At 40.8% G+C, this 72,089-nt stretch overlaps 1 protein-coding gene across 1 annotated transcript; it reads left to right on the forward strand.

Moving 5' to 3' along the window:
• Positions 1–7,667: 7,667 nt before the first annotated feature.
• On the forward strand, positions 7,668–48,204 carry LOC145049747 (uncharacterized). Its single transcript, XM_078998113.1, has 2 exons — positions 7,668–10,865; positions 48,004–48,204. Exons 1-2 carry the CDS (start codon positions 7,668–7,670, stop codon positions 48,202–48,204), a joined length of 3,399 nt encoding a protein of 1,132 aa, XP_078854239.1.
• The last annotated feature ends 23,885 nt before the right edge of the window (positions 48,205–72,089 follow it).

Below are 72,089 nucleotides of genomic sequence, written 5' to 3' on the forward strand. Positions count from 1 at the left end.
CAAGCGCGAACCCGCGACCAGAACCGCAATCCTACTCAGCGAGTTTGAGCTCCAACTCGTCGAGTCCCCTCACAAAACACCAAAAATATATGCATAAAAGATACCTGGAAATCCGGGCTGTTACAGAAACGTTCTGGGGCGGAGGACGTCATGTACAGTATTACAACAATGAAAAGTATTAAAAAAGCAACAACATCATCCATAGCATTAATAATATAATTTTAATACAAGCGTGTTCTGTCAAATTATAATAGACACTAAAGTATGTATCAAAAATGAAAGATGAGTCTTGAACGAGCACCATCTTCTCTAAACCTTGCATCGGTACCTATCTACTGTTGACCTGAGGATACAAGTTATTTTGAAAGAGAGTGTCAGCTTTAAAGCTGGTGAGATCATAAGTATTTTAGTGTCTTATTTTGTAAGAATGTATTTGTACGTATGAAATGTAAGTATCTGTATGTATATGACATGTAAGTATTTGTACGTATTTGAAATGTAAGTATGAAAATGTTTTGAACATCCTAGAAAGCCCTATGCTTCCTACTGAGAGTAGCCTTCTACCAAGGCATCTATTATCTGTGTGTGTCTCTTGTAAGAGTGGGTATTTTCCCAAATCCGACTATCATTAACCAAAAATATAGCTACTACATTACCGTGAATCGTGTGAAAGTTCACGAAGTGAATGTAAAGGGAAAATGAAATAGTACTATGGTGTAGTATCAAATAACTACAACCGTACTAACTACCTCAAGTCTATTGTAATTTCGTAAGTACTGTAGTATTTGTAATAAGTGACTACTTCTGTACTATTTTGCCTTATTTGAGGGATAAGGCATAATGTGATGGCTAGATCCCAGGCTAGACGCTCCCTTGTCAAAGAGATTTTGGGACCCATACACGACCCCTGCATGATTGCAAGCCGCGAACATCCACATTAATATGATCATGTATACCCAATATAACTATCATAATGTGTTGTGATTCATTGGTATAGTTAGATCCTGAAACTGTTCCATGCTATAGCACCTAGTGATGTCTATCCTATTATCGTATATGTAAACGCACTCATGTAAGCATATCTATGTAAACGTACTCATGTAAGCGTATCTATGTAAACGTACTCATGTAAGCGTATGTAAACGTACTCATGTAAGCATAATCAGGTAAATGTAATCATGTAAACATATCTATGTAATAGTATAGTAATGTACTGTAATGTTCTACGTGTGCTAGCTGTAATGTGTGCTCTCTCTCTATCTAGCATGTATAGACTCATGAATGAACTGACTCGTGGTATGATTCCGCATTCTAGTAATAGTATTACTATCTTCCTAAACTGCCCATACGGTATCTTACTAGTAATATGACTTGTACATATGAACATGAAGGTATACCCTTGCTACCCAAGGGTACTTGTCACACCCCAAAACCGAAACGGCAGAAACGTTCTGGGGTGGATGACGTCATGTCAAGTATCACAACACATGCATTATAGTAATCAAAGTACAACAAAACATTGCATTAATAGTAATAGTTTTACATGGTTTACAATTCAATACATCGAAGTAATACAGACAAATGTTATAAGTACAGTAAGGTACTAAGCTATCTTTAGCAACAACTCCGGGGATGTACCTGTCTAATGCTAACCTGAGAATGCAAGTTATTTGAAAAGCGAGTATCAGCATTTTTTCAAATGTTGCTGAGTTCATAAGTATTTAGTGACATTTCATTCAAATAACTTTATAAAGTAGTAGTTTAAGTGTTTACTGTGTATTAGAGTTCTTTCCAGAAAATCCTATATTTTCTTTAATAAAGCAGCCTTCTACCAAGGCTGGTCAGTGTTATGTGGTAAAAAGTAGTTTTCCCTAAATTGCTATCATTATCAAAATACTGAATTTGATTATTGAGGAAAGCAAACGACATCAGGGAAATAACATATGCCTCAGTAGTGAGGACTGCTGACTAAGGCAAAGGAATCATAGACTCCAGGAGAGTATTGAACGAACGACATGCCTGGTTCAGTCTAACAAGTAGAGACTTAGGCCCCAGAAGGTACCAAATGAAAGGTACAGCTGGTAAGGTCTAAAACAGTGAAAACATACCCCAGACAGTATCAAATGAAAGATACGTCTTGTAAGGTCAAAACAGAGAAAAACAGACCCCAGACAGTATCAAATGAAAGATACGTCTTGTAAGGTCAAAATAGTGAAAAACAGACCCCAGACAGTATCAAATGAAAGATACGTCTTGTCAGGTCAAAACAGTGTGACTCTGAAAATGTAAATTGCCTGTGAGATATCGTTACCTTAAGGCCAAAGAATTATAAGGTAACCCAGGATACTCGTAACCATACTGACTAGAGTACCAGACGCCCTACAAGTGTCCAAAATATGACATTTGTCACCCGTTGGCTTGGTAGGCCGGGACTGTAGCTAGCAGTCTGGGTGCGGGGTTGTCAATCCCATATAGATCTATACGCACAATGTCCGCTCTCCCTACAGGAGATTCTGGTTACCAACTAGACGACGGAGAAAGTCGTGTCCTGAAGATGCATCCCAAATAGTGGGTAGAGACTTCCAAATAGTGGGTAGTGTGTAAGTGCTGAACTAGAGGTAGAGACTTCCAAATAGTGGGTAGTGTGTTTCTAATGTAAGTGTAGCCTAGAGGTAGAGACTCTTAATTGAACTGACTAGAGAATTCCCGTATGCCCATACTTATACACATAATATATAACTAATGAATCAAACAACCTCCGGATGGCCATCCGATCCCACCAGACCACATATCAACGAAGAAAAGGAAATAGGGCGGATGAGCCTTCCTAAGTCTTTCAATCCTTAGTTATATGTACCTATACAAGCACAGACATACGTCTAACTACGACTGAGTGTGTATCAAGTAGAAGTGATTCTTGTGAAGTAGGAGTGTCTAACAAGTGTAGTAGGAGCGGTCGCAAGTGAAGTAGAAGTGTCGAACAAGTATAAGCGTATCACGAAGTAGAGACGACAATAAGTGAAGTAAGAGCGTCTATCAGGTATAAGCGACTACAAGTATAAGTGAAATAGAGCCAATAACAGGTATAAGCGTATCACGAAGAGAAAGCATTATCAAGTAGGAGTTTAAAATACATGAAAGCGAAGCAGTAGTAACTAACAAGTAAGAATATACGTCGTAAAAAGGGAACTTTGAGGAAAAGCCTTTATACCCGGGGAAAAATCATAATTTGTATTCTTTTGTAAAATATGTTTGAAAATCTTTGGAAATCTTTCATAAACCAGTTTAGAATGAATTTAGGTAAAACAGTATAAGCAAGAGTTTTGAAACAATTGAAAACCATTATAGTGTCCTACTCGGTAAAACAGTGTAAAGCGTGGTAAAATCTTGTGCATGCGGGTTATCAATCACATGTGATTGATATGATAACTGGCATGTTTAACTTGTATCCCCCCTATAAAACATGTAAAAACATTTAAAAGGTTCATTCAGGGGTATGAACTCACCTGGTGTAAGCAGGTCCGACGAAGGTGTCGTTTGGGCGTTCGGTGTCATGTAATGACTCAAACACACTCAATGACCTATTTAACATATGATAACATATGTTCACATACAATTAGTATATTTAATACTAATTAAACAAGTATACGCGCTCAAAGGAGCGGAAAACACTTTGGTTAAGTGTTTGGGTGTCCCGGGTAGCGTCTAAAGGTGTGTATGGCTAGGGAATGGAGTTTACTCTTCAAGAGTAAACTCCCAAAGCTTAGTTTACGGCCCAGGGACATCTCACCATGAGTTTACGGCCGTAAACTCATGGTGAGGGGATCTAGTGTGTTTATGGCTTCTAGCTTGTTCATGGGATTTTTCTAAGCACAATTCCAAAAAGGCATGAGTGGGTTTAAGGCTCCTAAGGGCTGCTTTAGGGAGTTTACGGCCTAAGGACAACTCCTAAGGGAGTTTACGGCCGTAAACTCTCATCCTTTGAGTTAAGTGAAGTTTTAAGCCCCTAATACCTTCCTAGCAATTTATAATGGAGTGTGATGCCATTCTGGGGGATTAAAACTATCATTTGGGTGTGTTTTGGGGAGTTTACGGCCTTGACACAAGTCTGGGTCGTAAACTCCTTTTAAATCCTCCAAATCCTTATGTTTAAATGTTCTAAACCCAAAAGGATAAGCCCCTAATTTATGTATTAAGTCCAAGGGTGTTTTAGGAGTGTTTTTGGGACATTTAGACATGATTAAGGGGTGTTTATGGCCTTGGCATATGCCTGGGACATAAACTCCCTTTTATACCCCAAATTGATTGTTTTAATTGATCAAACACTCCTAGGCTAATCCCTTAATTTATTTCCAAGCCTTTAGGGACATTTTGGGGTCAATTTGGCCTCATTTAAGGTGTTTACGGCCTAAGGAGGAGCTTAAGCCGTAAACTCCTTTTCAACAGCTTCTAAGTCTGATTTTTGGGCTATAGACACGAATCATAATGTTTAGAATAAGCTAGGGTAAGCGGACTTACAATTTGGAAGCGTTTGGTTGCGGATTCGGGGCGAAAATGAGTCTAGAGAGAGAGTATAGAGAGAGTGTGTAAAAAGTCTCCAATGGACTCCACTCACCTTTATATAGGGTTCCGAGTCGGGGCTCAGTGGAATTTTACCCGATACTGCCGTTAAACGGGGCTTTTGGTCGCACCCGATTTAGTGGTCATAATAATAAAAGCTAACTTTTCCAAATAAGTGGAAATGTGTGTTTTGTGTTTTTATTACCTTTTATCACGACTTAACGGCATATTAAACATAAACAAATGAAATGTTTATTTAATTGACGACCTCTTATTAACGGAATTTTTATAAACTGGGATATTTCGTTAACGGTAACGGGGAAATGTAACGGGACAACTTGGGTTGTCACAGTATTGAACTGACCGATGGAACTTTTATGACTGTATGTACACATGATATATAACTAATAATTAAACGACTGTCGGACGGATACCCGATACCCTACCAGACCACATCCCAACGGGGAAAAGGAAATAAAGCGGCTAGCCTTCCTAAGTCTTTTAAACATTTCTTATATAACTATACATACATAGGCATGCAATTGACAATAAAAGTATAACATAAGTTTTGTAAACTATTGAAATGTTTGGCAACTAAGAAAAGATGACTTGATGTCAAAATTTAAAACGATTTTGAAAGCAGTTTGTTTGATAAGAACAGTGTAAAGTATAAGGAAAACATTTGTTTTGATTCATAACTGTTTCAGGGTTTGAAAAGATACATTCAGTATGAAAGACGGCTTAACAAAGAGTTTTAAATGAGTAAAAATGTTTTGGAAAACCATTTGAAGTAAACTGTTTGGTAAAACAGCTAAAAGAGTAGTAAATCCATTTGTATGCTGCTTATTAATCACATGTGATTGATATAATAACTAGCATAATTCAACTTGTATCCCCGCCATAAAAGCATTTAAAAACATTTAAAATATTGATTAAGGGTTATGAACTCACCTGCAGTGAGCGGATCGGAAGGAAGTGTCGGACAAGTGCTTGGTGTCAAGTGAAGACTTAAACACACACAATGATCCTAATTACATATGAAGACATATGTATATAAACAATTAGTGATTACAACACTAATTAAACATGTATAAACATCCTATTGCGAGGAAAACACTTTGGTCAAGTGTTAAGATGCTATCAGGTTGCAACAAAGGAGTGCAAAGCCTCATACGGGAGTTTATGGTCTAAAGACCATGTGTGTTGGAGTTTACGGCCCAGGGGAGTAAACTCCTAGCCGTAAACTCTCAATTGGTCACCAAATGTGGCTTAAACCTCTAAGGGCTTAAGTGGTTAAGTGTTCCAAAGCTTTAACCAAGAGTTTAGGTGGGTTTAAGGCCCTAAAATGGCCTTGCTTGGTGTTGACGACCCTGGGACCACTCCCCCATGAGTTTATGTAACAACCCGAAATTTCGTATCATTACTTGTAACTCTTTTCGTAATCCAATTCGATCAACCAATCGTCATTTCCAAATTCGTTTCCGATTTAATCATTTAATTAAGTCATTAATTCGTATTCATCTAAAATGACTTAATGGGTGTCCTAATACATTTAGAAATCATTCTAACACCCCATTCTAGTGATCAGAACATTTCTAGAATCGACCATATCGGGTTACGGCAACTTGGCCGGGTGCGACCAAAAGCCTCGTCTAACGCCGGTATCGGGTAGAAATCCGCCGTGTCCAAATCCCGAACACTATTTAAAGTGTTTTAAGCCTTCATTTGAATCTTTTGCTTCATCTCACTACTCTCTCTCTAACCTCTCTCCTCATCCTAGATCAAGGTCCAAAATCAAAGATTTAAGGCTCCAAATCATAGAGGTAACCTTCCTAGCTTGTTATTCAACCTCTTAAGCCTTCAAATCTATGTTTAAAGTGTGAATTAGGACCTGGAACATGTGTTTACGGCCAAGGAGCATGCTTGGGCCGTAAACACATAATATTGGGGTTTTTGAGCAATTTAACCCTTCCAAATCATCATTGGGACTTAGATACGACCTTAAGGCTTACAAACCTGGACTTGGAACACCTTAAACTTGGATTTTTAGGGATTAACATGAGTTTACGGCCAAGGTATGTTCTTGGGCCATAAACCCCTCAAACACGGGGAGTAAACTCACTTTTACATGTTAGAATGCCTTGTAACTTAACCAATAGCCTTGTGGTAAATCCTAGAACCATCTAAAAATAGTTTGGAGACCTTAAACATAACAAAACCTTACATATGAGAGTTTATGGCCATAGAACATGCTCCAAGGCCGTAAACTCCTAATTATGTGTCATTTGATGCCCTAAAGTCATACAAGGCTTGGAAAATTAACTAGAATCACATGTGATTTCCCTAAACATCACAAATTAAATATGGTTTGAGCATGGGAGAGTTTACGGCCGTAATGATCCATGCATGGATCATGAAAGCCCAAAATGTGATGGATTAGTGATTACTAGTGGGCTAGAAGGTGGTTTGGGCTCAATGGTTGGGTTGTGCATGGTAACCCACAAATTGAATTAGGGTTGCATGAAGACTAGGGCAACATTTTTAAGGCTTCATAAGTGCTAAAAACGTTACTATTTGCTTCATAAAGCCTCCTAGCCGTTTTTGACACTCTTTGGTGGATTAGGGTTACACTTTAATGCTTATGATGACTCCTTAATGCTTCTTATGGCTCCTTAATGAAGCATAGCCGTTTTTTTTTTCATTCACAAGTCTCATGGACGTTTTTTTTGTGTTCTTTCAAGAGTTACCTTAATTTCTATTTACTAGTTTTAATGAATAATTGGTTGGTTGGCTTGTAACCACCAAATTTGTAATAAAGGCTTCATATAAAGCCAAATTATGCATGGAAAAAGTAATAGACGAATTTTAATCAAAGAACCCTTTTGTCACTTTGAATTATTGTCATAGTTCACAAATTATCATCTTTTGGACGTGATCCTTGAGTTGATCGAATTCAAACTAATAGGTCTTAGTTTGTCTTCAGATTTACAAGCTATAGGTCTAGTTTGTTTATCAAATTTATCCTTTTATTGTTTTTGTCTCAAACACTATTCAATCTCAATACAAAACAGCCCATACACGTATCATAAGTGGTATCAGAGCGCATAATGGATTTTGATGATCCGGAGTTCCTACAAAATCTTCGTGAAGCATTAAGAAACATCCAAGAAGGTGGAAATCGAAGGCAACCCCGCCGTGGTGAACATAGGGTTGTGGAAGAATTCAAGGTGTCTGAATTGCCTGAATTTGTTGGTGGAACTGATCCTGAACGCTACTTGGAGTGGGAAAGGAAGATTGAAAGAATGTTCGAGTTCAAAGAAGTGGATGATGAAAAAAGCTGCAAGTATGCCATTCTCAAGCTAAGTGGTGGTGCTTCATTGTGGTTTGAAGGGCTTAAGGCCAAGAGAACCCGTGAAGGCAAAGAAAAAATTTGTTCTTGGCTTTCTCTAAAACGAAAGCTAAGAAAGAGATATGTTCCTTCTACTCATAGAATTGCCACTTACAAGAAGATTGCTGATTTGAGGCAAGGAAAAATGAGTGTTGGAGAATACATTGATGAATTTGAGAAGTTGTCCTTGATGGGGGATATTGAAGAAATTGAAGAACAAAAAATGACTCGTTTTCTAAAAGGGTTGAACTACAACATTGCCAATGTTGTGGAGTTATATCCTTATGCTGATTTTGGAACTCTTTGTGGTTTGTGTTTGAAGTTGGAGGGGCAGGCCAAAGCACGTTATGGTGGGAGTTCAAGTTCAAGTCTCGAAAGTCCCAAGTCAAAGTCATGGTCCAAGCCCGAGTCTAGCAATAGACAAAATTCTGTTTCTACTCCTTCTGGTTCTAGTAGTGTTCCCGTTGCTCCTAAACTTACTAGTGGTACCAAAGAAACTAGTTTGGCGAAAATTAGATGTTTCAAGTGTCAAGGTTTTGGTCATTACCAAAATGCTTGTCCAAACAAAAGGGTGGTGACTTTAAGGGAGGCCATTGAATGTCGTGAAGAGTTGGAGGAAGAAGAGAGGTTGGCGGGTATTTTTTATGATACACAACAAGAAGAGGAAGAAGAGGAGGAGGTAGAGTATGAAGCACCGGTGTATGATACAGTTTTGGTGCTTAGAACCCTTAAAACTCAAGGGGTTCAAACCGTGGCTGATATGGATCAACGAGACCAATTGTTTCACACCAAATGTTTGGTTAGAGACAAGTGGTGTAGTTTGATTATTGATGGTGGAAGTTGTACTAATGTTGCTTCTAATGAAATGGTGATCAAATTGGGTTTGTCTACTACAAACCACCCAAAACCATATGTTCTTCATTGGTTGGATGATGGAAGCAAAATAAAGGTGACAAAACAGGTTAGAGTTGGTCTAACTATGGGGTCTTATGAAGATGAAGTGTTGTGTGATGTTATTCCTATGGATGCATGTCATATTTTGTTGGGGCGTCCTTGGCAATTTGATAGGGACGTGTTACATAGAGGGAGGAGCAATGAATATGAGTTGAAACACAATAATAAAAAAATTGTGTTAAAACCCATGTCCCCAACGGCCATAAGGTCCATGAATTCTAAACAAGTAAAAAAACCTAATCTTTCTATGTTTGCTAGTGAAAGGGAGGTGGAGCAAGTTCTTGACAAAGGTGATGTTATCTACATGCTTGTGGCCAAAGAGCATGCAAAGGTGGAGAAGATGGTGCATGGAGAAAACGCTATTGCTGATTTGCTTTTGGAGTTTCAAGATGTGTTTCCAAGCGAATTACCACCGGGTTTGCCTCTAATCCGTGGTATCGAACACCAAATTGACCTTATTCCGGGTGCTCCTTTGCCCAATAAAGCCGCCTATAGATGTAATCCGGAGGTGACAAAAGAGTTGCAAAAACAAATTGATGAACTCATGAAAATGGGTTATGTTCGTGAAAGCCTAAGTCCTTGTGCTGTTCCAGTTTTGTTGGTTCCAAAAAAAGATGGTTCTTGGAGGATGTGTGTTGATAGTAGGGCCGTTAATAACATCACCATAAAATACCGATTTCCTATTCCTAGAATTGATGATTTGTTGGACGAGTTGCATGGTTCTATTGTGTTCTCAAAAATTGATTTGAGAAGTGGTTACCATCAAATTCGTATGCGTGAAGGGGATGAATGGAAAACAGCCTTTAAAACTAAACATGGCTTGTATGAATGGACTGTGATGCCTTTCGGTCTAACTAATGCACCTAGCACTTTCATGCGACTAATGAATGAAGTGCTAAAATCTTTTTTGGGCAGGTTTGTGGTTGTGTACCTTGATGATATCTTGGTATATAGCAAGAGCTTGGAGGATCATTTGGTGCACTTAAAACAGGTTTTCGAGACGCTTAGAGCTCAAAAACTCTATGGGAAGCAAGAAAAATGTTCGTTTTTGGTGGAAGAAGTGGCATTTTTGGGTTTTGTGGTGTCAAGAAATGGCGTGTCCGTGGACCCATCCAAGACTGAAGCAATCAAGTCATGGCCTATTCCTACTAATATTTCTGAAGTTAGATCATTTCATGGTCTTGCTTCTTTCTATAGAAGATTTGTTCGTGATTTTAGCACCATTGCAAGTCCCATAACAGGTTGTTTGAAGAAAGGAGTCTTTGCATGGGGAGAAGAAGCTCAAAAGGCATTTGAGAAACTCAAGGCATTGTTGTGTGATGCTCCTATTTTGGCTCTTCCTGATTTTTCTCAACCATTTGAAGTGGAGTGTGATGCAAGTGGAGTTGGTATTGGGGCTGTTTTGATCCAATCCAAACGTCCTATTGCTTATTTTTCTGAAAAGTTGGGTGGTGCTCGTTTGAATTATTGCACTTATGATAAGGAGTTTTATGCTATTGTCCGTGCTTTAGATCATTGGAGTCATTATTTGCATGCAAATCATTTTATTTTGCATTCTGATCATGAATCCTTAAAGTACATCAATGGGCAACAAAAGTTGAGCACAAGACATGCAAAGTGGGTGGAGTTCTTGCAATCCTTTCATTTCTCATGCAAATACAAGGATGGTAGAAGCAATGTGGTGGCTGATGCACTCTCGAGGCGTTACTCGTTGTTGGTGACTTTGGATGTTCGTTTCTTGGGATTTGAAACTCTAAAGGACCATTATCAATCTGATATGGACTTTGGAGATATGTTTTTGAAATGTGCAGGTGGTCCTAATGGTGAATTTGTGATTCAAGATGGCTTTCTATTCAAAGGCAATCGCCTTTGTGTCCCAAAACATGCAATACGGGAGTTGTTGATTCGTGAAGCTCATGGCGGTGGTTTGGCTGGTCATTTTGGCATTACCAAAACTTTGCAGGTGCTTAAAGAACATTTCTTTTGGCCGAAGATGTTGGGGGATGTAACCAACATAGTGGGCAAGTGTGTTACATGTCATATGGCAAAAACAACTTTCAAGCATGGTGTTTACACTCCTTTGCCGGTTCCTATTCGTCCTTGGGAAGATGTGTCCATGGATTTCATTATGGCTTTGCCTAGAACTCAAAGGGGGAAGGATTCCATTATGGTGGTGGTGGATAGGTTTTCAAAAATGGCTCACTTTGTGCCATGTCATAAAACAAATGATGCATCTAACGTGGCTGATTTGTACTTTAAAGAGGTGGTTCGTTTGCATGGTATTCCTAAAACAATTGTTTCTGATAGGGATTCCAAGTTTCTAAGTTACTTTTGGAACACTTTGTGGAGGAAAGTCGGTACTAAGTTACTTTTTAGTACATCCCATCATCCACAAACGGATGGGCAAACGGAGGTGACTAATAGAACTTTGGGTGCTTTGTTGAGAGGGTTGGTTAGCAAAACTCAAAAAGATTGGGACATCAAACTTGCACATGCTGAATTTGCCTATAATCGTTCTCCTACTTATGCTACAGGTCACTCTCCTTTTGAGGTGGTGTATGGTGTGAATCCTTACATGCCTTTGGATTTGATTCCATTGCCAAAGGATGAATTGGTTCACAAGGATGCTAATGACAAGTTGAAGGCTATGATGAAACTACACCAACAAGTTCGTGAGAAGATTGAAGCCGTGAATGAGTTGTACAAACAGAAGTCCAACAAGCATAGGAAACCACGTGTCTTTCAAGATGGTGACTTGGTGTGGGTGTATATGAGGAAAGAACGTTTTCCTAACAAACGGAAAAACAAGTTGATGCCAAGAGCTGAAGGTCCTTACAGAGTGGTGTCACGTGTCAATGATAATGCTTATAAGGTAGATTTGGGAGGAGACCATGGAGTGCATGCTACCTTTAATGTGGGAGATCTTTCACCTTATCTTGATGATGATGGACTTGATGAATTGAGGTCAATTCCTTTCAAAGGGGGAGGGGATGATCCATGCATGGATCATGAAAGCCCAAAATGTGATGGATTAGTGATTACTAGTGGGCTAGAAGGTGGTTTGGGCTCAATGGTTGGGTTGTGCATGGTAACCCACAAATTGAATTAGGGTTGCATGAAGACTAGGGCAACATTTTTAAGGCTTCATAAGTGCTAAAAACGTTACTATTTGCTTCATAAAGCCTCCTAGCCGTTTTTGACACTCTTTGGTGGATTAGGGTTACACTTTAATGCTTATGATGACTCCTTAATGCTTCTTATGGCTCCTTAATGAAGCATAGCCGTTTTTTTTTCATTCACAAGTCTCATGGACGTTTTTTTTGTGTTCTTTCAAGAGTTACCTTAATTTCTATTTACTAGTTTTAATGAATAATTGGTTGGTTGGCTTGTAACCACCAAATTTGTAATAAAGGCTTCATATAAAGCCAAATTATGCATGGAAAAAGTAATAGACGAATTTTAATCAAAGAACCCTTTTGTTACTTTGAATTATTGTCATAGTTCACAAATTATCATCTTTTGGACGTGATCCTTGAGTTGATCGAATTCAAACTAATAGGTCTTAGTTTGTCTTCAGATTTACAAGCTATAGGTCTAGTTTGTTTATCAAATTTATCCTTTTATTGTTTTTGTCTCAAACACTATTCAATCTCAATACAAAACAGCCCATACACGTATCACGTAAACTCCAAGTTTACAGCCGTGAACTCCCATATGTGATGTATATGTTGATTCAATTAAATCCATGGCAATAGAAAAATCCATTCTAGCATTCCCCATGTCCTTATAAGCCATTAATGTAACACTCAAAATCACCCAAACATGAGTTCACGGCCGTGAACTCATTTATGTAGGGTATATATGGCCGCAAACTCCATTAGGGAGTTTACTCTTAAGGAGTAAACTCAAATCCCAAGTCCTTCGCTTCATTTCAAGTCCGTAGATGTCACCCGGGTCACTCCAAACACTCGTTTTGAGGTGTTTTACCTCATTGGAGTGTAATGTTCCATCTAATTAGTAATTGTAAATCTAATTAGATATATATGGACATTATTTCATTTTACATAGGAACATCGTGAGTAATCAAGCCCCGAACCAACGTTTAGTGTCCGAAACCGTCGCATTTCCTCGCCTGGTGAGTTCATACCCCTACCCTTTTTCACTGTTTTTCACTGTTTTCAGGGGGGAACACAAGCAAAGTACAAGGGATTACTTGTACTCAAAACTTGTTTTCATGTGTGTGTTTCACATTTTATATGCTTTTAACACTAATTGATACAACTGATAACCGTTTGAACATGCAGATCACGTAAACATATTATTTGTGAAATGGGCTTATAAACTGTTATGTTTTATATATTTCACAAATGGTTTTCACATTTTATCAGTTAAAAGCATGACATTAGAACTTTTGAAACATAAAACTTGTACATTGTATATCCTCGGTAACACTCTACAGAGATATGCGAGTGGAGGATTATCATATTATTACTAGTAAATTTGTTAGTCCTGTATGATTGGAGACACATCCTCGGTGAACACTCCACAGAGATACACGAGTGGAGGACTGCACCCGTAACCAGAATCTCTGGGATTAGAGAGCGTGACTTGAGTGTATAGATCTATACGGGGCTGACTACCCCACACCTGGCTGCTAGCTACAGCCGAACCGAAATGGTTCAAGGGTGACGAAAGTCATAAGGTGATGTGGACTACTTATTGCCACATTTAGTCTATCGTATGGTTATGGAACTCGCAATTAGGATAACAGAGATTTACTTAACAGTAAGTAATAATGAATAACTTAACACATTTCACAAGATAACCAGGTTTCGGTATACATCTTTCACTTTGGTAATCAACAGTCAGGAAAGTATGGGACTTGAACATTGTACATAACTAGAAAAGGGTAACAAACCGAGTAACTTTACATCTCAAAAGGGTAAACATGTTTTTCAGAATACATCTTTTACATTTGATAACCAATAATTCAGGAAAGTATGGGACTTTCCTGGGAATACATTTGTACTTAACCAAAACAGATAACCTAACTATACATTTCCACAAGAATATACATGTTTTCAGTGTCCAACTTTACTTTTCATGTTGAGAAACAATAACCAACCTTTTTAAGAAAATATGAGATTTTCTTGGTGTGTGTAACATTTTCAGAAACAGAAAGGAAACTCGAACATTTTCATAAAACAAAAACCGCTTATGAACTCACCAGCGTTATGTTGATTTTCAAACCGCTTGTGTTCTCAGGTCAGCGTTAGAACAGGTACCCGAAGATCACTTTGTTCCAGGTTGGAGTGCGCAGAAGACCAGTTCATTTTGTTATTATATACTATGTATCACAACTGTATAACTTTACTTTTGAAACAAATGTAAAACTTTTATATATGTAATGTAATGGTCGTTTTACTTTAATTACTATGTGCATTGGATTTGATACTCAACGTGGAGTCAACCCCGAAAATGTTTCCGCCTTCAGTTTTTGGGGTGTGACAGTTTATGGCCATAAACTCATGGTAAGGAGTACCATTTCATGAATCTTGGTCCTTAGGTCCATGCGGTAAGGTTCTATGTCACTAACCAAAGCTTACTAAGGTGTTAGGGGGTCATTTGCACCCTAAAAAGGGGTTTACGGCCCAAAAACATGTCTTGGCCGTAAACTCCTTGAATCTCTTGATTTCTTATGTTTTCTAAGCTCTAAACATGATATTCCTAGTGTACAATGAGTTGGATCAAGAGCACTTACAATCTACGAGCTCAAATGGTCGATATTGGCCAAGAACACGAGTGTGTGTTCTTGGTGGATCTTGAAAATCTACAAAATGGAATGATTTCACAGATGAAATCATGTAAGATTACTAGATCATCTAAGATATCAACTAGTTAGGGCAAGAAACTTACGAGTTTTGAAGATCGGGGACGAAGGTCGGGATGGTACTTGAGAGGATTTGGGCCAAGGAAATGAAAGAAATGGACAAATGGCCTTCATCTTCACCATATAGGCTGAGTTTACGGCCCACATGGAGTTTACGGCTGTAAACTCCCATTTGATGGCCGTGAACTCATGGTTAATGTGCTTAAGGCTAAGTCTTTGTGCTATAAATTCAGCAGATAAACCCCGACACTTCTTCCTTAAGTGTACAAGGCTCAGAACTCTCAAACGGACTCTAAATTGTGCTGAATGATAGCAGAAATGAGTTTGACTTTCTATTGACTTGGTATGTTGTACAGAGTAGAAGTTTCGGGTTGTCACATCATCCCCCTGTTAGAGGGAATTTCGTCCCGAAATTAGAATTTCAAGTAAGGAAGTAGGTATGATACTTCCCAATCGATTGATTCTCGTGCTCCCAAGTGAATTCGGGTCCCTGGTTGGCATCTCAGCGAACCTTCACTTAAAGGGAAACGACTATGAATCGTTTGCATGACCTCTCGGTCCGTGGTCACTACAGTTCTTCCACGTAGGTGAGGCTCTTGTGGGAATCGATCTCTCTGAGTGGGATTTCAAGAGTCTTATCAGATCGATACTTTTTACAAGTTCGAGACGTGAAGGGTAGAATGTATGTTACTAAGTTCGCGGAGCAGGTCTAGTCTGCGAGATACAGGACCGATTCTGGTAAGAATCTCGGAGGTCCTGACTATCTTGGATTTAGCTTTTCACGCGTTACGAAGCGTATTAAGTGTAACAACCTGGAATTCCAGGTATCATTATTGATTTGATTATTTTGTGTTTTGAGAGGGGACTCGACGAGTTGGAGCTCAGACTCGCCGAGTAGGGTCGCGATTCTGGACGCGGGATTCGGTTGGACTCGGCGAGTCCAGGATATGGACTCGGCGAGTCTACGCTGTTTAATGAAACCCTAATTTCTCGGGTTTGGGACCTATTTAAAGGGCCTTATGGCCGTCATTTGTGCTCACCAGTCCCTTAAGTGAAACCCTAATCGAGTGTGAGCGTTTGGAGCATAGGAAGAGGCTATTATTGATCTTGGAGGTGTCATTTTGCAAGGAAAGAGGAAATCAGCCAAGGGGAAAACAAGAGGAGCCATCTTCTGAGGATTTGGAGTCCAGAGCATCTCCATTGGGGTAATATTTCGAGCTATTCTCTTCTATGTTGGTGTTTTCATTGATTTAGGGTTTATTGAACCCTTTTGTGGCTAGATCTTGTGCTCCCTTGGACCCCTAAGAGATTTAGACTATAGATCTGGACCCCTAAAGGTCCAGAGTGTCCCTTTGCCCAAGCTTTTTGGGAATCAATGGAAGTTTTGGGTTGGAACCCTTATGCTTTAGAACAAAACGTTCATTATAAGCCATGGGGTGTGTTGTGGACACCAAGATAGGGACTTTACGTGGTGAATCAGTCTTGAAAGGCTAGATCTATGAATTGATGGAACGGATCTGACCTTAGAAGCGAGTTTGAGTAATTGCATGGCATGGACTCGCCGAGTCCGATGAGCAGACTCGGCGAGTAGCTTGAAGGTTGCCTTGGATCGGCCAGTGAGTGATCCAGTCGAGTCACGGGTTGACTCAGTGAGTCAGGACGAGTTAGAGAGGGTCGACAGGTGGTCTGAGTCGAGTTGGGACTCGCCGAGTTGTTCTTGAGACTCGGCGAGTTGAGTCGGGGTGGCCCCGCGACTCTCCCAGGTGGAACTCGTCGAGTCAGGGGAAGTACTCGACGAGTAAGAAGGGAATCCTATGGAGTTGGCGGATACGTCTAGACTCGCCGAGTTGCCCTTGTGCACTCGCCGAGTCCCGTCAAGTTGACCGTTGACCGTTGACCAGAGTTGACCTATGTTTGACTTCTTAGGGATAGTCAAACTTAGAAGATAAAAGTGTTAATAAGAGATGTATGATGTTATAGGGAGATTGTAGCTCGGCGGATCGAGCACGAGTGACTTCGGGATTTGCTAGCTTTCGATATTTACGAGGTGAGTCTTCTCACTATACTGTACCCGGAAGGATTTGACTGTGTGACCGGAAGGTCGGATATGATATGAGATATATGTGCTATATGTGATAAGTTAATTGTTATACGTGCTATGTATGTTATGTGGGCCGGAAGGCATTATGTTAAGGGCCGGAAGGCGATTATGTTATGGGCCGGAAGGCGATTATGTTATGGGCCGGAAGGCGTTGTGAGTCTTGGACCGTAAGGTTGGCGTGGGTAGGACCGGAAGGTTTACCCAGCAGGGATGGAAGTCCCCTGAGACACATGGACCGGAAGGTCAGGGCCTGGAAAGGCGTATGTGCATAAGTTGTATTTTGGGGAACTCACTAAGCAATTATGCTTACAGTTGTTGTGTATGTGTTTCAGGTACTAGCGAGGACCGTGGGAAGGCGTCGGCGTGATCTGTACACACTGATAGATGTTTTGCGATCTTGGGATTCGTATGATTTGTATTCTGTTATGACACATGGAATGTTTATGCCTTGTTTTGAATGAAAATACTTTATTTTGAAATGAAAATTTTGTTTGAAAAATTACGTTGTTACAAATTGGTATCAGAGCCTTGGTTTGAGGGAGTCGGGTGCACCTTCGGGCGTAACTGAACTCAAACCGAGGATTTGAGGAAAACTTTTAAAATAAAGGCATAAACTTTTATAAATAATTTTGTGGTAAACAAGAAAGAAGCAGTGTGTACGATCAGTCAGCGCCCGAACGGTAAAGATCCCCAAAATACCTTACAATGTTATGTTAAAAGATAAGATATGATTTGAATTGTTATGCATGCTAGAAGACTAGGTATTCATGATAGGACTAGAGTGGCCTGATTTGTGATGCCTTAGTCTAGGGAGGTTTGCCGATATGAGATGCTTTGATAGCGTGCAGGTAGATAGTGCATAACAAAAGTAAAGTACTCACTATTCGGGGTTTGGGGAGGAAGACTTGGGATGAATGCTGATGCGGTGTGGTCGGTAGTATTGGGCCCATACTACCGAAGACACCGGGTCAGGGGGAAACCCAAGTAAGAATCCCTAGATATCGGAGACTGAGTAGGGTTGCGTTATCGAGTGCGATTATACTCGATGGAGTCTCTAATAGTTTTATGTTGTATTTCAGAGACATCATGGTTGGACCACGCCACAGACCGAGTACGAGCGGTGTGAGTGACGAGGAGATTCGTCAGATGATTCATGAGGAGGTGGCTGCAGCGATCCGGGCTGAGATTCCGGAGATGTTTGGGTCTATTAAGACCACCTTGATGGAGACTTTTGATGAGCGGTACGCCGCATTGACTGAGGCTGCAGCCGCTACAGCTACCGCAGCTGTGGCCGCTGCCAGGCCGCAGGGGTGTGACTCGTTGCTGTTTCGGGAGTTCAGCAACACGAAGCCACCTGAGTTTGATGGGACGCAGGATCCGATTGCTGCAATGAGGTGGATCGCTGATATTGAGGGGTGCTTCTACACTTGTTCATGTCCGGGCATCTTAGGGTACGGTTCGCTTTGAACCAGCTCCATCTGGGAGCGAAGGATTGGTGGAAGTTCGTGACGGTGAACTTCACTTTGGCAGAGATTTCAGCAGTGACATGGGAGAGGTTTACCTCTATGTTCAGAGACGAGTACGTTCCCCCGGTGGAGAGGGAACGATTGGTTCAGGAGTTCTTGACCCTCAAGCAGGGTACTGATTCGGTTACGGTGATCACGCAGAAGTTTCATGAGAGGGCGATGTTCTGCCCCGAGCTGGTGTCCACAGAGCAGGCTCGGATGAGCCGGTACATGGGTGTTTTGAGGAGGGATATCCGGGAGTTTGTGTCAAACTCCACCTATCATACCTTTGCTGAGCTTCAGGCGAATGCCAGGAAGCGCGAGATCGAGTTGGAGACCCAGGCCAGGGAGGAGGCCGAGTCTCAGCGGGTGGACCGGCGGCCGGCTCAGTCTCAGCCGACAGCCAAGCGGACTAAGTCCGCCGATTCGAGGACGGGAGGTCCGAAGGGCCGCACTTGCGGAAAGTGCGGCAAGAGTCACGAGGGGACATGTCGATCTGGTGCTTGCTACAAGTGTGGCAAGGAGGGGCACATCGCTAGGGATTGCCCCAAGGGGTTTACGGTTTGCTTTCATTGCAACCAGACCGGCCATCGGAAGGCCGAGTGCCCTCAGCTTCTTCAGGGATCTGCACCTGCTGCCAGGGTTTCTGAGACTCGACCGGTGAAGTTCGAGGCCCCGAGGGCTCGTGGGAAAGCCTTTCAGCTGACTGCGGAGGAGGTCCGCGCTGCGCCCGATGTTGTGGCAGTTATGCTTTATTTCATGTATTTATTTTGATGTTGAGATGTTATGCTTATGTTATGTTATGCGTAGGTACTTTCCTTGTGAACTCTGTGCCTGCTTTAGTGCTATTTGACTCGGGTGCGAGTCGGTCTTTTGTATCTTTGGCCTTTAGTCAGCATATCAGCGTTGGTCGTGAGCCGTTGAGTCGGCCTCTGAGAGTTTCTATAGCTGACGAGAGGGTGATTTGTGCCACGGAGGTTCTCCGGGGATGTGTGTTAGAGATTTTCGGGGTCGAGTTTCCGATTGATCTGATTCCTATTGCGATGGGTGATATCTGTGTCATTGTGGGCATGGACTGGTTGAGCCGATTCGGCGCTGTCATCGACTGTGAGCGTCAGCTGGTGACTATACGAGACCCTAGTGGGAGAGTTCTTTCGGTGTACGGCGAGGGTACCCGTTCAGGATCAGCTTTTTGTTCGGCCGCTAGGGCGAGGCAGTGTTTACAGTAGGGCTGTAAGGGTTTTGTGGCGTATGTGATGGATACGCGGGAGGCTTCCGAGAGACCGAGATCAGTTGAGGAGGTTCCAGTGGTGCGTGAGTTTCCAGATGTTTTTCCCGAGGAGCTGCCGGAAGTACCTCCTGTGAGGCAAGTGGAGTTTGGTATTGATCTGGTTCCGGGGGCCGCGCCTATCGCTCAGGTGCCTTATCGTCTTGCACCTCCAGAGATGCAAGAGTTGTCCTCGCAGCTTCAAGAGTTGCTGGGAAAGGGATTCATTCGGCCAAGCAGCTCGTCGTGGGGAGCACCTATTCTGTTCGTCAAAAAGAAGGATGGTTCACACCGGATGTGCATTGATTACCGGGAGTTGAACAAGTTGATGGTCAAGAACCGTTACTCGTTACCGAGGATCGACGATTTATTCGATCAGTTGCAGGGAGCATCTTGGTTTTCCAAGATCGATCTGAGGTCGGGGCATCATCAGGTGAGGGTACGGGATGAGGACGTCCAGAAGACAGCGTTTAGGACGCGATATGGGCATTATGAGTTTGTGGTGATGCCTTTTGGGCTCACTAATGCCCCGGCTGTGTTAATGGATCTCATGAACAGGGTATGCAGGCCGATGCTGGATCGGTCGGTGATTGTATTCATCAATGATATTCTGGTGTATTCGAGATCTAGAGAGCAGCATGAGGAGCATTTGAGGGAGGTCCTTGGGGTGTTGAGATCGGAGAAGCTTTATGCAAAGTTCTCCAAGTGTGATTTCTGGTTGTGGGAGGTCCAGTTCCTAGGACACCTCGTTAACCAGGAAGGGATTCTGGTCGATCCGGCCAAGGTTGAGGCGGTGATGAGTTGGGAAGTGCCGAAGTCACCATCTGAGATCAGGAGTTTCCTCGGGTTGGCAGGGTATTATCGGAGATTTATCAAGGATTTCTCCAAGATCGCAGTGCCGCTCACCAGATTGACCCGGAAGGGTGTTGCATTCTCATGGGGTCCCGAGCAGCAGACCTCCTTTGAGACACTTCGCCAAAGGTTGTGCGAAGCCCCGGTATTAGCTCTCCCGGAAGGGATCGAGGATTTTGTAGTATATTGTGATGCATCGATTTTGGGGCTGGGTGCAGTGTTGATGCAGAGGGGTCATGTGATAGCTTATGCGTCGAGGCAGCTGAAGCCTCATGAGACGAGATATCCCACGCATGATTTAGAGTTGGGGGCAGTTCACTCTCAAGATTTGGCGTCACTACTTGTATGGGGTTCGATGTACGATATACATGGACCATAAGAGCTTGAAGTATTTGATGGATCAGCCCAACCTAAATATGCGTCAGAGGAGGTGGTTGGATGTGGTCAAGGATTATGATTGTGAGATCCTGTACCACCCAGGCAAGGCTAATGTGGTAGCCGATGCGTTGAGCCGCAGGGCGGAGAGCACTCCACTGCGAGAAGTATGTTTGAGATTGACCGTGATAGCGCCAGTATTGGATGCTATTCGTGGGGCGCAGGCCGAGGCTGTGCGACCGGAGATGCAGAAGAGAGAGCGGGTCGTTGGTTTGGTTTCAGAGTTCGTTACAGATGGACGAGGGCTTATGACGTTTCAGGGTCGGATTTGGGTAACGTTCGTGGGTGGTACGCGTATTACTTTGATGGAAGAGGCTCATCGGTCGAAGTTTTCGATCCATTCGGGGGCTACGAAGATGTATTTGGATTTGAGGAAAGAGTATTGGTGGCCCTGTATGAAGAGGGACGTCGCATGGTTCGTTGAGAGGTGCTTGACCTGCCGCAGGGTTAAGGCCGAGCACCAGAGACCGCATGGCAAGTTGCAGCCATTGGAGGTTCCCGAATGGAAGTGGGAACTATGGATTTCATCACCAAATTGCCGAGGACTGCCAGAGGAGTTGATGCAATTTGGGTGATTGTGGATAGGTTGACGAAGAGCGCTCACTTCCTTGCCATCAGTGAGAGTTCTACAGCGGAGAAGTTGGCGGAGATATATGTGAGAGAAGTGGTATCTCGGCATGGGGTGCCGATCTCGATTGTTTCAGACCGTGATGTGCGCTTCACTTCCAGATTCTGGAAGAAATTCCATGAGGAGCTGGGTACTAAATTGCATTTTAGTACCGCATATCATCCCCAGACAGACGGCCAGAGCGAGCAGACGATTCAGACGCTGGAAGACATGCTTCGAGCGTGTGTGTTAGATTTCGGGGGTAGCTGGGATGCGTATTTACCCTTGGCAGACTTTTCCTACAACAACAGCCATCATTCGAGCATTGGTATGCCACCCTTTGAGCTGTTGTATGGTAGGAGGTGTCGGACCCCCATTTGCTGGGGAGAGGTTGGGCAGAGAGTGATGGGCAGTACAGAGATCGTGCTTCAGACGACAGAGCAGATTCAGCAGGTCAGACAGAGGTTATTGACCGCCCAGAGCCGACAGAAGAGTTATGCAAACAGACGCCGGTCCGAGCTTGAGTTTCAGGTCAGCGACTTCTTTCTCCTGAAAGTTTCTCCTTGGAAAGGAGTGATTCGATTCAGGAAGAGGGGCAAGTTGGGGCCCCGGTATATTGGGCCATTTCGTGTGATTGCAAGGGTAGGCCGGGTAGCCTACCGTTTGGAGTTGCCAGCCGAGTTGGGGCAGATCCACGACACTTTTCACGTGTCGCAGTTGAGGAAGTGTATAGCCGATGAGTCGGCAGTGGTTCCATTAGAGGATATTCATGTGGATGCGAGTCTGAATTATGCTGAGAGGCATGTGGCCATCAGGGATCAGAAGATCAAGGTTCTGAGGAACAAAGAGGTACCTCTGGTGTTGGTTCAGTGGCAACACCGGAAGGGATCGGAGATGACCTGGGAGCCGGAGCGCGAGATGCGGGAGCTGCATCCGGAGCTATTTTCAGAGCGAGACTTCGAGGGCGAAGTCTAGTTCTAGTGGGGGAGAATTGTAACAGCCCGGAATTCCAGGTATCTTTATTGATTTGATTATTTTGTGTTTAGAGAGGGGACTCGGCGAGTTGGAGCTCAGACTCGCCGAGTAGGGTCGCGATTCTGGACGCGGGATTCGGTTGGACTCGGCGAGTCCAGGATATGGACTCGGCGAGTCTGCGCTGTTTAATGAAACCCTAATTTCTCGGGTTTGGGACCTATTTAAAGGGCCTTATGGCCGTCATTTGTGCTCACCAGTCCCTTAAGTGAAACCCTAATCGAGTGTGAGCGTTTGGAGCATAGGAAGAGGCTATTATTGATCTTGGAGGTGTCATTTTGCAAGGAAAGAGGAAATCAGCCAAGGGGAAAACAAGAGGAGCCATCTTCTGAGGATTTGGAGTCCAGAGCATCTCCATTGGGGTAATATTTCGAGCTAATACTCTTCTATGTTGGTGTTTTCATTGATTTAGGGTTTATTGAACCCTTTTGTGGCTAGATCTTGTGCTCCCTTGGACCCCTAAGAGATTTAGACTATAGATCTGGACCCCTAAAGGTCCAGAGTGTCCCTTTGCCCAAGCTTTTTGGGAATCAATGGAAGTTTTGGGTTGGAACCCTTATGCTTTAGAACAAAACGTTCATTATAAGCCATGGGGTGTGTTGTGGACACCAAGATAGGGACTTTACGTGGTGAATCAGTCTTGAAAGGCTAGATCTATGAATTGATGGAACGGATCTGACCTTAGAAGCGAGTTTGAGTAATTGCATGGCATGGACTCGCCGAGTCCGATGAGCAGACTCGGCGAGTAGCTTGAAGGTTGCCTTGGATCGGCCAGTGAGTGATCCAGTCGAGTCACGGGTTGACTCAGTGAGTCAGGACGAGTTAGAGAGGGTCGACAGGTGGTCTGAGTCGAGTTGGGACTCGCCGAGTTGTTCTTGAGACTCGGCGAGTTGAGTCGGGGTGGCCCCGCGACTCTCCCAGGTGGAACTCGTCGAGTCAGGGGAAGTACTCGACGAGTAAGAAGGGAATCCTATGGAGTTGGCGGATACGTCTAGACTCGCCGAGTTGCCCTTGTGCACTCGCCGAGTCCGGTCAAGTTGACCGTTGACCGTTGACCAGAGTTGACCTATGTTTGACTTCTTAGGGATAGTCAAACTTAGAAGATAAAAGTGTTAATAAGAGATGTAGGATGTTATAGGGAGATTGTAGCTCGGCGGATCGAGCACGAGTGACTTCGGGATTTGCTAGCTTTCGATATTTACGAGGTGAGTCTTCTCACTATACTGTACCCGGAAGGGTTTGACTGTGTGACCGGAAGGTCGGATATGATATGAGATATATGTGCTATATGTGATAAGTTAATTGTTATACGTGCTATGTATGTTATGTGGGCCGGAAGGCATTATGTTAAGGGCCGGAAGGCGATTATGTTATGGGCCGGAAGGCGATTATGTTATGGGCCGGAAGGCATTATGAGTCTTGGACCGTAAGGTTGGCGTGGGTAGGACCGGAAGGTTTACCCAGCAGGGACGGAAGTCCCCTGAGACACATGGACCGGAAGGTCAGGGCCTGGAAAGGCGTATGTGCGTAAGTTGTATTTTGGGGAACTCACTAAGCAATTATGCTTACAGTTGTTGTGTATGTGTTTTAGGTACTAGCGAGGACCGTGGGAAGGCGCCGGCGTGATCTGTACACACTGATAGATGTTTTGCGATCTTGGGATTCGTATGATTTGTATTCTGTTATGACACATGGAATGTTTATGCCTTGTTTTGAATGAAAATACTTTATTTTGAAATGAAAAATTTGTTTGAAAAATTACGTTGTTACATTAAGCCATTCCCAGAGTGAGATTTCCTAAATAATTTGGTCTCTCACTTGGAATTTCAAGGTTTCTTGCTTATCTTCCTAGTCTAGGGCCACCCTTTGCTGGCTCAAAGTCGTAAGGGTTTGTCACACCCCGAAACCAAAGGCGGAAACGTTTCCGGGGCGGACTCCACATTGAGTATCAAATCCAATGTACATATAAGCATAGTAAACACAAAGCATTACATTACATAGAATATTACATTTGTTTGAAATCAAGGTGTTACAAGTGTCATACATATATATCATATGAACAAAAGTACAGACGTGTCTTCTACGTACTTCGTCTTCGCCAAATGGATCGCTGGGTACCTGTCTAACGTGGACCTGAGAATACAAGCAGTTTGAAAATCAGCATACAGCTGGTGAGTTCATAAGTGTTTGTTTTCTGAAAATGTACAAGTTTCCTTTGGTTCTCTGAAAATTTTTGTTATCCAAGAAAATCCCATATTTTCTTATAAGTATAGTTTAGTTATCCATTAGTTACACAATCTAGTTAAGAACAGCTCAGATATCCCAGGAAAAACCTTTATTTTCCTAAAAGTTAAGTTTAGTTAAATACCACATTGTATAGTTTAATACATAAAACTATATATTGAAAATCATGGGATTACTATCCAGTACTAGATATAAGATAGTTTGATATCCACGAAACTATAGATAGATATAGATTGAAAACCATGGGATTACCATCCCGTACTAGATATAGATTGAAAATCATGGGATTACCATCCCATACTAGATACAGATTCAAAACCATGGGATTACCATCCCGCACTAGATATAAGATAGTTTTAATACACAAAAACTATAGATTAAAAGACATGGGACTACCATCCCGTACTAAATATAGATTGAAAACCATGGGATTACCATCCCGCACTAGATAAAAGAACTATAGATTGAAGATAGATATAAAAATCAAATCAAATCCATGAATAAACTTATATTAATACGTATTGTGAGTCGGGTAACCATGCTGATGCGACACCGAGACCTCCTTGACGTTCGTCAGACGTCGGACGATATCCAGAATTTGTCACCCCAGGCGTGCCCGCCTAACTGTAGCTAGCAGTTTAGGTGTGGGATTGTCAGTCCCGAATAGATCTATTCACAAACTCCACGCTCTCCCTCCAGGAGACTCTGGTTACACTTCTGGGGAGGATTTACTGATAACCCAAAGGGTAATGACGAATCTCACAAGCTAGTATTGAATTATTCATGGTGTTTTCAGACGTTATCAAACATACTAATCGTTTTGAAATATAATACAGTGAAAACAGTCAAGTATAATAGAATTATCTGGCAATATACTCTAAATTAAACAGAGATAAACTGAAACAGACATAGTTTATCTAATAACTTTACATAAATCTGAGGTCGTTAAACAAGAACTAAAGATCCCAAATTATTCCCATAATAATTTGATTGATTTGATTGTTTCCTTTACTGAAATCCATGTAGTTATAATCGATAAAACATCCCTTATGCTCAACATAATACATAAGAGATAAAGATATCTAAATGTTAGCCAGATATTTATAGAAATACATTAGTTTTAGTTTTTGAAAACATTTATAGTTTGCTTGTATCCCCCCCTGAAAACATTGAAAAACACGGAAAAAGCGTAGGGGTATGAACTCACCAGTCGAAGAATGTGTCGTCTAGGATGGTAAGTGTCAGATCGGGGCTTGATAACGCACGAGGTTCCTATGAAATATGAAATGAGATACAAATGTATCTAATTAGACTTTAAATCACTAATTAGATATGATTATACACTTTGAGGCATGAAAACACTTCAATTCAAGTGTTCGGAGTGACCCGGGTGGCATCTATGGATGTGTAGGACCTAGATATGGAGTTTACTCTTCAAGAGTAAACTCCTTGAGGAGTTCACGGTCCATTGACCATATCCCCATGAGCTTACGGCCATAAGCTCATGGGTGGTGGGTTCTTGGATGCCAAATGGTCATACAATGCACACACGAAGGTTCTAGGGTTGATTCCATGGCTTAGGAAGTGAGTGGGACTCTAAATGACCTTGGATAAGAGTTTACGGTCTATGAAGATGTTCTTCGGAAGTTTACTACCTTAAACACGAGTTTACTACCTTAAACACAAGTTTACCCAAGATTCATGGGTTTTGGTGGTTGAAAGTTAAGCGTACTAAGTTCTAGACCCATTTCTAAGCCACACAAGGTGTTAAGGGCACTTTAACACCCATTAAATGAGTTTAAGGTCTAAGGAGATGTGTTTACGGTCTAAGAATGTTCTTGGACCGTAAACTCAAGATTGTCCCATTTGTGTAAGTTTTTGTGCATTTCTTGAAGGATTATAGGGTTCTATACTCTAATGGAAGCTTGTTGGAGGTTTTTAGGGGCATACTAACACCTTAATTGAGTTTACTCCCCAAGAATAGGTGTTTACGGTCCAAGCATGTGCTTGGGCCGTAAACTCATGCTTATGTCCCAAATGATGAGTTCAAGGTGTTCCAAGTCCATGCAAACAAGTCCTTAGGTCAAATCTAGGCTCCAAATGAGGTTTGGAAGGGTTTTAAGGCTCAAACCCCCCTCCCCCCTCCCCATAACATGTGTTCATGGCCTAAGGAGGTTCTAGGACCGTAAACACATGTTTATGGTCCTATTCCTCATATTTTTCACGAATTTGAAGGCCAAAGGTGTTATACTAAGAGCTAGGATAGTTACCTTGATGATTTGGAGCTTGTTTTGGATGATTTTGGCTTGATTTCGAGTTTTAGAGAGAGAGAGAGAGAATAGAGAGAGAAAGTAGAGAGAGAGTGGAAAGGCTTCAAATGAGGCTCTCTCAACTTTATATATGTTCAAAGTTTGGGACAGGGTGAAATTCTACCCGATACTGACGCTAGACGAAGCTTTTGGTCGCACCCGATTAATTTACCGTAATTACGACTTAGATGAAACTAAATATTTCCTAAATGAACATAGAAAATATTTTAATGAATTAAAATGTATCCCAACACTTATGAAATTTAAATAGAAGTCGCAAATAAATTAAATTAAAACAAAGTTAACGGAAAATTTTGGAACGTAACGACTTTATTAACGGAACCGGTTACGATAACGGAACGAACTTCGGGTTGTCATAGGGTTTCCGTAATTCGCGAGGAGTTCTGAATGGACTCCTGACAGTAAGTCGGCGAGACCTAAAATTTGGCGAATTTCCTAAGTGTCTTCAGTGCCGACAATTTCTCAACGGTTTTGGATAAATTGACAGAGTACTCAAGAATTTCCACATCGCTAATAGTGTGTCTTAGGAATTTGACTCTTCAATTCCAAAACTCATGTTTAGAGAACTTCGCGAAAAGTTTCACTAAGGGAATTGTTTCCATGGGTTCCTTTTTACTACGAGGGTAGATAAGTAAGTCATTACTAGGAGAATGACTAACTTATCCAAGTAAGAATGGCGTACCCTATTCATTAACTCATGAATACTACGGGCGTATTGGTCCTATCTGTCACACCCCAAAACCTTGAACGGCGGAAACGTTCTGGGGCGGAGGACGTCATGTATAGTATCACAACACAGTAAATGTAAATAAGCAAACAACATCATCCATTGCATTAAATATATAATTTTAATACAAGTGTGTTCTGTACAGTTATAGACACCAAAAATAATGTAACACAAAATAATATGAGATGAGTCTTGAATGCACTCCATCTTCTCAAAAGCTGGCCTCGGTACCTGTCTACTGATGACCTGAGAATACAAGTTATTTTGAAAGAGTTTATCAGCATTAAGCTGGTGAGTTCATAAGTATTTTAGTGTCAATGTTTCTTGTAAAAAAACGTTTGAACCTGTCTCAATGTATAAGTTTGTGAAAATGTAAGTAAATGTTTGAAAGTGTTTGTAAAAGTTTGAATCTCTCAGAAAAACCTATATTTTCTATTAAAGTAACCTTCTCCCAAGGCTAAACTGTTTTGTAACTTGTCTGTTGTAAAAGTGTGTAATTTCCCAAGTATAACTATCATTTGATAAAAATATAGTTTGTACATTAATGCTTAAGTGAGGTTATCACTAAAATATGTAATGGGTAAATCATTGTAGTACTGTAGCTTTGTATAATAAGACTACTATGGTACTAAATACTACTACCTTAAACCGGATTTATATTAAGGTATAATGTGATAAATTGCACCATGCTATCGACTGGTAACAACGACATAATGAATGGTCGTAATAAAAGAAATGACGTTTGGCACCCGCAGACCTGCAAGTCCGGCTGTAGCTAGCAGCAAGGTGTAGGATAGTCAATCCAGTATAGATCTATACGCAAACTCACGCTCTCCCTCCAAGAGAATTCTGGCTACAACTCGGGCCATGACATTTAAGGCATGCTCCGACACAGTGGATCACGATTATCGACGTATTTATGTATATGTAATGTTTCTCGTTCTAGTATAACTGTATATGTACTTGTTTCTAGTATATCTGTATATGTACTTGTTTCTAGTATATCTGTATATGTACATGTTTCTAGTATATCTGTATATGTATTGTTTCTAGTATATCTGTATATGCATTGTTTCTAGTATATCTGTATATGTACTTGTTTCTAGTATATCTGTATATGTATTGTTTCTAGTATATCTGTATATGCATTGTTTCTAGTATATCTGTATATGTATGATCCTGTGTTACCCCGATGGTAACTAACTAATGATGTACTGATGAGTATGAATATGGAAGTACTTTTATGTCTATACATGTATATTTGATATATAAGTAATATGGAAACGACCTTCGGATGGTCACCCGAAATCCCACCAGACCACATCCAAATCAAGAAAAAGGAAATAGGGCGGATGGCCTTCCTAAGCCCTTTGAACATTATTTATATATCTATACATATATGGGCATGCAATTGGATATATAAAAGCATAAATAAGTTTTCATAAAACATTTGAAGCATAAATATAATTTCCAGAGGAGATCGACTTGATGTCGATCTATAAAACAATTTGAAGGCATAAGTTGACAAAACAATTTAAGTATAAGAAGCATTTGTTTGAATCACATTCTATAAGTAAGTTTGGATAGTAAAACAGTTTGTAAAACATTTCAAAGTAAAGCAGTTTGATAAACAGTTTGAACAGTGGTAAAAATCGTTGTTTTCCTAGTTATTAATCACATGTGATTAAATGCAATCACATGTGATTGAAACAATAACTATAAGTATTTGACTTGTATTCCCCCCCATAAAGTGTTTTAAAACATTTAAAATCATTTCAAAGGTTGATTCAAGGGGTATGAACTCACTTGTGGTGAGTCGTTTGAATTGCAGTGTCGGATACCGTGCTAGGTGGCAAACGGAGACTGGTTTACACGCACGAGCCTAGTTATCATATAATAAGCATATATATAACTAATTAGACAAATAATAACTTAAATAAATAAGTTAAGACACTTAGAAAACATGTAAACACTTTTATGAGTGTTTAAGGTTCAAATGGTTGCATCTAAGTTGCTACGGGACAAGGCAAAAGGGTTTGAAACATCAAATGGCCTTGCATAGGAGTTCACCATCCAACAAACCCCACACCTTGGAGTTTACGGCCGTAAACTCATGGGTTTATGGCCGTGAACTCCTCAAATGGTGGTTTTGGGTGTTTTGTGGTGCTATCTTGGTCCTAGAACACTCCTAGCTTTGTTGGAATAACACATGAAGTAGTTTAAGGCTCTAGAATACTCCATAGGGGAGTTTACGGCCTAAAGTCCATTCACCCTAGAGTTTACGGCCGTAAACTCCTATGGGGTGATGGATTTTAATTGTTTTGAGGCTCTTAAACATCAAGGATGGCTTCCATGAATTTATCTAAGGCTAATGGGGACAAGAGGCACACTTTTGTGCCTTCACTTGGAGTTTACGGCCCAAGATATGTTCCTTGGCCGTAAACTCCTTTCAAGGAGTGATTATTATGTGCTTTACTCTCCAATCAAGTCCCATGTGTTCAAGGTAAATTGTCTTAAGGCCTATGGTGTGATTGTTGTGCATTTTACCCTTAGAAAAGGGGTTTATGGCCCAAGAGGGGTTCTTGGCCGTAAACTCCTACAAATTTATGATTTTGAAGGGTTTAGATGTCTTAAATAAGCACAAGAATTTGAGGATTAAAGTCTTTAAGCATAAGGGGAAGTTTAGGGCACTAATTGCCCTTTAAAAGGGGTTTACGGCCCAAGGAAGTTCCTTGGCCGTAAACTCCAATAACTTGTGTTTCTTGGATGATTTCTAGCCTATAAAGATCATACACAAAGTCCTTGATAAGTTGTCTAACATGGGGATGGGTCTAGAAAGCATTAAAGTTCCATTTTGGAGTTTACTCCCCAAGAACGTTCTTGGGCGGTAAACTCCCGGATCTTGTAATCTAAACATGTAATTTATGTTAATAAGCACCTAACAAGTATTGAAACACATATAGAAAAGTATACTCACAATATGGGATGAAAACCCGAAGATCCGTCAGAGAGAATATGGCTTTTCTCTATTTGGAATTGTGAATAATGAATTAATTTAATTCAGAAAACTATTTATAGTCCTGGAATATTTTGGCAGAAAATATTTTTATTCCTGATGTTGGACTGTAACATTATGAAACTTGAAATGCCCAAGTTTCACAAAACCAGGAGTATCCACTCTACTGATATCATCTAAAGCCTAAACCCTAATGTACACAGACTTGTTCGGATAAGTATGAAAATCACTGAAACTGAACTAGCTTCTATTGAATAGATGAGGTTCGTACAAATGGAAATTTCGGGTTGTCACACTATCCGAGGGGTATCACCACGGACTCGAAGTGTCCGCATCGAGTTTGGAAGGTAGTCTTCGGGACATCCTTCGCTATCACTCGAAACTTGTCACACCCCAAAACCATGAACGGCGGAAACGATCTAGGGCGGAGGACGTCATGTACAGTACCACAACAATGAAAAGTAGTAAACAAGCAACAACATCATCCATTGCATTAATAATATAATTTTAATACAAGTGTGTTTTGTCAAATTATAATAGGCACTAAAGTATAAATCAAAATGAAAGATGAGTCTTGAACGAGCACCATCTTCTCTGAACCTTGCATCGGTACCTGTCTATGGTTGACCTGAGGATACAAGTTATTTTGAAAGAGAGTATCAGCTTTAAAGCTGGTGAGATCATAAGTATTTTAGTGTCTTAATTTGTATGTAAGTATTTGTATGTATATGAACTGTAAGTATTGAAAATGTATATGAACTGTAAGTATGAAAATGTTTTGAATGATCCTAGGAAGCCCTATGCTTCCTACTGAGAGTAGCCATCTACCAAGGCATCTAGTATCTGTGTGTGTCTCCTGTAAGAGTGTGTATTTTCCCACACTCGACTATCATTAGCCAAAAATATAGTTTCTACATTACCGTGCATCGTGTGAATGTTCACGAAGTGAATGAAATGGGAAAATGAAATAGTACTATGGTGTAGTATCAAATAACTACAACCGTACTAACTACCTTAAGTCTATTGTAATCTTGAAAGTACTGTAGTATTTGTAATAAGTGACTACTTCTGTACTAATATTGCCTTATTTGAGGGATAAGGCATAATGTGATGGCTAGATCCCTGCATATTTGCACCTAAGTATTACCCTTTGGTACTAGGGTAACTAACAGTGTTAACTGGAGACATCCGTAGATGTACATTTACCTCTGTTGCTAACAGCTGGGTATAGGAATAGTTAGTCCCTTAAAGTATACATGTAATGGTATCAACCGTTGACATCCGTGGATGTGCTTTTACCTCTGTAGCTAACAGGTATTCTAGGAATGGTTAATCCCGCAACGTATCCTTTGGTAGTAGGATATTAAATCCAATCTATCTCGTCGATTATGTGATTTTATCACAAAGTAAAGATAAGAATGAGGATTATATAACAGAATCTATACATATATAATGTAATATTAACTCATCATATATTATCTATGATCATGTATACCCAATATAACTATCACAATGCGTTGTGATTCATTGGTATAGTTAGATCCTGAAATCGCTCCATGCTATAGCACCTAGTGATGTCTATCCTATTATCATATATGTAAACATACTCATGTAAACGTATCTATGTAAACTTACTCATGTAAGCGTAATCATGTAAACATATCTATGTAATAGTATAGTAATGTACTGTAATGTTCTACATGTGCTAGTTGTAACGTGTGTTCTCTCTTTATTTAGCATGTATAGTAATGTATTGTGTGTACTAGCTGTAATGTGTGTTCTCTCTCTATCTAGCAAGTATTGACTCATGAATGAACTGACTCATTGTATGATATCACGTTCTATTAATCATATTAGTATCCTCCTTTGCTACCCCTATGGTAACTTACTAGTGAAGTACTGGTACGTATGAACATGGAAGTATACCCTTGCTACCCAAGGGTATTGAATGGACTGGAAGAACCTTTATGACTATATATGTACACATGATATATAACTAATATTTAAACGACCTTTGGACGGATACCCGATACCTCACCAGACCACATCCCAACGGTTAAAAGGAAATAGAGTGGATATCCTTCCTAAGTCCTTTAAACATTTTTTATATAACTATACATATATAGGCATGCAATTGACAATATAAAAGCATAAAATAATTTTTGTAAAACCTTTGAACATGATTATTATCTAAGAAATGGTCGACATGATGCCAGCCTATAAAACGGGTTGGAAGTATTTGTTTGATAAAACAGTCTAAATATAAAGAAACATTTGTTTGAAACACAAATGTAAATGAGTTTTGAAATGAAACATACAGTGTATAAAGAACAGTCAAATAAGAAGTTTTAAACATATAAAACATTTATGAAAAATCATGTGAAGAAAACTGTTTTGCAAAAACAGCTAATATGTAGTAAATCATTTGAATGCTACTTATTAATCACATGTGATTGATATAATAACTAGCATGATTCTACTTGTATCCCCCCCATAAAACATTTAAAACATTGATTAAGGGGTATGAACTCACCTGTTGTGAGTGGTACGGATGAACTGAAGATGTAGGATTGCTAGGTGTCAAGTGAAGTCTTGAACACACTCTATGATCCTAGTTAACATATAATATCACATGTATGTATCAAATTAGTCTATAAACAACTAATAAACAAGTCAAGACACCCTAGGACATGCTAAACACCTTTATCAAGTGTTATTAGCCTCAAGGATTGCATCTAAGTGTTGTAGGGAAAGGCTAGTGGGTGTAGGGTTCAAGGAAAACTCCTTAATGGAGTTCACGGCCCTAATGTCATCAACAAAGGAGTTTACGGTTGTAAACTCATGGGTTTACGACCGTAAGCTCCTACTTACTTGACCCTTTGATGTTTTGTGGCTTTATAAGACCCTAAGAAGCAATTCTACTTAATGGCAAGGTCTTTGGAAGAGTTTAGGGCATCCTATAACTCCTTTGAGGAGTTCACGGCCCTGGGACCAAACCCCTTGGAGATTACGGCCGTAATCTCCCATGGAAGGGTGTTTTTGGTGATTTCAATTCTCTAATTTAACTAATAACTAATCTAGGCTAGTGTCCAAGGCTTTAGGAGAGTTTAAAGCACCTTTTGGCCGTATTGTTTGGAGTTCACGGTCCAAGAACTTCTTGGGCCATGAACACCTTACTCTTGGTGTTCTAGGGGTGTTTTCTAGTCCTAAACACATTAGGGTACAAGTCTAAACTAGTTTCATTGCAAGAGGAAGGGACTAGGGCACTCTTTGCTCCTTAAATAAGGGTTTACGGTCCAAAATGTTCTTGGGCCGTAAACTCTTGATTCTTGATGGTTTCCTATGATTTATAGTGTATTAGACACATATCAAGCTCTACTAGGATAGAAGTACTCACGATTTGGGACGAAAGTCCGAAGATCCTTGAGAGAGAATTCGGCTTTTCTCTAGTTGGATCAAAATGTAACAAATGAATGAATATGGCTCAGAATCCTATATATACTCCTGGGGTTTTTGGCAGAAAATAATTTTATTCAGGCATTGAACTCTAATATCATAGAGTTTTGGAATAATAGAGTTGCACCATACCCTGGTGCATCCTCTCTCCTGATATCCCTTAAAGTGTAAATCCTAAAATACCCAAACTTATCACAAAACTGCTAATATTCGGATCTCGGTCCATTTCTGAAAGGTAATTCGTTCCTTGCGTTTGCTCAACCAATTCCTCTATGCGAGGCAGAGATAACGATTTCTAATGGAAATCTTGATGGAGTCCTCGATAGCCGAGGTACATATGATACAATCCGTCTACTTCTGGTAGAATAAGACTGGAGCTCTCCAGGGTGAGAAGCTTGGCATTTCAATTCTATTGCTGAGTAGTTCTCTAAGTTGCCTGGATTGTTCTTGTATTTCAGTGGGTGATTAGACTGTAAGGCGATCTGGTTACAGAAGTCGTATTGGGTTCTAAGTTTGTTCACATGATGATGCGATTACTTGTAGTCTTGGGCATTCTCCGTCCTGAAGTTCATATTAAAATTCATACATGGTTCAACGATCACAATCTTGTGGATACGAGTCGTATATAATTAATATTGTAAAGATAGTAGAATAAATGATTCTTCTTTACGTTCACATCCCAATGAGGAAAAGAAGTTAAAGTGGAATCATCAATTCTAAACCTGTAGAACCTTGATTATATATCACCCCTATGTATACATTCTTCAGCGATAGATCAACCGTATGGATCCTTGGATTGAACTTGACGTACTGTACGAGTGGTACTTCGGGGAGGTTTGCTGAGTTTTCTTCAGAAAGGAAAAGAAACATGCGGTACTCTATGCATGAGTACTTCGGAGTTCTGAAATGACGGCTTCGCTAAAAAGACGTTTACTGAGAAAGAGATGTACGTATGAAGCTGGTATTGGGCGAATCAAATTGAATCTAGTTGCATGATAATGTCGGAATCATATGGGAACTAAAGACATTAGATTTGAACATAAGGCATTACAGACAAAACACAACCATGCAACCATCAACATAGTTATAGTACTTTAGACTTACTACAAGACTATTGCTGCGAACAAGGTATACCACAAAAGATAATTATACGAAGCACTAGCATCCCTTTACTGAAGGGATCTCGTAAAAGATAAGACTCTAGTTGCACTAGTTTTGGATGGTTTATAAGTCTATTACAACGAACGCCCTAGATATTCTAACGAAGGTCCGTCAAAGTTTCTCCTGCAGCTGTGATCCTGAGAATCTTCCCATCAGTGCCTGAGTTCTTTGCTATTGGACAATCCTTCTTGAGGTGTCCAATTTCACCGTATAAATGACATATCTGGCTAGCGCCAGCATCGGTGGTGGAATTGAAGTGTCGAGTAGGAGTTATGGGGACACGGTTGCTTTCGTTGATCTTCTCTTTTGGAAAATTTCTATAATAGTGCCCTGCGTTACCACAACTATAGCAAACTAGGCTACCTCCAGTGGTGGAGGTAGTTCTACATAAACGAGCAATGTGCCCCATCTTGTTGCAATTGTTGCATTGCCTTGCTCGGCAAATTCCCGTATGGTGATAGTTGCACCGGTCACACTTCGGGAGTGTTCCCACATATCGTTTGACCGGTGTTGTGAGGGTAGGGGTTGCCACTGGTTGTTGTTGCATGGCAATCCTCTGAAATCACTTGTGTTCCACTTTGGCTTGACGTTTTCGTTTCTTGAATTCTGAGTTGTTGTTTTGGGTGCTGGCGACTGTTACTATTTGTTGATTTCTCGGATCGTTACCACGATCAGAATTTTCAACTCCTTTATTAGTCTTGTTTGTGTTGATAGTGCTACGGTTTGCAAGGACGGCTGTCACGGCAGCCATCATGACAGCTGTAACTGCGGCTTGGAAAGTAGCGGTGTCCATAGGAAAAGCAGAGGTTTCGTTGTTCGGCTGGCTGTTTCCGGATGAAGACATGAATCTGTTAACACGAAAGATAAGGATTTTGTGAGCGATTTTTGTCGACCCTAGATGCACTTCGACTGTTCAAGTAAAGAGTAAGGGTATGTTCTCGAAAGTTTGACCTACATCCCTATGATGCAGTCCTAGTACGGATTGGAAGTATGTTTGCGAAGGTTTGACCCACATCCCTATGATGCAGTCCTAGTAATGAGTGGAAGTAAGTTCGTAGTATGGTCTTATGACACTTGACGTCTAAACAGGGTACCATCGGCTGGTAAATAACATGATCCAACCCTTGAAGAAGAATTGGGAATTATCCCTGAGCTAGAATACCCTAGTTCAATAACTCAACTAGAGTGGGTTTCAAATAGACTCCCATGACAGCATGATGAAAGTATTTGAATAAAGAATGACACAGAAGTTAGCCAACTGCCAATATCTTTGATATTCATGACGTAAAAGTTCAGGAAAAATGACCTTGTAAAAGGTCTTACATCATATCCAGAGTATAAAGTCCTTGACAGCATAACGACCTAACTAAAAGTACTTACAGTACAAGATAGTTTCATAGAAAAAGCCACATCAAGCATAGACAGAAAAACGATTCCTTTTAACAAGGAAAAATGAAGTAAAGCATCTACTACTGGCAACGGTCATCCCTCTAGTGAACTCTCAGTTCACCCAATTGGCGTTCCACATCAAGTAGGTGTCTTTCGTACACCCTTTGGCGTACTCGGAGTTCTATGACTTCGGCTCGTGATTCAGCCAGTGCTTGCAACAGGGTTTCATGGTCTTTCTCAGATTTCTCACGGGCGTCTTCCAGGCGAATGGTGCGAAGGGTATGCATTCTCGCATTGGTGACAACTTCTGTGATCTGATGTAGGGTTGTCCTGCTTTGAATCTCATTTCGAGCTACTATGCAGACCAGGATTGGCAAGATTCTGTCTGTTAAGCCCCCATTGCTCAGGTCATAAAAGCTTCGGTCACCATTAAATGGCATGGGCTGATCTTGTCCTTGGCTCCATGTTTCCAAGCATTCCACCCATGGAGGCGTCGGGCCAAGAAAAGTCGGACGAGGGTTAGGATTTGGAAAGGGAGCTGCCTGGAGTAGGTTCTCAACCTCGGGTTTGGAGTTAGCACCATCCGAAAGGTCTTCATCATGGTGATCATTCAGAGGGATAGGATGATCATTCTCTGGTTCTTCTCCAAACCATCCAACAATGACTTCGTTCGGAAGGTACGGATTGTCGTGGGGATGGAGTCCAGCCATGTTATCTACACGGGAATTAGGGTAAGAAAATAATTATTAGACGAATTATCTAGATAATTATTTAGAAAATCTTCATTAGTTACATCACTATTTGGGAAGTGCATACCAGTTATATGTAATCAGACAGGATAGACCTTCGAATAAGTGACCTTAACTCCCAATTCACAAAGAATAGTGGTAAAGCAAAATTTTCACAGATTCTAAGTCTATAACATCCTAGTTATATATAGCCTTAGTGTATCCACTTAGCAACTATCAACTTAGTAATGAAGATCCTGTTTAGTTCCCAAGTATGAAGTACTTATAGTAACACCAAATACCCCTATAGTATTTTAGGTTTATGTTCTATTGTTCTCATTGTGGTATTGTTGGTAAGATTTTAGACTTGTTGCAACCACACAACTACACTTAGGCACATGCTAGTCAACCCTCGGATAATATAGTTGATCAGGCTATATCTTCCCAGTTTTGACCATATGTCTCTAAGTCCACCTGTGTTGCCCAACAATCGTAATTCTTTTGTACATTCCTAGTGGCACTGATTTTAGTATGAATGCAGGCACGTATACTTAATTAAATATTTTATTATTTAAAGTATAATTCTTGGTCAGAGTATATTAATCCCATTGTATTTATAGTCTGTATATCTTTTATGGGTTGATATATTTAATTCACTATAAACAATGCTCTGATACCAATCTGTCACACCCCAAAACCATGAACGACAGAAACGTTCTGGGGCGGAGGACGTCATGTACAATATCACAACAATGAAAAGTAGTAAACTAACAACAACATCATCCATTGCATTAATGATATAACTTTAATACAAGCGTGTTCTGTCAAATTATAATAGACACTAAAGTATAAATCAAAAATGAAAGATGAGTCTTGAACGAGCACCATCTTCTCTAAACCTTGCATCGGTACCTGTCTACTGTTGACTTGAGGATACATGTTATTTTGAAAGAGAGTATCAGCTTTAAAGCTGGTGAGATCATAAGTATTTTAGTGTCTTATTTTGTAAGAATGTATTTGTATGTATGAAATGTAAGTATTTGTACGTATATGACATGTAAGTACTTGTACGTATTTGAAATGTAAGTATGAAAACGTTTTGAACATCCTAGATGTCACACCCAAAAACCATGAACGGCGGAAACATTCTGGGGCAGAGGACGTCATGTACAGTATCACAACAATGAAAAGTAGTAAACAAGCAACAACATCATCCATTGCATTGATAATATAATTTTAATACAAGTGTTCTTACATGTTTAATAGACACTAAAGTATGAATCAAAATGAAAGGTGAGTCTTGAATGAGCTCTGTCTTCTCTAAACCGCATCGGTACTTGTCTACTATTAACCCGAGGGTACAAGTTATTTTGAAAGCGAGTATCAGCTTTAAAGCTGGTGAGATCATAAGTATTTTAGTGTCTTAATTTGTATATGTATTTGAAATGTAAGTATTTGTATGTATTTGAAATGTAAGTATTTGTACGAATGAAATGTAAGTATTTCTACGTATATGAAATGTAAGTGTGAAAACGTTTTGAACATCCTAGGAGCCCTATGCTTCCTACTGAGAGTAGCCTTCTACCAAGGCATCTAGTATCTAACTGTGTCTATTGTAAGAGTGTGTATTTCCCAAATCTAACTATCATTAACAAAAAAATATAGTATTTACATTACCGTGCATCGTGTGAATGTAATGGGGAAATAATAATGTAATGTAGTTTTATAATAAGTGACTACTGCTGTACTAACTACCTTAAACCAATTGAAATTTAAAGTAACATGTGATCGGCCTGTATCCTGCTACCGACTCAATAGTAAAACGACGATGTAAGACGCCGTAAGAAATGACATTTGGCACCCGTAGACTTGCAAGTCGCACATTAGCGAGCAGCAAGTTGTAGACAGGTACCGATGCAAGGTAAGAAATGACATTTGTACGTATGAAATGTAAGTATTTGTACGTATATGACATGTAATTATTTGTACGTATTTGAAATGTAAGTATGAAAACATTTTGAACATCCTAGAAAGCCCTATGCTTCCTACTGAGAGTAGCCTTCTACCAAGGCATCTAGTATCTCTTGTAAGAGTGGGTATTTTCTCAAATCCGACTATCATTAACCAAAAATATAGCTACTACATTACCGTGCATCGTGTGAAAGTTCACGAAGTGAATGTAAAGGGAAAATGAAATAGTACTATGGTGTAGTATCAAATAACTACAACCGGACTAACTACCTTAAGTCTATTGTCATTTTGTAAGTACTGTAGTATTTGTAATAAGTGACTACTTCTGTACTATTTTGCCTTATTTGAGGGATAAGGCATAATGTGATGGCTAGATCCCAGGCTAGACGCTCCCTTGTCAAAGAGATTTTGGGACCCATGCACAACCCCTGCATGATTGCAAGCCGTGAACATCCACATTAATCTGATCATGTATACCTAATATAACTAGCACAATGTGTTGTGATTCATTGATAGTTAGATCTTGAAACCGTTCCATGTTATAGCACCTAGTGATGTCTATCCTATTATTGTATATGTAAACGCACTCATGTAAGCGTATTTATGTAAACGTACTCATGTAAGTGTATCAATGTAAACGTACTCATGTAAGCGTAATCAGGTAAACATAATCATGTAAACGTATCTATGTAATAGTATAGTAACGTACTGTAATGTTCTGCGTGTGCTAGCTGTAATGTGTGTTCTCTCTCTATCTAGCATGTATAGACTCATGAATGAACTGACTCGTGGTATGATTCCGTATTCTAGTAATAGTATTAGTATCTTCCTAAACTACCCATATGGTAGCTTACTAGTAATATGACTTGTACGTATGAACATGAAGGTATACCCTTGCGACCCAAGGGTACTGAACTGACCGATGGAACTTTTATGACTATGTATGTACACATGATATATAACTAATAATTAAACGACTGTCGGACGGATACCCGATACCCTACCAGAACACATCCCAACGGGGAAAAGGAAATAAAGCGGCTAGCCTTCCTAAGTCCTTTAAAAAATTCTTATATAACTATACATACATAGGCATGCAATTGACAATAAAAGTATAACAGAAGTTTTGTAAACTATTGAAAAGTTTGGCAACTAAGAAAAGATGAATTGATGTCAAAATGTAAAACGATTTGAAAGCAGTTTGTTTGATAAGAACAATGTAAAGTATAAGGAAGACATTTGTTTTGAATCATAACTGTAACAGGGGTTGAAAAGATACATTCAGTATGAAAGACAGTTTAACACAGAGTTTTAAATGAGTAAAAATGTTTTGGAAAACCATTTGAAGTAAACTGTTTGGTAAAACAGCTAAAAGAGTAGTAAATCCATTTGTATGCTGCTTATTAATCACATGTGATTGATATAATTACTAGCATGATTCAACTTGTATCCCCCCCCATAAAAGCATTTTAAAACATTTAAAATATTGATTAAGGGGTATGAACTCAATGGACGATGTTGCTGCTTGTTTACTACTATTCATTGTTGTGATACTGTACATGACGTCCTCCACCCCAGAACGTTTCCGCCGTTCATGGTTTTAGGGTGTGGCAAGATTTAAACAATGCGCATCAAAGCTTTGCTAAATTGCATAGACTTCTAATGTGGAACTCAAGAAATAAACAATGCTCATCAAAGCATTGCTTACATTGCATAGACTTCTATTGTGGAACTCAAGAATTTTACAATGCTCATCAAAGCTTTGCTAAATTGCGAAGACGACATCTGTTGTGGAACTCAAGAATTAAACAATGATCATCAAAACTTTGCGAAATTCCATAGACTTCTAATGTTGAACTCAAGAATGAAAAAATGCTCATCAAAGCTTTGCTTAAATTGTATACACTTCTATTGTGGAACTCAAGAATTAAACAATGTTCATTAAAGCTTTGCTAAATTGCGAAGACTACTTCTATTGTGGAACTCAAAAATTAAACAATGCTCATCAATGCTTTGCTAAATTTCATAGACTTCCAATGTGGAACCCAAGAATGAAACAATCCTCATCAAAGCTTTGCTAAATTGCATAGACTTTTATTTTGGAACTCAAGAATCAAACAATTCTCATAAAAGCTTTGCTTAAATTGTATAGACTTCTATTGTGGAACTAAAGAATTAAACGATGCTCGTGAAAGCTGTGCTAAATTGCATATACTTCTACTGTGGAACTCAAGAATAAAACAATGCTCATCAAAGCATTGCAAAATTGCAAAGACAACATCTATTGTGGAACTCAAGAATTAAACAATGCTCATCAAAGCTTTGCTAAATTGCATAGAATTCTAATGTGGAGCTAAATAATGAAACAATGCTCATCAAAGCTTTGCTGAAATTGTATAGACTTCTGTTGTGGAACTCAAGAATTAAACAATGCTCTTCGCAGCTTTGCTAAATTGCGAAGATGACTTTTATTGTGGAACACAAGAATTAAACAATGGTTATCAAAGCATTGTTAAGTTGCATTCACATCTAATGTGGAACTAAAGAATGAAATAATGCTCATCAAAGCTTTACTTAAATTGCATAGAATTCTATTGAGGAACTTAAGAATTAAAAAATGCTCATCAAAGCTTTGCAAAATTACAAAGACTACTTCTATTGTGGAACTCATGAATTAAACACTGCTCATCAATTCTTTGCTAAATTGCATAGACATCTAAGGTGGAACCCAAGAATGAAACAATGCTCATCAAAGCTTTGCTAAATTGCATAGACTTATATTGTGGAACTCAAGAATCAAACAATTCGCATCAAAGCTTTGCTTAAATTGCATAGACTTCTATTGTGGAAATCATGAATTAAACGATGCTCATCAAAGCTTTGTTAAATTGCATAGACTTCTAATGTGGAACTCAAGAATGAAACAATGCTAGTACAAGCTTTGCTTAAACTTCATAGACTTCTATTGTGGAAGTCAAGAATAAAGAAATGGTCATCAAAGCTTTGCTAAATTGTGAAGACTACTTCTATTGTGGAACTCAAGAATTAAACAACGGTCATCAAAGCTTTACTAAATTACATAGACTTCTAATGTGGAACTCAAGAAATAAACAATGCTCATCAAAGCAATGCTTAAATTACATAGACTTATATTGTGGAACTCAATAATTAATCAATGATTATCAAAACTTTGCGAAACTCCATAGACTTCTAATGTTGAACTCAAGAATGAAACAATGCTCATCAAAGCTTTGCTTAAATTGCATACACTTCTATTGTGGAACTCAAGAATTAAACAATGTTCATTAAGGCTTTGCTAAATTGCAAAGACTACTTCTATTGTGGAACTCAAAAATTAAACAATGCTCATCAATGCTTTGCTAAATTGCATAGACATCCAAGGTGGAACACAAGAATGAAAGAATCCTCATCAAAGCTGTGCTACATTGCATAGACTTCTATTGTGGAACTCAAGAATCAAACAATTCTCATCAAAGATTTGCTTAAATTGCATAGACATCTATTGTGGAACTCAAGAATTAAACGATGCTCATCAAAGCTTTCCTAATTGCATAAATTCTACTGCGGAACTCAAAAATTAAACAATGCTCATCAAAGCCTTGCTCAATTGCGAAGACTACATCTATTGTGGAACTTAAGAATTAAACAATGCTCATCAAAGCTTTGCTAAATTGCATAGAATTCTAATGTGGAGCTCAATAATGAAACAATGCTCATCAAAGCTTTGGTGAAGTTGTATAGCCTTTTGTTATGGAACTCAAGAATTAAACAATGCTCTTCGAAACTTTGCTTAAATTGCATAGACTTTTATTGTGGAAATGAAGAATTAAACGATGCTCATCAAAGCTTTGCTAAATTGCATAGACTTCTAATGTGGAACTCAAGAATGAAACAATGCTCGTCAAAGCTTTGCTTAAACTGCATAGACTTCTAGTGTTGAAGTCAAGAATAAAGAAATGGTCGTCAAAGCTTTGCTAAATTGCAAAGACTACTTCTATTGTGGAACTCAAGAATTAAACAACGCTCATCAAAGCTTTGCTAAATTACATAGACTTCTAATGTGGAACTCAAGAAATAAACAATGCTCATCAAAGCATTGCTTAAATTACATAGAAGTACTTATATTGTGGAACTCAAGAATTTTACAATGCTCATCAAAGCTTTGCTAAATTGGGAAGACGACATTCGTTGTGGAACTCAAGAATTAAACAATGATTATCAAAACTTTGCTAAATTCCATAGGCTTCTAATGTTGAACTCAAGAATGAAACAATGCTCATCAAAACTTTGCTTAAATTGCATACTCTTCTATTGTGGAACTCAAGAATTAAACAATGTTCATTAAAGCTTTGCTTAATTGCAAATACTACTTCTTTTGTGGAACTCAAAAATTAAACAATGCTCATCAATGCTTTGCTAAATTGCATAGACAACCAATGTGTAACACAAGAACGAAACAATCCTTATCAAAGCTTTGCTAAATTGCATAGACTTCTACAGTGGAACTCAAGAATCAAAAAATTCTCATGAAAGATTTGCTGAATGTCACACCCCGAAACCGAAGGCGGAAACGTTCTGAGGCGGAGGTGACGTCATGCGTAGTATCACAACCAATGTACATAGTAAGCATAGTAAACACAAAACTTTACATTACATAGATTTATTTACATTTGTTTGAAAGTAAAGTTATACAAGTGTTATACATAGGTATATATAAACAAAAGTAAAGACGTGTCTTCTACGTACTCCGTCTTCGCCAAAAGGATTGTTGGGTACCTGTCTAATGTGGACCTGAGAATACAAGCAGTTTGAAAATCAGCATAAAGCTGGTGAGTTCATAAGCGTTTCATTTTTTGAAAAAGAATGAGTTTCCTTTGGTTTTCTGAAAAAGTTGTTATCCAAGAAAATCCCATATTTTCTTATAAAAACAGTTTAGTTATCATTTGTTACACAATTTGATTATGAGTAGTTATGTTATCCCAAGAAAATCCCTTATTTTCCTAATAGTTTAGTTATCTATTCGTTACATAATTCGATTACGAGCCGTTATGTTATCCCAGGAAAATCCCTTATTTTCCTAATAGTTTAGTTATCCATTCGTTATACAACGTACTAATATTTACCATACTTGTAGTATTAGTTAGGTATTCTGATATCTTAGTTATCCTACACACGAATGTCTTATATCTACCATACTTAGCTGCATTTTCGAATATTTGGATACACTCAGAAACGTACATTGACTGTATATTCGATGTTCTGGTGACTTTCAAAAGCGTACTTTAGACGTATTTCCGAAACTCTGTCGACATCCAAAGGCGTATGTTTTCGAAACTCAGTCGATGTCCAGAGGCGTACTTTCGAATTATTTCCGAAACTATGGTGACACTCAAGGCGTACACTAACTGTATTTCCAAAGTCTTAGTGTCATCCAAAGGCATTCTTTCGTATCTGTCTTTTGTATTCGTATTCGTTCTATTCCTAACTGTACTTTCGTATTCGCTCTGTTCCTAACTGTACTTTCGTATTCGTTATGTTACTATCCGAGGGCGTATCCTATTAGTATTAGTCCTAGTTTATGATTAGTATGATTCCTTTTGCAAACTATAAAATGTAACATAGTTTATAACACTTTCTAAAGGAATCTACATTTAGTCTGAAAGTTAACTCTACAATTCGAACTATTGGTTAATACGGTTTTCGATATTAAAAGCATACAAAATATGAACAATTTGAATTGAAAATAATAAGTTTAAGTACAAGATTTCCTTGTACTTTTGCTTGTATTCCCCCCTGAAAACATTTGAAAAACACGGAAAAATAGTAGGGGTATGAACTCACCGATCGAAGAATGTGCCTGATTGGATGCTAAACGTCAGATCGGGGGTTGAACACGTGCGAGGTTCCTATGTAATATGAAAAGATACACATTTGTATCTAATTAGGCTTTGAACTACTAATTAGTTGAGGATATACACTTCTAGTTGCGAAAACACTTCATTTCAAGTGTTTGGAGTAACCAGGATGACATCTATGGACGTATATGGCTTGGATATGGAGTTTACTCTTCAAGAGTAAACTCCCAAGAGTGTTTACGGCCCTAATGACCCACTCCCCATGAGTTTACGGCCGTAAACTCATGGTGGGGTGTTCTAGGGTGCTAAATGGCCTTATAACATTTGAGGGGTGAAGCTAGGTTTGGCTCTAGGGCATTGGAAGGTAATTTGGACATTCTAAGGACCATTTGAGGAGTTTACGGCAGTAAAATAGGAGTTTACGTCCGTAAACTCTATGTACCCATTCTTATTGTGCTTTGGTGGTCCTAGGTCAATCACATGTGATTCTAAGTCATTTTACAAGCCATGGGGTGAATTTAGGGCACCATTTGACCCATTTATAAGAGTTTACGGCCCAGGAACCTATCCTTGGGGGGTTTATGGCTGGAAGCTCCTATAGGAGTGGTTTTCATCATGTTTAAGGCTCCTAATTCGTTTGCGGTTGCTTCTAGATATTAGTTCAAGGCTTAGGAGGTGTGTAAGTGGCATTTTAACACCTTAAAAGGAGTTTACTACCCATGAAAGGTTGTTTATGGCCAATGCATGTTCTTGGGCAGTAAACTCATGTTTACTCCCTAAATGATGAGTTCAAGGTGTTCCAAGTCCATTCCAATAAGTCCTTAAGCCATATCTAAGCTCCAAAGGTGGTTTGGAAGGGTTTTTGCACTCCAAAACCCATTTTATGTGAGTTCACGGCCTAAGACTGTTCTAGGGCTGTAAACTCATGATAATGGTCCTATTTCATAGATTAACCACGAATTTGAAGGCTAAAGATGTTATACTAGGAGCTAGGATAGTTACCTTGATGATTTGGAGCTTGAAATGAGTGATTTTGGATCAATAACTTGGATTTGAGAAGAGAGGTTAGAGAGAGAGTGTAAAGGCTTCAAATGAGGCTTAATCAACTTTATATATGGTTTGGATTTGAGACACAGTGGAATTCTACCCGATAATGACGTTAGACGAGGCTTTTGGTTGTACCCGATTTAATTGTTTATAACCCGACGGAGTAAAACTATTATTTTTCCAAATAATAATTTGGGGCGTTTTCATGTGTTTCTAACGGGTTTGGATACCAGTTTAAGTCATAATAGAAGTCTCGAAATAAATGACTTAATTTAAAAATGTAAACGGAAATGATTCGAAAAAGACGAATTTTATGGACGGAAACGGGTTACGGCGATGGAGCAAACTTCGGGTTGTTACATTATCCCCCCGTTAGAGGGAATTTCGTCTCGAAATTCAAACTTTAGATACAATTCATGGATTCGGAAAGAAATACGGATACTTCTACTTTGTTGGATTTTCACGCTCTCAAGTGAATTCAGGTCCTAGTGTGGCTTTCCAGCGAACCTTCGCTGTTGGGATATGACTTTGTTTCGTACATTTGATCTCTCGATTCATGTTCTCGATTTGCTCTTCCAGGAAGTTCAGGTTTTCGTTGATCTCGATCTTGTCAGAAGGGATCACTAGGGTTTCGTCGGGCAAGCGCTTCTAAAGATTTGAGACGTGGAAGACAGGATGGGTACTACTACGTCCTTGAGATAGTTGAAGTTTGCAAACCATGGTTCCGATTCTGGCAAGGATTTCGAAAGGTCCGATGTACCTCGGGTGAAGTTTTCCGCGCTTTCCAAAGCATATCATGCCTTTCTGGGATAAGACCTTCAATAGAACACAATCTCCAACAAGAGGGTACATCATCATGTGTCAGAGTAGTTAAGGGTTTGATGATTTTGGAAGAAATTTCTGGGTGGGTCTGCGATAATAGCCGGTTGGACCCAAGAATTGACGGGTTTCTGTGGGTATCTTCGGTGCCGACTAATTCTCTATCGCCTTGATTTTTGGAAAGGTCCACGGGTATGTCTTCATCGCTTATTACATGACCAGGGGAAAATGGTTTGACCGAAGGGTACCACTACGAACTTATAGTGATCATATCGAGTCCTGAATACTGTCTTGGAAACATTATCCTCGTGAGCTCGTAGCTGATGGTATCTTGACCTAAGGTTTATCTTCGAGGAGTAGCTGGCTCCCTGAAATTTATCAAAGAGTCATCTATTCGGGAAAGAGGATATTGGTCTTGACGCTAAATTCTTTAATCCGACTGGATAACTCCTGCATTTCTGCTGGAGCAAAGCGATATGGAGATTTGGTTACGGGGGTAGTTCCAGGGATTAAGTTGATACGAGACTCGACTTGACGTTCGGAAGGAATTCTCGGGAGCTCTTCGGGAAAGACATTAGGAAAATTACAGATTTCGGAGATGCTCTCGAGGTCTTTAACTTCTTGTTTCTCGCTGATTACATGGGCTAGGAATACATGACATTCCTTTCGGGGAAACTTTTGAGCTTTGACGCAGGAAATGATACGAAGATTAGAGCTAAACTTATCGCCATGGATCATGAGAGTCTGGTCAGAGAGGAGATTGAGAAGAATAGCTTTTTCATAACAGAGCATATCAACACGATCGGGACTCAATCGATACATGCCAAGGATAACATCAAAGCTCTTTAGTGAAACTGACATTAGGTTAATGAGGAAGGAATGATTACTCAAGGTAAGGGTACAGCTTACGAATAAATCGTTAGCGCACTCATTCTCTCCACTAGCCATCTCGACGGTAAATGTTTCGGTTATTAGACAAGGACTATGTTTACGAAGATATTTGAATGAATGACTAATAAAACTTTCTTGACACTAGATTCGAAAAGGAGGCGAGCATAAGAATTGTCGAGAAGAAACGTACCCGCGATGATGGTGGGATCAGCGGTTGCCTCTTCCGGCTTTATAGCCAGAGCCATCCCAGCGTTGTTGGCGTGGTTGGTGGTTGCTGCTTTTGGGCAGTTTCGCATGAAATGTCTGGTTTCTCCACAATCATAACAGGCCTGATCGGTACTTGATCCGGAAGCTTGACTGATTAGTTGAGCTAGTGTTCTGCAGCTTCGAGTAAGGTGGCCCTTCTTGCCACATCTGATACAAGTCCTCTCACGGCATGGGCCAGGAATACGATGGTGATAACTGCACCTGTTGCACCAAGGGAGGTTGCCAGCATACCCATTAATAGGTGCTTGAGTTGTAGAGGCAGCAATAGGGGTAGTGATAGCTTGAACTGCCACAGTTTCATGCCTCTTGGAGGGTCCTTGTGAACTCTGACCCTTTCTCTTTTTCCAGATAACCTTCTTCCTCTTATCACACTCATTCTGGTGTTCCTGATCATCTTCATGGTTTTGGGGATAGGTGCTACTTCCTGGTCCACTAGACTTGTCAGGGTTCAAAAGCGTCATTGCAGCCGTCACTGCAGCAGTAACATCTGTTTGAAACAAGACGAAGTCAAACGGAGGAGAGTATGGCGGCGGAGAGTTATTGTTCCTTGGGCTAGGTCCTTTCTTTGGAGATATCTTGATCTAAAAAGATCAAGAAAGAGAGGATCGTAAGTCCTCTGTATTGAATCAAGAGATATGAAACAAGGGATATCTCTTTATGACAGACATAGAATTCTATTAAGAGATAAAGCAGGAATGAATTATCAAGACAGATAAATTATCGCTAAAAGAATGATCGAGGGGCAACGCTTGAATGAGGATTTTCTTGAACGAAGTTGGATCTAGAAATACTCCCATAGTATTTCATGCTTTGTTACGACAATGATTCGTTGTTTGGGTATTGGGTAAGTTTTAGGCATGCTGAACACCACAATCACTCCCAAGCACGTGTTGGCTGTGACTCGAATGAATATAGTTGATCAGGCTATATTAACCTTAGATACGACTACATAACTGCCCACGTTTAACCGCAGTGTCGAACAACCATTTACTTATGTTTTGTTCTACTTGTAGCTATGGATCTCTACGGTTAGGCATACTTGTATACTTTTGAAAATACTTATATTTTGAAGTATACTTTTAGTTCAGAGCACCTAGGCCCATTTAATGTTTATAGTCTTATACCATGTAAAGTTTGGTATAATTTGTTCACTATAAACAAGGGCTCTGATACCAATCTGTCACACCCCAAAACCGAAGGCGGAAACGTTCCGGGGCGGAGGTGACGTCATGCATAGTATCCCAACCAATGTACATAGTAAGCATAGTAAACACAAAACTTTACATTACATAGATTTATTTACATTTGTTTGAAAGTAAAGTTATACAAGTTTTATACATAGCTACATATAAACAAAAGTAAAGACGTGTCTTCTACGTACTCCGTCTTCACCAAAAGGATCGTTGGGTACCTGTCTAATGTGGACCTGAGAATACAAGCAGTTTGAAAATCAGCATAAAGCTGGTGAGTTCATAAGCGTTTCATTTTTGAAAAAGAATGAGTTTCCTTTGGTTTTCTGAAAAAGTTGTTATCCAAGAAAATCTCATATTTTCTTATAAAAACAGTTTAGTTATCATTCGTTACACAATTTGATTATGAGTAGTTATGTTATCCTAGGAAAATCCCTTATTTTCCTAATAGTTTAGTTATCTATTCATTACATAATTCGATTACGAGCCGTTATGTTATCCCAGGAAAATCCATTATTTTCCTAATAGTTTAGTTATCCATTCGTTACACAACGTACTAATATTACCATACTTGTAGTATTAGTTAGGTATTCTGATATCTTAGTTATCCTACACACGAATGTCAAATATCTACCATACTTAGCTGTATTTTCGAATATTTGGATACACTCAGAAACGTACATTGACTGTATATTTGATGTTCTGGTGACTTCCAAAAGCGTACTTTAGACGTATTTCCGAAGCTCTGTCGACATCCAAAGGCGTATGTTTTCGAAACTCAGTCAACGTCCAGAGGCGTACTTTCGAATTATTTCCGAAACTTTGGTGACACTCAAGGCGTACACTAACTGTATTTCCGAAGTCTTAGTGTCATCCAAAGGCATTCTTTCGTATTCGTCTTTCGTATTCGTATTCGTTCTATTCCTAACTGTACTTTCGTATTCGCTCTGTTCCTAACTGTACTTTCGTATTCGTTCTGTTACTATCAGAGGGCGCATCCTATTAGTATTAGTCCTAGTTTATGATTATTATGATTCCTTTTGCAAACTATAAAATGTAATATAGTTTATAACACTTTATAAAGGAATCTACATTTAGTCTGAAAGTTAACTCTACAATTCGAACTATTGGTTAATACGGTTTTCGATATTAAAAGCATACAAAATATGAACCATTTGAATTGAAAATAATAAGTTTAAGTACAAGATTTCCTTGTACTTTTGCTTGTATTCCCCCCTGAAAACATTTGAAAAACACGGAAAAAGAGTAGGGGTATGAACTCACCGATCGAAAAATGTGCCTGATTGGATGCTAAACGTCAGTTCGGGGCTTGAACGCGTGCGAGGTTCCTATGTAATATGAAAAGATACACATTTGTATCTAATTAGGCTTTGAACTACTAATTAGTTGAGGATATACACTTCTAGTTGCGAAAACACTTCATTTCAAGTGTTTGGAGTAACCAGGGTGACATCTATGGACGTATATGGCTTGGATATGGAGTTTACTCTTCAAGAGTAAACTCCCAAGAGTGTTTACAGCCCTAATGACCCACTCCCCATGAGTTTAGGGCCGTAAACTCATGGTGGGGTGTTCTAGGGTGCTAAATGGCCTTATAACATTTGAGGGGTGAAGCTAGGTTTGGTTCTAAGGCATTGGAAAGTAATTTGGACATTCTAAGGACCATTTGAGTAGTTTACGGCAGTAAAATAGGAGTTTACGTCTGTAAACTCTTATGTACCCATTCTAATTGTGCTTTGGTGGTGCTAGGTCAATCACAAGTGATTCTAAGTCATTTTACAAGCCATGGGGTGAATTTAGGGCACCATTTGACCCATTTATAGGAGTTTACGGCCCAGGAACCCATCCATGGGGGGTTTACGGTCGTAAGCTCCTATAGGAGTGGTTTTCATCATGTTTAAGGCTCCTAATTCGTTTATGGTTGCTTCTAGATATTAGTTCAAGGCTTAGGAGGTGTGTAAGTGGCATTTTAACACCTTAAAAGGAGTTTACTACCCATGAAAGGGTGTTTACGGCCCATGCATGTTCTTGGGCAGTAAACTCATTTTTACTCCCTAAATGATGAGTTCAAGGTGTTTCAAGTCCATTCCAATAAGTCCTTAAGCCATATCTAAGCTCCAAATGTGGTTTGGAAGGGTTTTTGCGCTTCAAAACCCATTTTATGTGAGTTCACGGCCTAGGACTGTTTTAGGGCCGTAAGCTCATGCTAATGGTCCTATATCATAGATTAACCACGAATTTGAAGGCTCAAGATGTTATACTAGGAGCTACGATAGTTACCTTTATGATTTGGAGCTTGAAATGAGTGATTTTGGATCAAGAACTTGGATTTGAGAAGAGAGGTTAGAGAGAGAGTGAAAAGGCTTCAAATGAGGCTTAATCAACTTTATATATGGTTTGGATTTGAGACACGGTGGAATTCTACCCGATATTGACGTTAGACGAGGCTTTTGGTCGTACCCGATTTAATTGTTTATAACCCAACGGAATAAAACTATTATTTTTTCAAATAATAATTTGGGGTGTTTTCATGTGTTTCTAACGGGTTTGGATACCAATTAAGTTGTCACACCCCGAAAACCGAAGGCGGAAACATTTCCGGGGTTGACTCCACGTTGAGTATCGAATCCAATGTACATAGTAAATAAAGTAGAACAACCATTACATTACATATAGAAAAGTTTTACAATTGTTTCAAAAGTAAAGTTGTACAGTTGTGATACATAGTATATATATGAACTAAATGAAACGGGTCTTCTGAGCACTCCGACTTCTGGAAAAAAGGATCTTCGGTACCTGTTCTAACGTTGACCTGAGAACACAAGCGGTTTTAAAAATCAGCATAACGCTGGTGAGTTCATAAGTGGTTTTTGTTTTGTGAAAATGTTCATGTTTCCTTTCTGTTTCTGAAAATGTAACACACGCCAAGAAAATCTCACATTTTCTTAAAAAGGTTGGTTGTTGTTTCACATTATGTAAAGTAAAGTTGTACACTGAAAACATGTTTACCATTGTGAAAATGTACATTTAGGTTATCTATTTTGTTATACTGTTCTGGTTATGTACCAATGGATCCCTAGGAAAGTCCCATACCTTCCTGATTGTATGTTACCATTTGTCAAAGATGTAAGGTTATCCAGTTTGTTACACTTATCTAGTTATGTAAATGTTTCCCCAGGAAAGCCCCATGCTTTCCTGAATGTTGGTTACCTTTTGTAAAAGATGTAAAAGATGTATTCTGGTTAGACCTAGTTATGTACACGGTTTCCTAGGAAAGTCCCATACTTTCCTGAATGTTGGTTATCAATGTAAAAGATGTATTCCGAAACCTGGATATCTTGTGAAGTGTATAAAGTTGTTCATTATTAATATAAGTAAATCTCAGTTATCCTAATTGCGAGTTCCATAACCATACGATAGACTAAACCTGTGGCAATAAGTAGTCCACATCCTTATGACTTTCGTCACCCTTGAACCATTTCGGTTCGGCTGTAGCTAGCAACCAGTTGTGGGGTAGTCAGCCCCGTATAGATCTATACACTCAAGTCATGCTCTCTAAATCCCAGAGATTCTGGTTACGGGTGTAGTCCTCCACTCGCGTATCTCTGTGGAGTGTACGCCGAGGACGTGTCTCCAATCATACAGGAATAACAAATTTACTAGTAATAATATGATAGTCCTCCACTCGCGTATCTCTGTGGAGTGTTACCGAGGACAAACAATGTACAAGTTGTCTTGTTCATGTGTTCTAATGTCATGCTTTTAACTTATAAATTGTAGAAAAACATTTGTGAAATATATGAAACATAACAGTTTATAAAATCCATTTCACAAATAAATGTTTACGTGATCTGCATGTTCGAATGGTTATCAGTTGTATCAATCAGTATTAAAAGCATATAAAATGTGAAATACACACACAAAAATAAGTTTTTGAGTACAAGAAACCCTTGTACTTTGCTTGTGTTCCCCCTGAAAACAGTGAAAAACAGTGAAAAAAGGTAGGGGTATGAACTCACAAGACTCAGGAATGCGACAGTTTCGGACACTAGACGTTGGTTCGGGGATTGATTACTCGCGATGTCCCTATGTAAAATGTAATAATGTCCATATATATCCAATTAGATTTACAACCACTAATTATATGGAACATTACACTCCAACAAGGTTAAACACCTCAAAACGAGCTTGGAGTGACCCGAGTGACATCTTCGAACGTGATATGGTACTAGGGACTTGGGATTTGAGTTTACTCCCCAAGAGTAAACATTTTATGGAGTTTACGGCCATATAACACACACATACATGAGTTCACGGCCGTGAACTCATGTGGGTGTGATATTGAGGGTTTAATGGCTTGTTTGGACTTGGGGATTGTTGGAATGAATTACTAAAATGCCTTGGATTAATTTGTTTGGATTTATACACCATCTATGGGAGTTCACGACTATAAACATGGAGTTTACGGCCGTAAACTCCCTCAAGCTTAAACCAAAATTAATTTGAGGTGCTTAGGACAATCACATGTGATTCTAGTTAATTTTCCAAGCTTTGGGATGGTTTAAGGGCATCATTTGACATATAATTAGGAGTTTACGGCCTTGGAGTATGTTCTATGGCCGTAAACTCTTATATGTGGTATTTTGATATGTTTATGGTCTCCAAACTATTTTTAGATGATTCTATGATTTATTCCAAGGCTATTGGTTGAGTTTCAAGGCATTCTAACATGTTAAAAGGTGTTTACTCCCCATGTTTGAGGAGTTTACGGCCCAAGCACATGCCTTGGCCATAAACTCTCTTTTGTCCTTCAAAATTCATGTTTTAAATGTTTCAAGTCCCGATTTGTAAGTCTCAAAGTCGTATCTAAGTCCCAACAATGATTTGGAAGGGTTAATTGGCTTAAAAACCCCATTTTCAAGTGTTTATGGCCCAAGCTTGATCCTTGGCTGTAAACACATGTTCCAGGTCCTAATTCTCAAATTAAACATCAATTTAAAGGCTAATGAGGTTAGATAACAAGTTAGGGATGTTACCTCTTTGATTTGGAGCCTTAAATCTTTGTTTTTGGACCTTTGATTATGGATGAGGAGAGAGGTTGGAGAGTGATTAAGGAAAGATGGCCAAAAGCTTCAAATGGAAGCTTTGAATCATTTATATAGTGTTCGGGAATTGGACACGGTGGAATTCTACCCGATACCGGCGTTGGGCGGGGCTTTTGGTCGCACCCGACCAAGTTGCCGTAACCTGATATGGTCGATTCTAGAATTATTCCGATAACTATTATGGGGTGTTAGAATGATTTCAAATGGCATTAAGACACCCATTAAGTCATTTTTAGATCAATACAAGTTAACGACTTAATTAAACGGCGAAATCGGAAACGGTTTTGGAAACGGCGTTTGGTTGATCGAATTGGATTACAAGTTGAGTTACAAGAAGTGATATGAAATTTCGGGTTGTTACATTATCCCCCCGTTAGAGGGAATTTCATCCCGAAATTCAAGACAAGATACAAGACAAAATATAAATCATGGATCTAGAAAGAGTTGCGGATACTTCTGTCTCATCGAATCTTCCCGCTCCCAAGTGAACTCCGGTCCCCGCTTGGCATTCCAGCGAACCTTCACTAACGGGATGCGACTTTGTTTCGTACGTTTGACTTCTCAATCCATGATTTCGATCGGTTCCTCCACGAAGTTGAGGTTTTCATCAATCTCGATCTCTTCTAAAGGAATCACTAGGGTTTCATCGGATAGGCACTTCTTGAGATTTGAAACATGGAAGACGGGATGGATGTTACTGAGCTCGTGAGGTAAACGAAGTTTATAGGCTACCGGACCAATCCTGGCGAGGATCTCGAAAGGTCCAATGTACCTCGGATTAAGTTTCCCACTCTTACCAAAGCGCACAGTGCCTTTCCAAGGCGAGACCTTCAACAGAACATGGTCTCCAACCTGGAATTCCAGTGGTTTCCGACGGTTATCAGCGTAACTCTTCTGGCGATCACGTGAAGCTTTCAGTCGTTCTCGGATTTGGATGATCTTCTCGGTGGTTTCACGGATGATTTCAGGACCAGTGAGAGCACTGTCCGAGACTCGACTCTTGGTTAACTATGTATCCCCCACCTCGGCCCAGCACAGAGGGGATCTGCACTTGCGACCGTATAGGGCTTCAAACAGGCAGCCCTAATGCTGGTATGGTAACTGTTGTTGTACGAGAATTCGATCAAAGGTAGATGTGTGTCCCACGACTTTCCAAAGTCAATGACACATGCCCTAAGCATGTCCTCTAGAGTTTGGATTGTTCTCTCACTTTGTCCATCGGTTTGAGGATGATACGTTGTGCTCATGTCTAGCTTGGTTCCAAGAGCTTTCTGGAGAGACTGCCAAAATCGGGAGGTAAACCTGCTATCTCGATCAGAGATAATGGACGCAGGTACACCGTGCAGTCGGACTACCTCTTGGATGTAAATCCGCACGAGTCTTTCCATCTTGTATGATTCTTTGATCGGAATGAAGTGAGCAGACTTTGTTAAACGATCAACAATTACCCAAATGGTATCATACCCACTCAGACACCTGGGTAGTTTGGTGATGAAATCCATGGTAATCATCTCCCATTTCCATTCGGGTATCTCGGGTTGCTGGAGCAGACCCGAGGGTTTCTGATGCTCAACTTTTACTTTGGCGCAAGTCAGGCACTTGCCTACGAACGTAGCTATCTCATCCTTCATGTTTGGCCACCAATATTGCTTCTTGAGATCCAAGTACATCTTGTCAGAGCCCAGGTCAACAGAGTAATTGGTTCTGTGCGCTTCTTCCATAACTATCTCTCTGAATCCTCCGAACTTGGGAATCCAGATCCGATCCATGAAACAATAGACTCCGTCACCTCTGATCTCAAGTTTCTTTTCCATTCCTCTCAAGGTTTCGGTCGACATGTTCTCGGGTTTGAGGGCTTCTAACTGGGCTTCTCGGATTTGCATAGGTAGGTTGGAATGGATGGTCATCGTCTGGTTCTTCACTTTACGGCCTGCACTCTCCTTTCGGCTAAGTGCATCTGCTACCACATTGGCCTTGTCGGGATGGTAACGAATTTCACACTCGTAATCACTGAGTAGTTCTACCCATCGCCTTTGTCTCATGTTCAAGTCTTTCTGGTCAAAGATGTGTTGCAGGCTCTTGTGATCAGTGAAGATTGTGCACTTGGTTCTGTAGAGGTAATGTCTCCAAATCTTCAACACAAAGACTACGGCTCCTAGCTCCAAGTCATGTGTGGTATAGTTGACCTTGTGTGCTTTCAACTGTCTAGAAGCACACAGCCTAAGCATTGAGTAGACGCATCGCAGAAGACAACGAAGTCCTCTGTCCCTTCGGGTAGGGACAGAACAGGCGCGCTGCACAAGGCTTTCTTCAGCGTCTGGAATGCGGTTTCTTGTTTATCACTCCAACAAAAGGGTACACCTTTCTGTGTTAGAGTGGTTAAGGGTTTGGCGATTCTGGAAAAATTCTGGATGAATCTCCGATAATAGCCAGCGAGACCCAAGAATTGTCGGATTTATGTGGGTGTCTTCGGTGCTGACGAATTCTCTATCGCCTTTATCTTGGAAGGATCGACATGAATACCCTCCTCGCTTACTACATGACCGATGAAAGTTACCTTCCGAATCCAGAACTCGCATTTGGAAAATTCCGCGTACAACTTCTCGGATCGAAGGGTTTCCAACACTAGCCTCAAGTGTTGTTTGTGGTCTTCTTCGCTTCGGGAATAGACTAGTATGTCATCAATAAACACAATGACAAACTTGTCCAGATAAGGACGACACACCCAGTTCATCAGGTCCATGAACACCGCCGGTGCGTTGGTTAGACCAAAGGGCATCACTACGAACTCGTAGTGTCCATATCGCGTCCTGAAAGCTGTTTTGGATACATCACTTTCATGAACTCGTAACTGATGGTACCCTGACCGAAGGTCTATCTTGGAGAAATAACTGGCTCCCTGAAGTTGATCGAAGAGGTCATCTATTCGCGGAAGAGGATATCGGTTTTTGACAGTCAACTTGTTCAGCTCGCGATAATCGATACACATCCGAAAGGATCCATCTTTCTTCATAATAAACAAAACCGGAGCTCCCCAGGGTAAGGAACTCGGTCTAATGAATCCTTTACTGAGCAACTCGTTGAGTTGACTGGATAACTCCTGCATTTCTGTTGGAGCTAAGCGATACGGAGACTTCGCTACGGGAGTATCTCCAGGAATTAGGTCAATACGGAACTCGACCTGACGCTCGGGAGGGATTCCTGGAAGCTCTTCGGGAAACACATCAGGAAAGTTACAGACTTCGGGGATGCTCGCGAGGTCTTTAACTTCCTGTTTCTCGTTGATTACATGGGCCAAGAATGCAATACACTCCTTTCGCATGAGTTTCTGAGCTTTGATGCAGGAAATGATACGAAGGTTGGAACTGAGTTTATCACCATAGATTACGAGAGTTTGACCCGAAGGAAGGTTGAGACGGATGGCTTTTTCGAAACAAAGAATATCCGCATGATTGGGACTCAACCAATCCATGCCAATGATGACATCAAAGCTCTTTATGGATACTGGCATGAGATCGATAGGGAATAAATGGTCGTTCAGGGTAAGGGTACGACCTACGAACACTTCGCTCTCGTTTTCTTTCTCACCGTTCGCCATCTCGATGGTAAACGTTTTGGTTAAAGGTTGGGAATTATGTTTTAGGTTATGTTTGAACGCATGACTAATAAAGCTCCTCTCGGCACCCGAGTCGAAAAGAATATTAGCATATGAGTTGTCGAGAAGGAACGTACCCGAGACAACAGTGGGATCGGCGACCGCTTCCTCCCGTCCCATGGCGAGGACCCTTCCGGTGTTATCAGCAGTAGACTTTTTGGGGCAGTTCCTTTTAAAATGCCCGGCCTCACCACAGTTGTAGCAGGCTTGACCAACGCCTGCTCCCGAAGATTGATTGGCCGATTGGGCCGGAGCTTTGCAGAATCGGACTGTGTGCCCCTTCTTACCACAATTTGTACAGGAAAGTTCTCGACAGGGGCCAGGGTTGTGGTGATACTTGCACTTGTCACAGAGAGGGAGATTACCAGCATACCGGCTGGTAGGAGTTGGAGCTGTGGATCCCACAACAGAAGCAGCAGCAACGGGGGTAGTAGCAACATGGACTGCTACTGTTTGTTGTCTTTTGGAGGATCCTTGGGAAGATTGACCCTTCTTCTTCTTCCAGAACTTTCTCTTCTCACCACTGCTTTTATTCGACTCAGGAGCGGTAGTGGTTTCCTCGACATCATCACTGTGGTCGATTATGGCTTGTGCTAAAGTCTTAGCACTATCATATGTATCCGGGCGAGCAGCTAAGACATGACCCTTTGTTGGATTGGTTAACCCCCAAATAAACCTCTCGATCTTTTTGCTTTCAGGAGTGACCAGACCAGGACAAAGAAGGGCAAGATCATCAAATCGGGAAGTGTATGCAGCAATGTCGGAACCTTTCATATTCAGGTTCCAGAGCTCGTGCTCTAGCTTCTGCATTTCACCATGGGGACAGTATTCGGCAAGGAGGAGTTCTTTCATGGCGTCCCAGCCCATGGCATTGGCTACGGGTAGGGTCAAGGATTTGACTCGGCCGTTCCACCAAGTCAAAGCTTTATTACTGAAGGTACAGGATGCAAATTTGACCTTATCGGACTCAGCACAGGCACAGATTTCGAAAATGGAGATTTTCTCGAACCATCGGGACAAGGAAATGACACCACCGGTGCCATCGAAGGATGAAGGCTTCGCATTCATGAAGTCCTTGTAGGAACCCGCCTTTCGGTGTTCCTGGTTACTTTCTTGATTCTGATTGCTACCTCCTGAACCACCGGAACCACCGGTGTTTAGTTGGGACATGGCAGCTGCCACCGCGGCGGTAACAGCTGTCTGGAATAACACGGGATCAATTTCAGGAGGAGGTGGTGGCAGAGGGTTGTTGGTCTTTGAGATGGGTCTCTTTCTGGGAGGCATCTTGATCTAATAAGATCAAGAAAGAGAGGATGATAAGTCCTCTGAATTGAATCGAGAGATATGACAGATATTTATTACAAATAAGCGATAAAGCGGGAAAGAGTTATCAAACCAGATAAACTATCGCTAATGGATTGATCAAGGGTCTATACGTGAACGAGGATTTCTACAAGGAATTGGCTCGAGAAATACTGTAACATCCAAAATTTCAAAATAATTAAAACTTTTCAATATCATCTATTTTATTAACATTGTTACAAAAAGGTTTTCAATACATTCTTTAACAGAGTAATTTCCCAGGTTCAAAACATAAAACACCAACGCGAGGAACGGTACGATCACGCCTTTGCCTTGTCACAGACTCTTGAGAACCTGAAACATAAAACCACAACTGTAAGCCCGAAAGCTTAGTGAGATACCCCCAAAATACCAACCACATATACGCCTTTCCAGGCCCTGACCTTCCGGTCCTCAACACAACATAATCGCCTTCCGGCCCATAATATATTGCCTTCCGGCCCATAACATATTGCCTTCCGGCCCATAACATATTGCCTTCCGGCCCATAAGCATACAATGCATACATAACATAACAAATGATCATATAACAGTTCATAGACAACAATCAATCAACAGATCACATACCATAGCATTACTCTAAACGAGATACCGGTCTGGCCGGTCACTAGCATACCTTACTCTATGAATCAGTCAACATACTAAATGCATACATACGCCTTTCCAGGCCATGACCTTCCGTTCAACATAGTAACGCCTTCCGGCCCATGACATATATTGCCTTCCGGCCCATAACATATGACAACTGACAACTACCCGGAATTCCATCCGATAAAAGGGTTGGCGTTGGTGCCATAAACCCTAGCGATATAGTGAGGATAACTCACCTCGAAACTGCCGACTGAACAGATAGCTCAAGCTGCTCCGATCACTGATACGATCTCCACTCTTGGATAGCCGCCAACGCACTGAACTTAAACGATAAACAACAATTACCAAAATACCCCTGGAACCACTGGTCAATCATTGAACAAAGACAAGGTCAAAGTCAACCCCTGACTGACCCTACTCGTCGAGTCAACCCAATGACTCGCCGAGTCCCCATACCCAGAACTTCACTTAACCCGCGACCTAACTCGCCGAGTCACCCCAAGACTCGCCGAGTTCAACGACTCTGAGTCCACTCGTCCTTGACTCACCGATTCCTTAAGATTCCCTTCCTACTCGTCGAGTATCCCCTTTTTACTCGACGAGTTTCTCCTGGAAGAATCGCGGGGCCACCCCGACTCCACTCGCCGAGTCTGAAGAACAACTCGGCGAGTCCCAGTCAATCTTCAAGCCACTCGCCGAGTCTGAAGAACAACTCGGCGAGTCCATGCCATGCAGACGAGCAACTGCTTCCTGAAATTCGTATGGTCCCGAAATACACAATCATGGGACCTTCTGGACCTCTAACCATCCCATTACTGGATTACAAACGTTTGGGAACAATATAATAATCCATCTAATCACCAAATGGGTTTCATAAACCCTAAATTCGTGCACACATCAATATAGCAGAAATGATCCGAAATATTACCTGAATAACACCCTCTCTGTGTCTCCAAACCTCAGAACTCGATCCCCTTGATATTCCTTTGGCCAAAACTCTTCTTCTTCTTGCCTAACAAATTCTTTAAGGTTCCAAAAGCTTTCTCTCCTGCTCTAGACGTCCACAACGATTAGGGTTCTTCTCAATCGGCCAAAAGACGGACAATGACGGCCTAAGAGGCGTTATATACGATCCAACACCAAACGGCTAGGGTTTCTGCTGAACAGCGTCGACTCGCCGAGTCCATATCTGGACTCGTCGAGTCCAGTCGTGAACCCGCGACCAAGTCTGCGGTCCTACTCGGCGAGTCTAGGCTCCAACTCGCCGAGTCCCTTCTCAAAACACCCCTAAATCATAGTTATATCGATATTTGAAATTCCGGGCTGTTACAAATACTCCCATAGTACTTCATGATTCGTTACTACACTGGCGTGATGTTTGTGGTATTAGGGTAAGTTTTAGGCATGCCGCATACCACAGTCACTCCCAAGCACATGTTGGCCGTGTCTTGTATGAATATAGTTGGCCAGGCTATATTGATCCTAAACACGACTACATAACTTCCCAGGTTTAACCGCAGTACACAACACCCATTTACTTATGTTTTGTTCTACTTGTAGTTACAGATCTCGACGGCTTGGTATACTTATATACTTTTTGAAAATACTTATAGTTTGAAGATACTTTTATTTCAGAGCACTTAGGCCCTTTAGTGTTTATAGTTTTATACCATGTAAGGTTTGGTATACTTTATTCACTATAAACAAGGGCTCTGATACCAATCTGTCACACCCCAAAAACCGAAGGCGGAAACATTTCCGAAGTTGACTCCACGTTGAGTATCAAATCCAATGTACATAGTAAGTAAAGTAGAACAACCATTACATTACATATAGAAAAGTTTTACAATTGTTTCAAAAGTAAAGTTGTACAGTTGTGATACATAGTATATATATATATATATATATATATATATATATATATATATATATATATATATATATATATATATATATGAACAAAATGAAACGGGTCTTCTGAGCACTCCGACTTCTGGCAAAAAGGATCTTCTGTACCTGTTCTAACGTTGACCTGAGAACACAAGCGGTTTTGAAAATGAGCATAACACTGGTGAGTTCATAAGTGGTTTTTGTTTTGTGAAAATGTTGATGTTTCCTTTCTGTTTCTGAAAATGTAACACACGCCAAGAAAATCTCACATTTTCTTAAAAAGGTTAGTCGTTGTGTCACATTATGTAAAGTAAAGTTGTAAACTGAAAACATGTTTACCATTGTGAAAATGTACATTTAGGTTATCTATTTTGTTATACTGTTCTGGTTATGTACCAATGGATCCCCAGGAAAGTCCCATACCTTCCTGATTGTATGTTACCATTTGTCAAAGATGTAAGGTTATCCAATTTGTTACACTTATCTAGTTATGTAAATGTTTCCCCAGGAAAGCCCCATGCTTTCCTGAATGTTGGTTACCTTTTGTAAAAGATGTAAAAGATGTATTCTGGTTAGACCTGGTTATGTACACGGTTTCCCAGGAAAGTCCCATACTTTCCTGAATGTTGGTTATCAATGTAAAAGATGTATTCCGAAACATGGATATCTTGTGAAGTGTATAAAGTTGTTCATTATTACTATAAGTAAATCTCTGTTATCCTAATTGCGAGTTCCATAACCATACGATAGACTAAACCTGTGGCAATAAGTAGTCCACATCCTTATGACTTTCGTCACCCTTGAACCATTTCGGTTCGGCTGTAGCTAGCAGCCAGGTGTTGGGTAGTCAGCCCCGTATAGATCTATACACTCAAGTCACGCTCTCTAAATCCCAGAGATTCTGGTTACGGGTGTAGTCCTCCACTCGCGTATCTCTGTGGAGTGTTCGCCGAGGACGTTTCTCCAATCACACAGGAATAACAAATTTACTAGTAATAATATGATAGTCCTCCACTCGCGTATCTCTGTGGAGTGTTACCGAGGTCAAATAGTGTACAAGTTGTGTTGTTCATGTTGTAACAGCCCGGATTCCAGGTATCCTTTATTGTTTTGATTTTTGGTGTTTTGAGAGGGGACTCAGCGAGTTTGAGCTCAGACTCGCCGAGTAGGGTCGCGATTCTGGACGCGGGATTCGTCTGGACTCGGCGAGTCCAGGATATGGACTCGGCGAGTCCAGTGTGTACAGATCACGTCGGCGCCTTCCCACGGTCCTCGCTAGTACCAGAAACACATACACAACAACTGTAAACATAATTGCTTAGTGAGTTCCCGAAGTCACTCGTGCTCGATCCGCCGAGCTACAATCTCCCTATAACATCATACATCTTTGGTTAACACTTTTATCTTCTAAGTTTGACTATCCCTAAGAAGTCAAACATAGGTCAACTCTGGTCAACGGTCAACTTGACCGGACTCGGCGAGTGCACGAGGGCAACTCGGCGAGTCTAGACGTTTTCGCCAACTCCCTAGGATTCCCTTCTTACACGTCGAGTGCTTCCCCTGACTCGACGAGTTCCACCTGGGAGAGTCGCGGGGCCACCCCGACTCAACTTGCCGAGTCTCAAGAACAACTCGGCGAGTCCCAGCTCGACTCACTCCGCCTGTCGACCCTCTCTAACTCGTCCTGACTCACTGAGTCAACCCCTGACTCGACTGGATCACTCACTGGCCGATCCAAGGAAATCTTCAAGCTACTCGCCGAGTCTGCTCATCGGACTCGGCGAGTCCATGCCATGCAATCACTCAAACTTGCTTCTAAGGTCAGATCTGTTCCAACAATTCATAGATCTGGCCTTCCTAGACTGATTCACCACGTAAAGCCCTTATCTTGGTGTTCACAATACACTCCATGTCTCATAAATGGCATTTTGGCCCAAGGCATAAGGATTCCAATCCAAAACCTCCATTGATTCACAGAAAGCTTGGGCAAAGGGACACTCTGGACCCCCAAGGGTCCAGATCTATGGTCTAAAACGCTTAAGGGACCAAGGAAGCACTAGATCTAGCCACATGAGGCCTTAATAAGCCCTAATCAATGAAAACATCAACAAAGAAGAGGATAGTTCGAAGATATTACCACAATAACGATGCTCTGGACTCCAAACCCTCAGAAATGGCTCCTCTTGCTTTCCCTTTAGCTGATCCTCCCTTTCCCTTGCAAGATGACACTTCCAAGGTCAATAATGGCCTCCTTCTTTGCTCCAAACGCTCACACTCGATTAGGGTTTCACTCAAGGGACTGGTGAGCACAAATGACGGCCATAAGGCCCTTTAAATAGGTCCCAAACCCGAGAAATTAGGGTTTCATTAAACAGCACGGACTCGCCGAGTCCATATCCTGGACTCGCCGAGTCCAGACGAATCCCGCGTCCAGAATCGCGACCCTACTCGGCGAGTCTGAGCTCCAACTCGCCGAGTCCCCTCTCAAAACACCAAAAATCAAAACAATAAAGAAACCTGGAAATCCGGGCTGTTACAACTCTCCCCCACTAGAACTAGACTTCGCCCTCGAAGTCTCGCTCTGAAAAGATGCTGCTCCCACATCTCGCGCTCCGGCTCCCAGGTCATCTCCGATCCCTTCCGGTGTTGCCACTGAACCAACACCAGAGGTACCTCCTTGTTCCTCAGAACCTTGATCTTCCGATCCCTGATGGCCACAGGCCTCTCGGCATAATTCAGGCTCGCATCCACCTGAATATCCTCTAATGGAACCACTGCCGACTCATCGGCTATACACTTCCTCAGTTGCGACACGTGAAAAGTGTCGTGGATCTGCCCCAACTCTGCTGGCAACTCCAAACGATAGGCTACCCGGCCTACCCTTGCAATCACACGAAATGGCCCAATATACCGGGGTCCCAACTTGCCCCTCTTCCTGAATCGAATCACTCCTTTCCAAGGAGAGACCTTCAGGAGAACGAAGTCGCCGACCTGAAACTCAAGCTCGGACCGGCGTCTGTCTGCATAACTCTTCTGTCGGCTCTGGGCGGTCAATAACCTCTGTCTGACCTGCTGAATCTGCTCTGTCGTCTCAAGCACGATCTCTGTACTGCCCATCACTCTCTGCCCAACCTCTCCCCAACAAATGGGGGTCCGACACCTCCTACCATACAACAGCTCAAAGGGTGGCATACCAATGCTCGAATGATGGCTGTTGTTGTAGGAAAACTCTGCCAAGGGTAAATACGCATCCCAGCTACCCCCGAAATCTAACACACATGCTCGAAGCATGTCCTCAAGCGTCTGAATCGTCCGCTCGCTCTGGCCGTCTGTCTGGGGATGATATGCGGTACTAAAATGCAATCTAGTACCCAACTCCTCATGAAATTTCTTCCAGAATCTGGAAGTGAAGCACACATCACGGTCCGAAACAATCGAGATCGGCACCCCATGCCGAGATACCACTTCCCTCACATATATCTCCGCCAACTTCTCTGCTGAAGAACTCTCACTGATGGCAAGGAAGTGAGCGCTCTTCGTCAACCTGTCCACAATCACCCAAATTGCATCCACTCCTCTAGTAGTTCTCGGCAATTTGGTGATGAAATCTATAGTGATCTGTTCCTACTTCCATTCGGGAACCTCCAATGGCTGCAACTTGCCATGCGGTCTCTGGTGCTCGGCCTTAACCCTGCGGCAGGTCAAGCACCTCTCAACGAACCATGCAACGTCCCTCTTCATACAGGGCCACCAATACTCTTTCCTCAAATCCAAATACATCTTCATAGCCCCCGGATGGATCGAAAATTTCGACCGATAAGCCTCTTCCATCAAAGTAATACGCTTACCGCCCACAAACGGTACCCAAATCCGACCCTGAAACGTCATAAGCCCTCGTCCATCCGTAACGAACTCTGAAATCAAACCAATGACCCGCTCTCTCTTCTGCATCTCCGGTCGCACAGCCTCGGCCTGTGCCCCACGAATGGCATCCAATACCAGAGCTATCACGGTCAATCTCAAACATACATCTCGTAGTGGAGTGCTCTTCGCCCTGCGGCTCAACGCATCGGCTACCACATTAGCCTTGCCTGGGTGGTACAGGATCTCACAATCATAATCCTTAACCACATCCAACCACCTCCTCTGACGCATATTTAGGTTGGGCTGATCCATCAAGTACTTCAAACTCTTATGGTCCGTGTATATCGTACATCGAACCCCATACAAGTAGTGACGCCAAATCTTGAGAGCGAACACTACTGCCCCCAACTCTAGATCATGCGTGGGATATCTCGTCTCATGAGGCTTCAGCTGCCTCGATGCATATGCTATCACATGACCCCTCTGCATCAACACCGCGCCCAGCCCCAAAATCGATGCATCACAATATACTACAAAATCCTCCATCCCTTCCGGGAGAGCTAATGTCACACCCCAAAACCAAGAACGGCGGAAACGTTCCGGGGCGGAGGACGTCATGTACAGTATCACAACACAGTAAATGTAAATAAGCAAACAACATCATCCATTGCATTAAATATATAATTTCAATACAAGTGTGTTCTGTACAGTTATAGACACCAAAAATAATGAAACACAAAATAATATGAGATGAGTCTTGAATGCACTCCATCTTCTCAAAAGCGGGCCTCGGTACCTGTCTACTGATGACCTGAGAATACAAATTATTTTGAAAGAGTTTATCAGCATTAAGCTGGTGAGTTCATAAGTATTTTAGTGTCAATGTTTCTTGTAAAAACGTTTAAACCTGTCTCAATGTATAAGTTGTAAAAATGTAAGTAAATGTTTGACAGTGTTTGTAAAAGTTTGAATCACTGAGAAAATCCTATATTTTCTATAAAAGTAACCTTCTACCAAGGCTAGGCTGTTTTGTAAACTTGTCTGTTGTAAAATGTGTGATTACCCAAATATAACTATCATTTGTTAAAACATAGTTTGTACATTAATGCTTAAGTGAGGTTATCACTAAAATATGTAATGGGTAAATCATTGTAGTACTGTAGCTTTGTATAATAAGACTACTGCTGTACTAAATACTACTACCTTAAACCGGATTTATATTAAGGTTTATTGTGATTAATTGCACCATGCTATCGACTGATAATCAACGACATAATGAACGGTCGTAATAAGAAATGACGTTTGGCACCCGCAGACCTGCAGGTCCGGCTGTAGCTAGCAGCAAGGTGTAGGATAGTCAATCCAGTATAGATCTATACGCAAACTCACGCTCTCCCTCCAAGAGAATTCTGGCTACAACTCGGGCCATGACATTTAAGGCATGCCCGATACAGTGGATCACAATTGTTAAGTATTCATGTATATGTATTGTTTCTCGTATATCTGTATATGTATTGTTTCTAGTATATCTGTATGTGTATTGTTTCTAGTATCTCTGTATATGTATTGTTTCTAGTATATCTGTATATGTATTGTTTCTAGTATTTCTGTATATGTATTGTTTCTAGTATATCTGTATATGTATTGTTTCTAGTATTTCTGTATATGTATTGTTTCTCGTATATCTGTATATGTATTGTTTCTAGTATTTCTGTATATGTATTGTTTCTCGTATATCTGTATATGTATTGTTTCTCGTATATCTGTATATGTATTGTTTCTAGTATTTCTGTATATGTATGATCCTGCGTTACCCCGATGGTAACCAGCTAATGATGTACTGATGAGTATGAATATGGAAGTACCTTTATGTCTATACATGTATATATGATATATAAGTAATATGGAAACGACCTTCGGATGGTCACCCGAAATCCCACCAGACCACATCCAAATCGAGGAAAAGGAAATAGGGCGGATGGCCTTCCTAAGCCCTTTAAACATTATTTACATATCTATACATATATGGGCATGCAATTGGATATATAAAAGCATAAATAAGTATTCATAACACATTTGAAGCAGTAATATAATTTCAAGAGAAGATCGACTTGATGTCGATCTATAAAACATTTTGAAGGCATAAGTTGATAAAACAGTTTAAGTATAAGAAGCATTTGTTGAATCACAGTCTATAAATAAGTTCGGATAGTAAAACAGTTTGTAAAACATTTCAATAGTAAAGCAGTTTGAAAAACAGTTTGAACAGTGGTAAAAATCGTTGTTTTCCTAGTTATTAATCACATGTGATTAAATGCAATCACATGTGATTGAAGCAATAACTATATGTATTTGACTTGTATTCCCCCCCCCCCCATAAAGTATTTAAAACACTTAAAATCATTTCAAAGGTTGATTCAAGGGGTATGAACTCACTTGTGGTGAGTCGTTTGAATTGCAGTGTCGGCTACCGTGCTAGGTGGCAAACGGAGACTGGTTTACACGCACGAGCCTAGTTATCATATAATAAACATATATATAACTAATTAGACATAAAATAACTTAAATAAATAAGTTAAGACACTTAGAAAACATTTAAACACTTTTATGAGTGTTTAAGGTTCAAATGGTTGCATCTAAGTTGCTACGGGACAAGGCAAAAGGGTTTGAAACATCAAAGGGCCTTGTATAGGAGTTCACCATCCAACAAACCACACACCTTGGAGTTTACGGCCGTAAACTCATAGGTTTATGTCCGTGAACTCCTAAAAGGGTGGTTTTGGTTGTTTTGTGGTGTTATCTTGATCCTAGAACACTCCTAGCTTTATTGGAATAACACATGAAGTAGTTTAAGGCTTTAGAACACTCCATATGGGAGTTTACGGCCTAAGGTCCTTCACCTTAGAGTTTACGGCCGTAAACTCTAGGATTTTAATTGATTTGAGGCACTTAAACATCAAGAATGGCATCCATGAATTTATCTAAGGCTAATGGGGACAAGAGGCACACTTTGGTGCCCTCACTTGGAGTTTACGGCCCAAGTCATGTTCCTTGGCCGTAAACTCCTTCCAAGGAGTGGTTTAGATGTGTTCTACTCTCCATTCTAGTCCCAAAGGTGCAAGGTAAATTGTCTAAAGGCTTAAGGGTTGCTTGGAATGATTTTTGTCCCACATAAAGGGGTTTACGGCCCAAGAAGGGTTCTTGGCCGTAAACTCCTAGAAACTTATGTATTTGATGTCTTTTGATGCCTAAAATAAGCACAAGCAATTTAGGGTAAAGGTCTTTAAGCATTAGGGGGAGTTTAGGGCACTAATTGCCCTTGAAAAGGGGTTTACGGCCCAAGGGAGTTCCTTGGCCGTAAACTCCTAGAACTTGTGTTTCTTGGATGCTTTTTGGCCTATAAAGATCATACCCTATCTCCTAAACAAGTTGTCTAACAAGGAATCGGGACTAGGAAGCCATAATGTTCCATTTTGGAGTTTACTCCCCAAGAACGATCTTGGGCGGTAAACTCCCGGATCTTGTAATCTAAACATGTTATTGTTGTTAACAAGCATTAAACAAGTATTGAAACACATACAGAAAAGTAGACTCACAATCTGGGATGAAAACCCGAAGATCCGTCAGAGAGAATATGGCTTTTCTCTATTTGGAATTGTGAATAATGAATTAATTTAATTCAGAAAACTATTTATAGTCCTGGAATATTTTGGCAGAAAATATTTTTATTCCTGATGTTGGACTGTAACAGTATGAAACTTGAAATGCCCAAGTTTCACAAAACCAGGAGTATCCACTCTCATGATATCATCTAAAACATAATCCTAATGTACACAAACTTGTTCGGAAAAGCTTGAAAATCACTGAAACTGAACTAGTTTCTATTGAATAGATGAGGTTCGTACAATGGAAATTTCGGGTTGTCACATCATCCCCCTGTTAGAGGGAATTTCGTCCCGAAATTAGAATTTAAGCAAATAAAAGTTACAAACAATCAAGCGAAAAGATGAGGGTATTTCAACTTCATCTGATCCTCGCGTTCCCAAGTGAATTCTGGTCCTCGCTTGGCGTTCCAGCGAACCTTCACGATAGGGATACGGCTTTGTTTCGTCTGCTTGACCTCACGGTCCATGATTTCTACAGGTTCTTCCACGAAGTTGAGGCTCTCGTTGATCTCGATCTCGTCGAGTGGGATTACGAGAGTCTCGTCGGACAGACACTTTTTCAAGTTAGATACGTGGAATGTAGAATGTACGTTACGCAGTGTGTCGGGTAGATCAAGTTTGTAAGCTACGGGGCCGACTCTGGCAAGAATCTCGAAAGGCCCTATGTACCTCGGATTAAGCTTCCCACGCTTGCCGAAGCGTATCAAGCCTTTCCAGGGTGAGACTTTGAGAAGGACTCGGTCTCCCACCTGAAATTCCAAAGGGTTTCTTCGTTTATCGGCGTAGCTCTTCTGTCGGTCTCTAGAGGCTTTCAATCGTTCACGGATTTGAATGATTTTCTCTGTCGTTTCCTGAATGATTTCTGGACCAGTGAGAGTACTGTCGGAAGCTTGCCCTCTCGCTAATTGGGTATCACCAACCTCAGCCCAGCACAGAGGGGATCTGCACTTGCGGCCGTAGAGAGCTTCGAATGGAGCAGCCTTGATGCTCGTGTGATAACTGTTATTATAGGAAAATTCGACAAGGGGTAAATGAGTATCCCATGCTTTCCCAAAATCAATCACACAGGCTCGCAACATATCTTCTAATGTTTGAATGGTCCTCTCACTCTGTCCGTCGGTCTGTGGATGGTAGGATGTGCTCATGTCCAGCCTTGTTCCTAGGGAATGTTGTAGGGATTGCCAAAATCTTGAGGTGAACCTACTATCTCTATCGGAGATAATGGAAATAGGTACACCATGCAACCGTACAATTTCCCTAATGTATGTTCTCGTAAGTTTCTCCATCTTGTCGGTTTCTTTGATAGGCAGGAAGTGTGCAGACTTGGTCAGTCTATCAACGATGACCCATATGGTGTCAAGTCCACCCGTCGTCTTGGGCAACTTGGTTATGAAATCCATAGTGATCCGCTCCCACTTCCATTTCGGGATCTCTGGTTGTTGCAGTAAACCAGAGGGCTTCTGGTACTCGACCTTAACCTTCGCGCAAGTAAGGCATTTACTCACAAAGGTAGCAACCTCTGCTTTCATATTAGGCCACAAGTATAGCTTTTTCAGATCCAGATACATCTTATCTGAACCTGGGTGGACGGAATACCGAGTGTTGTGCGCCTCGGTCATGACCAAATCTCGGAAACCACCGTGTTTCGGTGTCCAGATCCGGTTCATGAAATATAAAGCTCCGTCACCCTTGGCTTCGAAGTTCTTGTCCATTCCCCTAAGGGATTCACTCGACACATTTTCAGGTTTCATGGCCTCAAGTTGAGCCGCCTGAATTTGCTTAGTTAGGTGTGAATGGATGGTTATGGATAATGACTTGACCTTGCGACCAGAATATTCTTTCCGACTTAGGGCGTCTGCTACTACGTTGGCTTTACCCGGATGATAACGAATATCGCATTCGTAGTCACTGAATAGTTCGACCCACCGTCGTTGTCTCATGTTGAGTTCCTTCTGATTGAAAATGTGCTGTAAACTCTTGTGGTCGGTAAAGATAGTGCTCTTCGTTCCATACAGGTAATGTCTCCAGATCTTCAGAGCAAACACTACTGCTCCTAGCTCAAGATCGTGGGTCGTGTAGTTAACCTCGTGTGTCTTCAACTGTCTCGAGGCGTAGGCGATGACCTTACCTCGCTGCATCAGAACACATCCGAGTCCTTGATTGGATGCATCGCAATAGACTACAAAGTCTTCTATTCCTTCCGGAAGGGATAGTATTGGTGCGGTGCACAAGG

Source organism: Lactuca serriola, chromosome 5, assembly GCF_051521515.1.
Source record: "Lactuca serriola cultivar US96UC23 chromosome 5, Lser_US96UC23_V15, whole genome shotgun sequence".
NCBI lineage: Eukaryota > Viridiplantae > Streptophyta > Magnoliopsida > Asterales > Asteraceae > Lactuca > Lactuca serriola.

What these genes read in the sequence shown, in the direction of transcription:
- LOC145049747 (XM_078998113.1), top strand. Translation starts at nt 7,668, where the DNA reads ATGGATTTTGATGATCCGGAGTTCCTACAAAATCTTCGTGAAGCATTA. An exon ending in GCATTACCAAAACTTTGCAG is followed by an intron (nt 10,866 to 48,003) that starts GTGCTTAAAGAA and finishes TACATGGGCTAG; the next exon opens with GAATACATGACATTCCTTTC.